We start from the raw sequence: 58,534 nt of genomic DNA on the forward strand, positions 1-58,534 counted from the left end.
ACCATGCTATACAGTACTATACTACTGTACAATAATACTGTACAATACTAATGCTCGGCTTGACAGTGCTATACAATACTATACTGGTCTTGACAGTGGTCTACAATACTATACTGGTCTTGACAGTCCTATACAATACTATACTGGTCTTGACAGTGCTATACAATACTATACTGGTCTTACAATACTATACTGGTCTTGACAGTGCTATACAATACTATACTGGTCTTGACAGTGCTATACAATACCATACTGGTCTTGACAGTGCTATACAATACTATACTGGTCTTGACAGTGCTATATATACAGTCCTATGCTGCTCTTCACAGTACTATAGGATTACTGATCTTGACAGTGATTTAAAAGGCATCGTTACCTTTTCGTATCTATGTTCAGTTGCTTTGTCAAAGTTGTGACTGACGACCAGACGGACTGTGGCTTCTATAGTGGCATTCTCTATTACGTCATGGTACATTGTCCGTGACGTCACAGTGGCGGGCAATCTGCGGCTGTAGACTCATCTACATGCGGCCCGCCGACTCACAAGAAAATGTATTCAAAGATTAAACATTTAAATAGAAAAATCTATTTTTATATATCCCTTATTTATTTATTTTCAACAATATGTTTATTGATTTTTTTGAAAAAGATAAAACAAATCTTTAAAAAATAAATAATGGAATCTTACTCACCTATAGGACCCTTCTTCTATTTTTCCTGGAGACAAAGTCCTGAATTAAATCCTTAAAATCCGTTTGGCGTAGGAGGTTGTGTTCAATTGACATCACTGTCGAATAGTTTGTTTTCGGTCATGGTTGTCCTCAGGCGATTTTTTTTTATCAATGCCAGCTTAGAAAATGATTTTTCGCCGGTAGCATTGGGCGAATTAAGGTGTTCATGGGCCCCTAGGCTACTCTTTGTGTGAGCCCCCCCCACCCCACACACACACACACACACACACACACACACACACACACACACACACACACATCACTCACCATGCTTTACCAAATAAACGTTAGGCTAAAATAGCCTAATACAAACAATAACAAATAAATAAAAAGGTGCAGTGCAAGGCAATAACGCAACAGCAGCAAGTCATAAATGTTTCTACCTTTAGAAGTCCTAGTTTTTCCTTGTTTTTCTGGCAGCAAAGTCTTGAGGCTGGTATAATCCAATTTGCGCAGAATATCTCATTCATCACTGACATCAGGGACAGGTGATTTAGTCTTTCTTGGCCCATTTTTAGTGCCAGTTTTGAAAAAGACCGCTCCCCGCTGGCATTGGTTACAGGCAAAGTCATAACTAGTCGGAGTGCTGTATCAACAGAAACACTGACTGTACGTTAGGCCTAGAGCCAGCTAGCGACACCGGGTTTTCAAACACGCTAACGTTAGCTGTAAGCTGGCAGTCCACCTGCTGCTGTGGTGGCTCTTTTTCTTGTCAATTTTGGAATTATTTTCAATAAGTCTTGGTCACCTCGTTCCTTTTCCTTTTGTGATTTTCGCTTTTTAACTCCGCTGATGTTTTCTCTCCGACATGTTGCCCCTATGCTTCAGGCTGGCATTGACATTTGAAAACCAAACTGACGTTATATGAACATATGTTATTTTGACTAGGTGTAATTGTATGCAAATAAATGCTCCAAATAACAATATTTTTATTTGGAATGTGGGAGAAATGTTGTCAGCAGTTTATAGAATAAAACCAAAAAACTAAACTCAAACACATAGGCTACCTATAAATAGTAAAACCAGAGAAACCGATAGCAGCAGTCTCTTAATTTCAATAGCAATATTGCAATTTGTTGAAAAAGTCAAGAAATATCTGATAAAACCAGGAGAAAACGCATATTTTGATTGAATTAAACCATTTAATAATTTGTAAAAACAATAAAAAAATAAAAACAGTCAGTCTTCATACTTTTAAATTTCATGTTGACACATCAATTATAACAATTGTTAGAGCTCGATCTATGTAAATAGTGTTAGTATTAATTATTTCATAGACATAACAGCAGCAAAGAAGAGTAAAAGACAAGACCCTTCAGTAAGACAATGCACATTGGAATGCAGCGTAATAAAAAATATATACAAATCCTAACATTAAGATAAATTAACATAAAATAGTCATAATTTAGCAAAGGCAATCAATAAAAATAACTTTCTGGTGATGGTGGAAAAAGGGATGAATACAAATGAAGAGAGGTGAATCTCCATTGAGATTTAAAAATAAATAAAAAATAAATTGAGGGTTAGAAGGCTAAATCTGCATCCTGGAAAGAGATTTAACAGCCACAAAGGCCCCACTACACACTCCTAATTTGGTTCCCCATTGGTAAAAGTTAGTCTGTTGACGTAAAATAAATTGCCATGTATCGCAATGTGATATGAAGTCAATCCAAGGCACAGTAGAGCATAATGCTACCTCTGCACTTCCCACTATTCAACTCTTCCATCTCTTTGTCTTATAATGAGCAGAAGTATCTATGGACGGGGAAAGCAGTGAGGCCGGAGAGGGCGATGCCCAGACTGTCTCCCACACTGGCTGCAGCCATGGCAAACTCCCTGTGTCTGTCTCCAGTCTACAGGGGGCGATAGAGAGAGAGAGGTTAGGGGACTCACACTCACACTAGTCTGTTTTTCTTTTCTTTTCTTTTTTTTACATTTTTAATTGGTGAGAAGCATGAGCAAACAACACGGTTTACATTCACCCAAGTTTACATTCACCATTTCTTTCACATTTTCTTTTTCCCACCCCTACTCTGGTCCCACCCACCCCCACAGCGACAACAGAAAAGACAACACAACACTCACAAAAACCAATGCAATAATATTGACAATTAAGTGAGCAGTAAATAGCTAGAGAAAAAATAATACAAATAAAATATTGCTTAATAGGACTAGGTGTTACAATCCCTGTGTGTGTACGAAATGACAGACCTGAAGATAACGAAACTAATTTGAACGTGGCAGACTAAATTTGAGACATAAAGAATCAAAACTGGCAAAATTATCATCATCATAAAGGTCTTTGAAACAATTGATACCCAATCTGCTCCGGTGGGTAATAGTTCAGTTCAGAATGGAGGGAGTAAATAAATGGTTATTACTAATAGGCCCACTAATAGGCTCCACTTAAAGTGACGGTGGAACTGTATCCATGTCTTTCGAGTGGACAGCACCAAAGGGTTTGAGGAGTGGCGGGAGGGAGACAGAGGAAGAGAGGAGTAAACCAGTGGAGATAGGGAGGATGAGTGGCATGACTGCGCCTCTAGGCTATACCAGATATTCTCAGGAGATTTTAACCAGCAAATAATTGTTTTAATGTTGGCAGCCCAGTAGTAGTGCATAAAATTAGGAAGTGCGAGGCGCCACAATTCCTTGGTCGCTGCAAAATAACTTTGCTGATTCTAGGAACCTTTCCCCCCAAAATAAATGTAGTGATTGCCTGATCATGCCTGAAGTGCGAAAAAAAAAGACTTGGGTAAAAACAGAGGAAGGCATTGAAAAACATACCAAAACGTGGGTAAAATGGTCATCTTGACACATTGCACTTTTCCTGAGAGTGAAAGGGGTAGACTGCTCCAACGCTGAAAGTCTGACTTCATGTTGGTTACTAATGGGGCAAGGTCGGATTCAAAAAGGCAGGGTAGTGTGCAGGTAATCTTGATTCCCAGATTTAAAGCCAAAATTAGACAGACGAAAGGGAATTGAAGAATTAGATTTTTTTGGGCCAGAGTATTAATTGGAAAACATTAACTTTTCAGAAAATTTAATTTGTACCCTGATGGGAGACACTGGGTTTCTTATATAGAGCAAGAGATTATCTGCGTAAAGGGATACCTAATGTTCAACACCATAACGCGTGATCGCCTTGGAAATGGGCTGAGGCTTTGAGCGCTATAGCAACGGCGACAACAGACACTCCTGCAGCTCCATTTGAGGGGACATGAAGAACAGGTAGTGGTGGCCTAGTGGATAGTGACTTGGACTGGTGATCAGAAGGCCTCAAATCTCTCCTGGGAACATCACCACTTAGTGTGCCCTGGAGCAATCTCTAATTGTAAGTCGCTTTGGATGAAATGTAGGTAGACGGACACAAAACAGAACTCCACCACAGTCGACCGACTCACCTCCTTGCTGATTAAGTAGAAGGTGTTGACGTATGCGGCTCCTCCCAGCAGCCCCTCATAGAGTACTATTCCAAACACCAGCCATGGGTTGGGTAGGAACTGGTAGTACACAGACAGAGACAGCAGCACCACGTTCACACACTGAAAGAGAGAGAGAGGGAGGGGGCATAGACAAGTGAGAAAGAGAGATAAAAAGAGAGAGAGAGGGTTGACAGAGGCAGTGGAAGGAGGCGGTTGGATAGAGTTGAGAGTGGAAAGACAGGTGGGATCAAACAATGTAAAGAAATACGGAGAGGAAAAGTATTACATATATACAGTATGCATATTTCATCCTAAAATTAAATTACATATCCATTTCTAACCTATAGTTTTTGGTAAGCCGAACATGGATGTAGCTGAACAGGCGCTTCTCGTCCTAGAAGGTATTTGGAGTACAGGGATTTCATATTTTTATTTGGCACCATATCAGATCATGTTTGATATGACATTGTTACCCATGTACATTCTATTCCTCCCTGTCTCCTGTGGTGTGAAAGGTTTTCTGACCGCAAGATTGGTAAAACTGCGTAGTGTGTAGAAAGTTTCACTACCTTCTCTCTCTCTCTCTCTCTCTCTCTCTCTTTCTTTTCATCCACCATTCCCTTACCTGCAGCAGGGAGAGGACCCAAATTCTGCGGATCTTCACACAGCAGAGAGAGGAACGCGAGATTAACACCCCCACCTGGTACAGCGTCTGGTACCTGAGAATGCACACACACACACACACACACACACACACACACACACACACACACACAAAACAAGAGTACCGGTAATTTGGTAAACTTCAACAATCAAGAGCAAACCAAACTAAATGTCTGAGGTTTAAATAAGACAGGCTCCTCCAAAATCCTCTCTAACAATGTTCTCAGGGATTAAAGCAAAAACAAAATCTCCTGACGGAAAAAACAATTCTGGCCAAATCGGGGCCGGTGCGGTGGCTTTCCGTGCGCAAAGCGCGCGTGCGTTTTTCCGTTCTACGTTCTAATGCTTTGACTTTTCTTTCGAAAAATGTAAATACATTTCCGCGTTGTAGAAAATCAATGACACATCGCTAGTCAACTAACACAGCTTGTTTTGTGAGCCTGCTAAACAATGTACAGTAGTGTTCTAGTTAACTAGGTAGCAGTCCAATCCATTACGTTGCAGTGTTTTGGACTTGAATAGCGAGTTTGTGTTGTGATTCTCAACAACGTTGAAACGTAGTTTCGCCCTTTTCCATATTTTTGAATAATAAATGTGTGGACTGACGATGTAGCGCAGCCTAACTTATTCTAATAATTATTTAACATACTTTTATTGTGATAATTATTCCCCCCTCCTCCCAGACAAGGTCACATTATTATTGGATTGGTTGTTTGCGTGTCGGGTGAAGTTAGCTAAACATTTATCTGCTAGCTAGCAAGAGAAACATAATGTCACTCTCCAAAGGTCTAAAGAGGAAAGTTGACGGTGAAAACAGGGCATTTAAACAGGAATGGACAGCGAACTATGCGTTCATCCTACCTGGTTTCATCAATGCAAAGCCGTTGTGAGACTCACATTTTACGTGCTCACAATGAATGTTCCCTTCCACCTATATATGCGAGTCGTCCTTTTCATCAATGAATGCGATAAAGACGCGCTAGAGGAATCGATTGGTGCATAAAAACCTTGAGAACTGCCGGATTAAAGTGACGTCCATAATAATAATAAAAAATAATAATACATTAGACTTATAGCGCTTTTCTAGACACTCAAAGACGTCCATATCACCAGATAACAAATAGTGACCGATGGGAGATGCCAGTTTTCTCATTAAGTGAGATTTAATAGCCTAATATTATTTTTTCTATTTTTAATGAATGGCTCATTGTAATTATTATCCCTAGTAAGGTAGCGTGTTTGCTCTGTCGTTTCAGGAGCATAGGCAGCCTATGCACCACCACCCCTCGCCCTCCATGATCAAGCGGATTCAGCTTTTTTTTTTTTTTGCGCCGATTTTGTTGTCAATGTTTTTCATCAAATTAAACTGCATTTGCTTTGTTACTGTTCACATGTGTGGTGCAGTCACATAGCCTATAAGTAAACATTAAGTTTGAATGATTTACTGAGCTGGCGTTACTTTTTTCAAACTACACACCGCATGTCGGCTATTTCAGCACCACGCACCATGTCCACCTACTTATCACTATGAGGGGTTCAGCGTCAGTCACCCCGCTCTGTTACTGTCGCATAGTTGTAGCCAATAAAGGCCTATATGTAGGCTATTATATATCATTTATATACCTAATACCGACATCAAAATAGATTGTATGCCTCTACGGGCCCTATTATGCACTTCTTAACTTGCCGTCTTAAGTCTTAATTAAGACGCACCGCCAGGTTAAGACCTACCGCCACCCTTATTATGCGCTTCATACGCGCTACTGCTATTATGCAGGTGTCCCTAGGCGCCCACACATAAGACGTAAGACTCCCGTGCATATATTACTCATTGTGGGAGTGTTCATATGTTAATGAAGTGCGTTAGGCGCCCCTGCTATTATGCGATCTGAGTTTGCGCCTAGCGCTAAGAAGTGGTTTGAAAAGTTCTTAGGCGCTAGACTTCATGCACGTTTTCAAACACGGCCGCTGCTACTTCTTCCCACGCCTGTTTCACCACCTCGGCTCGGGGAGGATTTCGCGCCGTTCCAAAGATTGCGAACTGACGAGCCTTGACCTCATGCACGAGCTTGTTACTTTCTTCTGCAGAGAAGCGCGCTGACCTCCTTCTTAGGACTTCCATAATAGCATAGCGCTAATGACTTAACGCAGCCGGTTCTTAAAGGGAATGGCTTGTCAAATTGGGTTGATTGAGAAGACGCCCAAAACACACCCATGACTAATTTCTGGGCTTAGCGCCGGGTTTTAGGCGCCCACTACCGCACGCATAATAGCAAAGTGGCCTTGACCACGCCTCCACGTCCAAGTTTAGATCTACCGCCTCGTCTTATTGCTTAAGACTTATGAAGTGCATAATAGGGCCCTACAAATCATATTACACCAGGTAAAATCCGTCACAACTTGGAATAAATCCGTCGCAACTTGGAATAAATTGACGGAAATCCATCGTAGCGACGGAGAACTTTAATCCCTGTGTTCTAATCATTTGCACCTGATGTGGTGCACATGATTCTAATTTGAGCCATTTTAAGTAGTAATAAATGTGGGGGTGTCCTAACTTTTCCCTCACATTTCTTTTCAGTTTTATTTGTTTAGTTATATTACCTCCATCTCTCAATATTGTTAAAAATGAAGATCAAATGTCTATGTTTAAATATGTTGAAATAGAGAACAGTTTTCATGTGCCATTGTGCCTTGTAATGAACCAATGCTGCACTATATGTTGTGCTATGGGATTCTGAATCATACTGACCAGCGATACTGCTCTGCGTGAGAGAGAGAGAGAACTTAGGGAAATACAGGAGCTCCATCTGGGAAGGTAGTTGGAAAAATGAGGATTAGTACAAGAACACATCTTCACAACACACACACAACAGTGAACACTTGTGGTCTTAACAAAAAATAATAATTATGATTTCAATTCATAACATTGTGGCTGCTATAGTATAATTGTGATGTATGTGGCTGTGGTTTGTTATTATTCCCACTCCTGCCGCCTGGGGGCGTGCACCCGCATTTGGGTCATTGGGGTTGTACTGGCCGCTTGTTGTCATTCCTGTATTATAGAATAAAGTGAGCTGTAGCCATTGCCTGCAGTACCTGTTACATCGTGTACATTGCCGTTATATTACTATCAAGAGTAAACAGTAACCAGTCTGTATTCATACAGAATAATAATAACAGGTAATTCTATTATTTTAAGATGGCTTTACATAAGGGGTTTCTTTTTCATCTTACTTAGGGGAAAACCCCTCTCATGAAGTTCCTCTGGATAAGAGCATCTGCCTAATGACTTCACTATAGATGCAACTTATGTCCAACAATGAGTGTTTGTTAGATAAGAGTTGTCAGGATAAGTTATACTGTATAATATCTGTCCTAACTAGGTGCAGTAACACGGTGGAGATGACAGGGGGCGACAGAGGCCTACTCACCAGACCCTGGTTGATGAAGTACTCTGCGAAGTAGACGACTCCCAGAGGAACAACAAACCTCAGCAAGCCCTGGGGGCGGGATTAAAGCAGAACGACAATGACGCATAGGAATTAGTCATCGTCCCTTCCTCTTTCAGCGAGAGCTGCAAAGCACCAGCAAAAGGGGCTCCGACCCGCCGAAGTCTTCCCTACAGGCTTTTTGAGTATCTTACATTTGGCTAATTCGTCACTGAAATCATTGTGCAGTCTGTCCGGCTTTAGGTAAACATGACCCCTGAACTGCGCCGTAATAAAAGGCATCGTAAACAAGTAGAATCTATTGTGAGAGGGGGCCTATTATTATTTTTTTTCAAATATTTTTATTATTTTTCTTGAGATTAGGACAACACAACATCCAAAAAGAAAGACAGACACACATTAATACCAGTGGTGTAGTCTACGTGATACGCGGGACTACGCCGTATACCCACTAGGAATGGCCAAGGATTTGCGTATACCCACTAAGAATGGCCAAGGATTTGCGTATACCCACTTAAAAATGCGCGAGATTACGTATACCCACTTAAAAATGCGCGAGATTACGTATACCCACTTAAAAATGCGCGAGATTACGTATACCCAATAAAAAATGCGCGAGGATACGTAACGGTGTTATATACAACAGATAGATCCGGTCCATTCATGTCTCTATTGGTCAGTTTGAGTTCCAGACGTACAAATATCCATACGCACGGGCCGGCTAACTGGAATCTTGACACATCTTGTATTACTCCGCGTTTGTATATTTTACCCGCCGTGCCTAACCACTCCGCTAGCTGTACCAAATACACACCTGTGCCGCACCATAACGCTTATTGTGACAGAACTTTCAAAACTTCCCAGATATGAAGCGAAAGCAAACGACACTTTTTTAGTGTTTTAGTAAGCCTTCCCCTGAAGCTACTGCCGCTTCTGGTGACACTGACACTGACATGAATGTTACAGAAAAAGAGCCAGATGATGAGGCTAATGCTATCCAGCACCAACCCGATGCCATCGTAACGTCACCTGGTGGTAAGTGAAAGTACCATATGATATGCGTTATCATTAACGTAAACCGTAACAGCAGGGTATTATTGTTGGTATATTGAATTGTATCTAGAACTAGCTAGCTAACTTCACTAACGTTAGCTGCGTTAATATTCTCTGTATAGTTATTCTCTGTCAGAATAGTAGTGTGATGATGGATCAATGAATGCGGGGGAAGGGGAGAGAGAACTTAGAACATGTGCGTGTGTGTCTGTGTGCAGTAGAAAACAAACAGAATATGATGTTTATATCTCCTTGTTTCAGACGATGAGACAACTGAGAAAGTCAGGCTAAGAAATTTAAAACAAGGCATCCTTGGTTACAGTGGAGGGACAGAAAATTAGGTAATATCAGCACACATGAAAAGGCAAAGCTGATATAAACAATTGAAATTCATAAAGTCAATGACTATGCAAATGAGAGTTAATTCAGGGTCATCTTTAATGTGCATTAATGTAAGACATTTACCATTCAATTACTATATTGTAATGTTAGTTATCAATAGTTGTCAGATAATTAGCTATTGAAAGAGTGTAATGTTTTCCTCCTTTTATCTGCTTTTCAAGCATTTGCTAGCCATGGTGTGAAGATTGTAAACAGTTTATTAAATACTAGATTTAATTTAATTAAAATGTTGGCCCTGTTCAGCAGATGTTATTGCTAATATAGATACAAAACGTGTATGATGATGCTAATTAGTCGTGGTTTTGTTTACTTCCAGGTTGTGCTATTTGCAGGTCCATAAAATCAACTGCCATCCTCACAGAAAAAAGAGTGTCCATATCTGAGGAGTGGGTGTCCTTTAAGATCCAGTCTTTAAACACAGACAGATCAACGGCTTAGTTTCACCTATATTAGTGAAAAGAGCTGAAAGAAAATACATGAAAGAAAGGAGAGAAAGAGTACAGAATGATAAATCATTCAGAATGTTATTGGTTTTAATATTTCACAATCTGCCAGAATAAGCACGCTCCCTCGCACGCCCAGCCCATCATTTTTGATGCCGCTAATGTGGGTAATGAAAAGTGTGACAATGTTGAAATGCATGATGTCATAATCAAAATATAAAACCTGGTTGGATAAAATAAGATTCTGTTGTGATTGTGTTGACATTGTTGTGATGTCAAAAGAGATCTTGGTTATGTAATGTGTAAAGTGGAGAGGAGATTGATCGGGACTGCGGGAGTTTTCATTACTAACGAATGATGGTTGATTATTATTATACAAAAATAATAGTAATAAATATTGCAATATTGTGTTATCATAGTTATGAGCTTCACAACGTCTGTTTATTTGTCGTGAACTTCACGCCGGCCGTAACATCAGCAGACAATCGACTGCTGTAAGCTTGTAAGCTTTGAAACCTGCTTGGCAGCTTTGAAACCCGCTTGGCTCCCTCATGAATTGGCAGCTATTGTTTGCTGATGGGAAACGATCAAGAAACAATTAGAGAATAAGATTACCCTCAATATATTATTGTCAATTATCAATATACTGGTGGCCTAACATGGTCCAGTGGTCTAGCACCGTGGTCGTGCACACATATGTCGGCCCTTCTTCTCCTTACTTTCCTGTCTGTCTTCACTATATCAGTCCAATAACATGAAAACTATGAGTGGGACTGCCCCACTCAGAAAAAAACATTATACAATAACATTATATACAAAAAAAACATTATATACAATATTATAAATATCCGTTCGTTATATAATATTCGTTGATGAGTACAGGCATAATTAAACTTAGGTTACTCCAATTACTTTGCTGCAGTAGCTATGCATGCACCACACAACTTGATAGGTACATACTGTGCAGTGTATCATTCATAACTGTACATAGGCTACACATATCATAATATCTTATCACTATTGCATGGAACTTGGGTAAACCCGCTGTGACAAAAAACCCTCAGCTCCAACAAATCTGAAGGGATTGGGAGACATACTGTACAGTTTATCATTTTCATAACTGTCTGTACATATACATATCTTATGTATCACTATTGTTATATATAGCCTATATATAAACACAATGGGCCGGTTTCACAGACAAGGCTTAAGCCTTATCCTAGACTAAAAAACATCTTCAATGGAGATTTTACATTGAAAGTGTGATTTAGTCCAGGACTAGGCTTAAGCCTTGTCTCTGAAACCGGCCCATTATGTTACAAATATCAGTCTTATCCACTGTATCTAATTCAGCACTGAAGCCTGAAGGTTGAGCACAGTGTGTGCCCCCTTGCTACCTCTGCTGATATAAAAGAGAATTGCAGCCTTGGAGAAAAAGATGGCAGCCGAATCCCAAGGCAAATACACAGGCACACACAGAAATACTGCAAAATCGCTTTATACTAACTCGATTTTGAAAATGTAAAGATGCTGGGTGGTAGAACGCACATATCTATGAAAAGTCATGAAAGGAAAGTCCTGACATTTGATCGAGTGCAATGGTAGAATTTTTTTTGTACTCACTGGTGCCCGATGACACCTCACGGCTTTCCTAGTGTTAAAGGAGTCTTGTTTACCTTTAATCATGTATGTCATCCTTTCCATTGTTAAAGAGGATGACATTTCCCTAAGCCATCGGGCAATACTGGGCCTGTTCACATTTTTCCAAGCCAAAGCTATTAACCGTTTTGCTTGCAACAGGCTCATATTTATGAGTGTTTGTTGGTATTGCTGTAGACGAAGATGAGTTGGGTACAACCCCAGGATAAACACTTTAGGAGTGAGAGGTAAGGAGACCGATGTTATCTGGAATATCATTTGAGATACCTCCTTCCAAAAATCTTTGATCTTTTCGCAGTCCCAGAGACAGTGAGATAAAGTACCTTTACATGTATTACACTTAAAACATACATCTGGATTATTGTTATTAAACTTATTTAATTTAACAGGGGTCACATAGGTTTGCATCAGCCAGTTGTATTGTAATAGCTTTAGTCGTGTGTTCACAGTCTGTGTCTGAGCCTTTGTGCATATACTACTCCATTCGTCCAAAGTGATATCCTCCTGAAATTCTTCCCTCCAAGCATTTAGTTTGTCTATGGACGAGTCTGATGAGCCAGTCTCTAACATGATATACATATAGCGGATATTCTTCCCCTACCGTTACAATTGGACGATATGGTTCTTTCTAAAGTGGACAGTGGGGGTTCTTTTAAATAATCATTCTGGGCAGTTGAGAGGAAGCTCCTTAGCTGCAAATATTTTAAAAAAGTGTTTTCTAGTAATATCAAATTTAGCAATAAGTTGTTCAAATGACATGAAAGTACTTTCTTTATATAAATCTTGTACTTTCCTTAAGCCCTTACTGGCCCATATTTGGAAACCCGAATCTTCTCTCCCTGGAATGAAACTTTGATTTCCCCAAATAGGAGTGAAACCTGACGGAGATTGTGTTTCACCAAGAAATTTCCGCACCTCATACCAGACTTTAATTGTGTTAAGAACAAAGGGATTGTTTGTTTGTTTTCTCAGTTTCTTAATATCCGCTGAGTAGATAAATAGATTAAGGGGTAGTTTCGGAGTAACAGAGGACAGCTCAATATCTAGCCACGAAGGGATGTAGTCAGAACTAAAGTAATACATAGTAGAGCGAAGCTGAGCAGCCCAGTAGTAGTCGTGACAACAAGACAAGGGAGTCTATCTGTGGTCCATCGAGGAAGGCCGGAGAGGAAGCCAGGGTACTTAGTACCTTCTCTTCCAGTGTTTGTAGTGTTGCTGTCTTCTCTTGGCACATCGGTCTACTGAGTGCACTTAGCTACCCCTACTTCTGTTGGTTCATTAGCCCTCTTCCCCTCTACGGACCTATATCCCAATGTGCTTTCTCCCTATTCCTGTTCTTCTGACACTCAGGAGGACACCTAGATGCTACACCCCCCCTCGCAACCCTTCCAATCTCATCTACCCACCTCTTTCTACTGACCATGACTTTATCGCCGCAGGCGGTCTCTGGAATTGCCAGTCGGCGGTCCGGAAAGCTGACGCTATCTCAGCTTATGCATCTCTTATGGCCCTCAATTTCCTTGCTCTCACTGAAACCTGGATCACACCAGAAAACACAGCTACACCGGCAGCCCTCTCTGCCGCCTACTCCTTTTCTCATTCCCCTAGACCAGGCCTATTCAATTAGCGGCCCACGGGCCGCATGCGGCCCAGACGCGACCCCCGATTGGCCCAGCCATAAAAGCAGAGAAAAACGTATTTCGCGAGTGTTCATACTGTAGCGAACGGAGACTTGGTAGTGTAACTCGCCCCATGCGGGAATCGAACCCCGATCTCCCGCATAACCGACGACCGCGCTAACCATTAGACCAAGAGAGTTAACTCCCTTGGTGGAGCTGTTAACGGGCCTCATACAGGATCGTTACAATACAATAGTAGCCTACAGAACGTGAATATAACACCAGGGCTCTCAAATATCACGCATTGGGCGTGGCAAGGTGTGACGTGTGAGCGTGTGAACAGTCAACCCAATCAGGGCATTGTTTAATATAACGTTGCTAGACACACTTTAACAAACAATGCCCTGATTGGGTAGACTGTTGCTAGAGCGTTATATTCACGTTCTGTAGGCAGGCTAGCTAGAAGTCCGATATCAACTCCAAAAATGTCTTCGACTTTCATCACCCTGAAACGCAAAATTGACGATGAAAACCGTCGGTTTAACTCTGCCTGGACTGAAAAATACGTGTTTATTTTACCACAAAGTCCAAATGCCAAACCGATGTGTTTAATATGCAATGAGTGCGTTGCGGTACTTAAAGATTACAATATTCGGAGGCACCACATCGAGAAACACCCGACTTTCCGGGCCAACTTTCCAGAGGGATCTCAGGAGAGGGCTGCAAAAGTGCAGAGTTTGATTGCATCCTACAATCGGAGCTGTACAACGATGGTACGGACATGCACAGCCCAAGAGAGAGGTACAGCAGCATCCCTTCGTGTTTCCTGGATCTTAGCAAAGAAGAAAAGGCCATTCACTGATTCTGAAACCATGAAAGACTGTATGCTGGCCGTCATAGATGAAGTGATAATTGACAGCAAAATTAAAACGAGTGTGTCATCTGCTATTAAAAACGTTCCCCTGTCAGACACTTCAAACATTCGCAGGGTTGAAATTCTTGCTACAGATGTGTTTGAAACACTGTTAAAAGAACTGAAGAAAGCTGATGTTATGTCTATAGCAGTAGACGAGTCCACAGACAGAACCGATATCGCACAATTGTGCATATATGTCCGTTTTTTTGACGGCAAATGCTTCCGAGAGGAATTGCTCGGTTTACTGCCGTTAGAAGGACACACAACTGGCGAGATAGTCTTTAAGAACATTTCAGAATTTTTCAAAGACAATGGTCTAGATATGAAGCGTGTGGGAATGCTTGTGACGGATGGGGCTCCATCCATGACAGGGAGAGTAAATGGTTTGACAGCACGCTGGTCCGCTGTTGCACCTCAGATAACATCCTTACACTGCATTGTGCATCAGACGGTGTTGTGCGCAAAACTCAGCGGGGAGCTTAAAACAACAATGGACAACGTGATGGCTACAATTAATTTTATTCGCTCCACTTCGAGCCTCCAACATCGCTTATTCCGCAAGCTGCTGTCAGAAATGTCTGCTGAGCACCACGACCTGCTTTTGCACAACGACGTCAGGTGGCTGTCCAAAGGCAAGGCACTGGAGCGTTTCTGTGATCTCAGAGAGGAGATTACAACTTTCCTCCTCCGCAGCAAGCAAACGAAGGCAGAAACACACTTGAATCGCATACTGGACGACAACTTCATGGCTGATGTCTGCTTTCTGAGCGACATGTTCAAACACCTGAATGACCTAAATGTGGGGCTACAAGGCAGAGACAAAACTGTGATTGATCTTGTGGAACAGACGCGCGCGTTTCAAATCAAACTGGACCTTTTCGCGGCCGACTTGTGCACCGGCAGAATGCTGCATTTTCCAACGCTCCGCAAATGCGTCTCATCCCCGGCACAAATCACAGATGTGATGACTGATTTCATTGCGAGGTTGAAAGAGAACTTTGCTGGTCGACTGGATGGGCTTGCTCTGCCCGCAGAGGTGATGGGCTTTGCCAGAGACCCGTTCACTGCTGCAATAGAAGGGGACTTATCCACCAGAGGAAAGGGAGTGGTGCCTTCCATCGACGAGGGGAAATTCGTACTTGAACTTGTTGACATGCAGTCATCCTTAACCATGGCACAGGAGCTTCGCACTAATGGACCTGCGAAGTTTTGGAGTGATGTCAACGTGCACCAGTTCACTAACATTAAGAAAGTAGCAATCCATGTGCTCAGTATGTTTGGATCAACATACACCTGTGAAGCAAGCTTTTCACACATGAACACAATAAAAAGCAGCTCTCGTTGTTCCCTGACTAACAGTACTCTTCACCAATGCCTTCGGATTGCATTGACATCTTATGAGCCAAATGTCACTGCTCTTGTTCAGAATAAAAAATGTCACTTCTCACACTAAGAAAGTCAGCGGGGTAAGATTAGATTAGATTAGATTCAATGTTATTGTTTAACTGTAACTGTAACTTGTTTAATTGTGCACTCAAGGCATTGATGGTTATTTTCATTCAGTTAAAAGCACTTTGTGATGTGCCTGGGTCAGCTATGACCAAAATGTTTATTTTACAAAAGGACTTTTTTTTTATTGGTATATGTACACTTTTTTATGCACTTTGAGATGTGCATGGGTCAAGTTGAGACCAAAATGTTGTTGTTATACCTAAAAAATGAAAAAAGTATTGATATTAGGTTCTGTTCAATTACAGCTCTTTTATTGTGTTCAGCTATGACCAAAATGTTTATTTTACAAAAGGACTTTTTTTTTATTGGTATACTACTGTACACTTTTTTATGCACTTTAAGATGTGCATGGGTCAGTTGAGACCAAAATGTTGTTGTTTTACCTAGAAAGTGAAAAAAGTATTGCTATTAGGTTCTGTTCAATTACAGCTCTTTTATTGTGTTCAGTCAAGTCTTTTTGACGTGCCTGTGTCAGATGTTACCTAATTTAAAAGGAAAACTATAAATAAACTGCTTGTATTTCATTAGGCCTACATTCATTTGTGTTGGTTTGAAATGTGTCATTACCTGGTGCCTAGGCTACTGGTCGCTGAAAATGTCTGGCCCAGCAAAATTTCTTGGTTTTCAAATCTGGCCCAACTGAATTTGTAATTGAATACCCCTGCCCTAGACCCTCTGGTCGAGGGGGAGGCACAGGACTCCTCATCTCGCCCAAGTGGTCACATACTGTCCTTCCCCTGGCACACTTGTCTATATCCTCCTTTGAATTTCATGCTGCTTTCGTCTCCTCCCCGGTGAAACTCCACATTGTTGTCATCTATCGCCCCCCAGGCCAGCTCGGTGACTTCCTAGGCGAGATGGATGGCCTTCTCAGCTACTTCCCTGATGATGGCACTCCGCTCGTACTACTAGGCGACTTCAATTTCCAATCTGAGAAGCTTCTCTCATCTGGAGTACTTGACCTTCTCCTCTCCTTCGGCCTTACCCTGTCCCCCTCTCCTCCGACTCATAAGGCAGGCAATCAGCTCGACCTTGTCTTCACCAGATCTTCCCACACTTCCAACCTTACCGTTACCCCTCTTCCAGTTTCTGATCACCACTTTATATCCTTCTCCCTTCCCCTCAAAACGTCCTCTTCCCTCTCAGCCTCTAACCACTTAAGACCCTCTCGTCGTAACCTACGTACCCTGTCCCCCATCACCCTCTCTTCTTCTGTCCTATCCTCCCTACCCTCTGTCGAATCCTTCTCCCTTCTATCCACTGATGCGGCATCCTCAACCCTCCTGTCCGCTCTCACCTCATCCTTCGACACCCTCTGTCCACTAACCCTGAAGCCAGCTCGATCCTCTCCTCGAGCTCCCTGGCTCTCTAAAACGCTACATGCTTGTAGACTAGAGCTCAGAGCAGCTGAGAGGAAATGGAGAAAAACTGGCCTTTCTGATGACCTTAACCTCTATCACTCTCTCCTTGCCAACTACGCCTCCTCGGCATCAGCTGCTAAAGCATCCTACTATCATTCCAAAATACATTCTTCTGCCTCTAATCCTAGAAAACTGTTCTCCACTTTCTCTTCACTCCTTAATCCACCTCCTCCCGCTCCTCCTTCCTCCCTGTCCGCCGATGACTTTGTCACCTACTTTGAAAAAAAGGTGGACGACATCAGCAGCACCTTTTCCCCCCCACCTCTCCCTCCTCCCACTAACAATGCTAACACCCCTTCCAAACTCTCTCCTGGACACTCGGTCTCTGGATTGTCATCTTTTTCCCCCCTCTCCCCCGATGATATTCTCACACTTATCACATCAAAGCGGGCAACCACATGCCCTCTTGATCCCATCCCCTCCCCCCTTCTCCAATCCATTTCCGCCGACATCCTTCCTTACCTTACCACCCTAATCAACTCCTCCCTATCCACAGGATCTGTCCCAGCGGCCTTCAAAATAGCCAGAGTCAAGCCTCTCCTCAAGAAACCTACCCTTGACCCATCATCTGTCCATAATTACAGACCTGTATCCCTTCTCTCCTTCCCTTCCAAAACCCTTGAACGCGCGGCATCTAAACAACTGACTGACTATCTCCGGAAGATGGATCACTTAGACCCCCACCAATCCGGCTTCAAGGCTGGGCATTCCACTGAGACTGCGCTCCTTGCTGTCACGGAAGCCCTCCACTCTGCCCAAGCTTCCTCCCTCTCCTCTGTTCTCATTCTCCTTGACCTGTCTGCTGCCTTCGACACAGTCAATCACCAGATCCTTCTCTCCATCCTCTCAGACCTGGGCATCTCTGGCACCGCACACTCCTGGTTTTCTTCCTACCTGGCGGGCCGCTCCTACCAGGTGACCTGGAGAGAATCGCTGTCTTCTCCACGAACCCTTTCCACTGGAGTACCCCAGGGTTCTGTCCTAGGGCCCCTACTTTTCTCCCTCTACACCAAGTCTCTTGGCTCGGTAATCTCTTCACATGGGCTCTCCTACCACAGCTACGCAGACGACACTCAACTCTTCCTGTCCTTCCCCCCGTCTGATGTACACGTGGCAACCCGTATCTCAGCATGTCTCGCTGACATTTCAACTTGGATGGCTGACCACCATCTCAAGCTCAATCTTAACAAGACCGAGCTCCTCTTCATCCCCGGGAAAGCCTGCCCTCTCCAAGACTTCTCCATCACAGTGGAGAACTCTACTGTAACCCCCTCCCTGACAGCCAAGAACCTTGGAGTGATCCTGGATAACCGACTATCCTGTGCGGAGAACATTGCAGCAACGGCTCGCTCCTGCAGATTCTTCCTCTACAACATCAGAAGGATACGACCATTCCTTACCAGAGAGGCAGCGCAACTCTTGACCCAGGCACTGGTCATCTCCCGCCTGGATTACTGCAATGTACTCCTGGCTGGGCTCCCCGCTTCAGCCATTAGACCTCTGCAGCTCATCCAGAATGCTGCTGCCCGGCTGGTATTCAACCTCCCCAAATACTCGCATGTCACCCCTCTCCTTCGCACCCTGCACTGGCTCCCGATAGCAGCTCGCATCAGATTCAAGACCCTGGTGCTTGCATACCAGGCAGCTAAAGGGACAGCCCCTGCCTACCTGAAGGAAATGGTAACCCCCCAAACCCCTGCCCGCTCACTCCGCTCCTCCACCTCGGCTGGCCGACTGGCCCCACCTCCTCTACACAGCAGTCGGGCTGCCCGATCACGTCTCTTCACAACACTGGCTCCCCGCTGGTGGAATGAGCTCCCCACGGCCGTCAGAACGGCTGAGTCACTACCCATCTTCCGTCGTAGACTGAAGACCCATCTCTTCAGGTTACATCTTAACTGCTCCTCCTGAGACATCTTCTGACCCTTACCACTACGTCTCCTAAAGACACCCGCTTTCCCCTCTACTGTGTCCCTAAGAACTTCTATTGCCCCCTTGTACTGTTTCTCAGTTTCTCCCGAAAAAAAAAAAAAAAAAGTTTTAGTAGAAGGCGATAGGGAGAAGGTTTTTTCTTCTATCAGTGGCCCCGGGCCCGAGCTAGATTACTCTTCCTGCAACGAATGGTGGATTGCTGATTCACATGCTTAGTATTCAAATGTATTGATTGTAAGTCGCTTTGGAATAAGGCGTCTGCTAAATGCCAAAAATGTAAATGTAAATGTAGTACCACTGGATATTAGGCAGGTGGAGACCTCCTCTGTCATTTAAAAAAATATATATGTTTACCTTTATTTAACCAGGCAAACATGTAAGAACAAATTCTTACTTGCAAATGCAGCCTGACCAAAAAGCAATGGCTCTAAGTAATACAATAAACAATAAAACACTGGCAAATACAGATGCATTAAAATACTAACAGTCAGAGAGAGGGGAGAGAGACGGAGGAGGTAGGGGTGAGGAAGAGCGGAGGTGAGGGATAGCGGGGGTAGTGGAGCAGGGGTACTTAAAATGAGGCAGTGATGGGTTATGGGATGGGTGAGAGACGGTGATCAACAGGTGCATTGATCGACTATGGTTCGCTGCAGGATTTGTTTGAAAGCAGTGAGTGAGGTGAGGGCGGTGAGTTTGAGGGTGTTTTGTAAGGTGTTCCAGTCGTGTGCTGCAGCGAACCGGAAAGCGCTGCGACCGACAACGGTACGGGCTTTGGGGATGGTGAGTCGGACAAGATCACTGGATCTTAGAACGATGACGGGGCGGTACAGTATGGACGGCGGTATGGAAGGTACAGTAAGGATAAGCGAACTCTGGGGCGTCTATCAGTCCATATGAAAGAAGTGAACATTCTTTTAAGCTTTGTAAAGAGCGATGTTGGAGGGGGCAAAGGAATATTCTGAAATAGATACAACAGCTTTGGCAAAACATTCATTTTTAGAATATTGATCGGACCAATCAGGGATATAGGTAAGGATGACCACCTATCTATCGATTTTATTATGGATTCCATGATAGGGTCATAATTAATTGAGACTATGTGGTCAATCTCTGGTGTAATGTGAATACCAAGGTAGGTAAAACCTTCTGTTGTATTAAGAAAAGGAGTGACATGTATAGGACAGAGTCTTTCCTCCTCCTTCAGCATCATGATTGAGGATTTTGTGTTGTTTATTTTATATCCCGAAAAGACCCCAAAGTCTTTAATCAGGTCTAGGAGTGCAGGTATAGAGTTGTTTAAGTCTGTAAGGAACAAGATGACATCATCTGCATAAAGGGCAATTCGATGGTCCGTCTTGTCTATACTAATGCCTGAGATACTAGGGTGTGTCCTAATGGCTATAGCTAAAGGTTCAATGGCCAGAAGGAATAGGATAGGGGAGAGCGGACATCCCTGCCGAGAGCCTCTGCCGATGGCAAAGGGGTTTGATACCGTGTTGGTAGTGAGGATCTCTGCAGTTGGGTTTGTGTATAATAGTTTTACCCATTTGCAAAAGTTCTCCCCACAGCCAAAGCAAGGTTAACATCTCAAAGAGGTAGGGCCACTCAACCCTATCAAAGGCTTTCTCTGCGTCCAACGACAGGATTGCAGTGTCTGAGAACCCATTTTTGGCGTATAAGATATTCAGCACTCTTCTAATATTATGGAAACCTTGCCGACCCTGAATGAAGCCATTTTGATCCTTTCCCACCATATCCGGAATAGAGCCCTCCAATCTCCTTGCAAGGGCTTTGCAAAGTATTTTTGTATCGGAGTTAAGGAGTGATATAGCGCGATACGAGTAGGGTTGGGTACCGTTTGGGTTTTATCCGGTACCGGTACCTAACCGATACTTTAAAAACGGTACCGGTACCAAAACGGTACTTAATTCGGTACTTTAGATTTTTTTAAATGACATATATATATATATATATATATATATATATATATAATAATAACACGGTCGACAACATTAAACAGCTTTTCACTTTTTTATTGCTGAGGCACAATATATATTAGTTAAATATACACTCAAATTAAAATAAATTAAAATAAAACTCCTGAGCCTTGGGGACTCCATTAAGCTGGGGGTGCACCCTCAAGGACATCAGAATATTCTTAGAAAAGGGATCTAGTGAAGAGGCCTGCATAGCCCCCAGAACCAAGAGGAAATATAACTCTGATAAACTGGAGCCCTCCACCTCGTCAAAATCCAAACTCTGTTGCCGCTCAGCTACTACTCCCCTCCCCCTCTCTGGTCCATGTTGACATGACGATAGATTTTTCAGACACAGTAGTAGGATAAGGACAGTACCCGAATATCAAGAGATCCCCGATCATGTTGTCCACCGTGCAGAGACGCAGCCACACATCCGCACAACGTCATCAACAGACGCGTCGAATCCTGGAGTGCACTGTCCAAACAAAGGCTTGCGTTCGTAAACTCGCTCTGAGAGCGTCGCAGCGCACACTGGGCCCGACGTCATAAGGGGAGCAAGTCATTTGATTGGACAGAAGGCATTCCACGAGTGGTGGTCAGAATTCCAGAACAAGTTTACGGAACGCACCCATAAGTCGAGCGTCGCGTTACGCCAACCCGCTAGCGGAAGTTGCTATTAGCAACCTTCTCGTTATCCTTCCGTACTCGCTGCTTTCACTGAGTGGAAATTTAACAGGCGATGTGACGTCGCGAGATAGAAAAGTACCGAAATGAGGCACCGAAATCTCCTTTGCGATTCGGTACGGGTACATACCGAATGTAAAGTAACCGGTACCTACCGGTACCGATTTTCGGTACCCAACCCTAGATACGAGTCACATTTGGTGTGTAACTTTCCAGGTTTTAAGATCAGAGTAATCAAAGCTCCTATCAGAGAGGGGGGCAGAAGGCCATTCTCAGGCCTATTAGAGATTTCCTCCAGAGTCAGCTCAGCGTTAAGCGTCACTTTAGATTTTTCTGAGATATTGGGGAACGTTAGGCTATCTAAGAAACTCGCCTGGGTAGTATTTTCAGGAGGATATTCTGAGGGGTATAGTTTTTCATAGAAAGATTTAAAAGAGTTATTTATCTCCCGAGGCTCCACCGTTACAACTCCCTCTGCATCTTGAATTGAGTTGATTGCCCTCTCTGCTTGTTGTTGTTTGGTCCGCCAGGCCAGCAACTTCCCAGCTTTTCCCCCTGGTCATAGTATGTCTGGTTTAGTCTCAGTAAGCTTGCTGCAGCTTTACCTGCAGATATGTTGTTATATTGAGCCCTAAGTAACATTAACTCCTTGTGTGCATCAGTAGAGTTGGTGAGAAAGATCTCGTTCTCCAGAGTTTTAATTTTAGTTTCAAGCAGTTAAATTTTTTGACGATTAATCTTTGATTTGGAGCTGGTGAAACGTATAATTTGCCCCCTTAGGAAAGCTTTAAAGGCTTCCCATCTAATGCAAGCTGAGGTCTGATTTGTGTTAACTGAAAAATATAAGTCTATTTGTTGTCCGATATACTCTACAAACTCAGTATCATATAGCCATTTAGATTGAAAGCGCCATTTAGGTGGGTCACCTACTAGTTTGGTGTCGAGATAGATAAGCGATGCTGGTGCATGGTCAGAGATGACAATACTATCGTAATAGCAATCCTCGGCTTTAGAGCGCAAGGACGCTGATATCAGGAAATAATCAATTCGGGAATATGTCTGGTGGGTGCTGGAGTAACAAGAGTATTCTAAAGCATCTGGTTTCATTTCTCTCCAGATCTCTATTAAGTTTAGATCCTTCATGAACTGCTGTATGGTTTTCCTAGCAAGTTTCTGAGATGGTTAACCTTGAGGTTCGATCTTTAACAGGATCTAGGATGCAGTTGAAGTCTCCTGCAATAATATATCTGCCTGGTAGTCTAGAAAGAGTTAAAAACAAATCATTGAAACATTTTGGGTCGTCCTCGTTGGGACCATACACATTAATTAGATTCAACTGCTCAGACAACAATGTACCCTGTATGATAATATCTACCAGCAGGATCACAGATTGTTTGCACTATATGGTATGGGATAGACTTGTGAATAAGAGTGATAACTCCCCTTGCATGAGAGCTAAATGAGGCTGAGATGACCTGGCCAGGCCATCTCTTGCGTATTTTAGGAATGTCGTCAGGTAATAGATGAGATTCTTGTAAGAATATAATCTTCGACTGAAACTGTTTTAATCTCCCCAATACTTGTTTTATTTTGACAATTTCATTTAATCCTCTACAATTCCAGGATGTTATTTTAACTTTAACACTAGTCATCAGATTTAGCGGCAACTCTTGACCAAAAACAAAAACAATCTCCCGTAATAACAGCACATTGGATTAGCCTAATATACCAGTAACCCTCTGACAGCACCAAAAACACAAACACAAAAAACACAACAGACGTTCCAAAACACGTCATTGTAGACAAACACATGTCCGACACTCAAACACAAATCCCTCTTCCCCCCGATGTCTCTAGCAGACACGCCCCCTCCCCCCGTGTCGACGACACCTCCGTGTACAGCGGTTCTGTCCTCTCTGTACACCCTCTATACATCTTCAGCCCCGCCACAAGTACATAGTTCTATTCTCACTTTAATGACAGCCCAAGCATAGTGAGCAAATGAAACAAAACAAGCATATATCATACAATTCATCGTCTATGCATTAAACGAAAGCGTAGCATATCATTTTAAACAAGGACCAATTTCATAGAAATAATTCAAGCCAAGATCTTACATTGTTCGCCGTGTTCATATAGTCCTGTACAGCTAAGAGTTAAACGTTGTGAAAAAAAGGACAGGTGTCTAGAACACACACACACACACACACACACAAATAAGAAATAAAAAAAAGTAATAAAAAAAAGGGGATGGAGATAGTGTTCTAGACGTCGCTTTCCTCTTCAAACAAAGCCGGCATAAATCGTTATTATTCGCCGTGTTGAAGTAGGCTAAGAGTTAGGCGTTTGAAAAAAGTCAAATGTTTATAACAAAAAAGATTATTCCATATCGGATAGCCTTGGCCCGTAGCCGCTGTTTAACGCCGTAAAATCGCTTCTGCTGTTTATGAACTTCCATGGGTAGATCTGGGAAAAACATAACGTGCTGATTCTTGTAGAGAACTCTCCCTTTCGCCCTGGCTGCATTCGCGACGCGCACCTTATCCTTGTAGTTTAGGAATTTCATTATCAGAGCCCTCGGTGGTGCGTCGGGATTGGACCTTGGGCCAGAGATTCGGTGAGCTCTCTCGATGATCAAAGGAAAGCGTAGTGTCCCCATATCCAGGGCGTCGGGAATCCACTGCTCCAAAAATGAGCAAGCATCTTTTCCCTCCGCACCCTCCGCGAGGTGGACCAGCCTCAGGTTCGATCTTCGACTGCGGCCTTCTAGATCAACTAGTTTGGAGGTGAGCCTTATAACTTTTTCTTCCAGAGCGCTGGTAGTTGCGTTCAGGGTTCCGATGCTGTCCTCGGCCTCCGAAATGCGTAGCTCCGCCTGTGAGACTCGGCCAGCACACTCTTTGACTTCTCTGCTGATATTGTCCATTACAGACAAAACTTTTTCGAGTTTACCAGAGAATTCTGTTTTCATGTCGAGGATGGCCTTGAGAATATCCTCCGAGCCCACGGCACTGTTCGTACTGCTTTCCTCAGTGTTGTCTGGAGCTCGCGCGGCGCTTTCATCCTCAGAACCAGTCATTAGGCCTATAGTACAGTGTTTCCTCTATATGCATTTATTGGTGGCGGGCCGCCACGAATGAATTTCCTCCGCCACAAATTGATTCAGTCCACAAAAATAAATTAAAAAAATAATATCCACCTCTGAACATTTTAGCTGATTAAAATATATCTGATCCTAGATCAGCGCTATAATGGATGTTGACTATAAGTGCACCTAAATCCACGCCCATCTCTCTCTAACCGCTGATCCAAAATCAGATTAATGACATTAAACATTCAGTTGACAACGTGACACAAGGGCTACTCCTGATTGGTCTAAATGTGAACCGGCATGTGAACCGTGCAGACTCAACCATCCCTGCTGAAAAACTGTCGCAAATTGAAGAACTCGCGCAAGTTGGAAACACTGGGAAACTTTCGCCAAGTTGGACATACTTTTCCAGTTGTGTTTGAGACGGAGCCAAGACTGCTCGTTTGGAAGGACATTGGATCCGTGAGTAACGTAAACCTTCAGAGCTGATGGATGGAAACCGGTATCACAAGTTTATATTCTGTATATTTTTTATTTTTTTTTGCCATCCCCTCTAGTTTTGGTTGAAATTAGGTCGTTGTTTTGAGCGCGCGTGCCTGGAGGAAACACTGCATCTGCGCTCCCTGTCTAACGTTATATATATCTAACATTACATGTTATAAGGCTGATCTGTGCATGATAGTGCTGCATTCTGACATATTTCTTGTCGCATCTCCCCCCGTTGATGGCACATGACGCTAAAGTCAGTCCCAATGGTCCAAAAGTCAAGTGCTTCGTAACACAGACGGGGTGAATTTCATGAATGAAAGTGAAAGTTCTGTCACTAAACGCCGTTACGTATCCTCCCACATGTTTAAGTGGGTATTGCGTGGGTAAAGTGAAATTACGTCTTTGTTTTGAGCGGCAGTGCGCGTTTTATGCGCGTGCACGCGAAAAAAAAACGTGCACGCGCAACAAAAAAATCCCGCGCACGCGAAAGAGGACCCCCCCGCCACTAATGTAACAAATCCTGGAGGAAACACTGTAGTAATGTCTTTGGTGGCCTTTTTCTTAGGTGGCATAGTATATTTCTTGCGGCTAACCTTTTAATACAAAATTCTTAATGTAAGATCTTTGAATGTGAGCTTTCTTTTAAGAATTTATTTCAAACTTGTAGCGGAGCAAACAAATGCGTCTGATCAGCTCCGCGTCATTACCGGAAGAGCAAGAGAAGCGAGGGGGCCTATTAGTATAGTATTCACAACTACTGCACCGGTTGTACAGTACTCACCTTAATAACCGGTTGGACAGTACTCACCTTAATAACCGGCTGGACAGTACTCACCTTAATAACCGGTTGTACAGTACTCACCTTAATAACCGGTTGGACAGTACTCACCTTAATAACCGGTTGTACAGTACTCACCCTAATAACCGGTTGGACAGTACTCACCTTAATAACCGGTTGTACAGTACTCACCTTAATAACCGGTTGTACAGTACTCACCTTAATAACCGGTTGGACAGTACTCACCTTAATAACGTGGAGTTTCTCAATGAAGGACAATGGTCCAGTAGGCTTGTCTTCTATAGCATTAGGGAAAAAAACATGGCCAGCATGGGTATTCAATAACATATCAAACACTTCTCCATAGATGGATACACTCATGCTTGTGACAACGGGATAATTGTCATCCAATGGCGAGACACCATAGAGGTGGTTAACCTGTAAGCACATAAACCGACAACACTGTGTCCCGAATGTTCCACCCTTTTCCCCTCAAAATAGCGAAAAATACCACCGCTCATCCGTTATCAGACTTAGCTGAGGTGCCGGAGCAGAAGATCATCAAATAGAGTGAAAAAAAGTGAGTGTGCGGATGCACCCTCTTCCCTGCAAGTGTCCGCTAACCCAACGTGGTGTTTGAAAAGCACAGGATTGGCGTTAGAACCCACGGTTACTTCATAGGACTACTTCTATGTTTTGAAATCCTCTCTGGGGGGAGTAAACAAGTCTACACTTCAGGGGAATCCTCTCTGGGGGGAGTAAACAAGTCTACACTTCAGGGGAATCCTCTCTGGGGGGAGTAAACAAGTCTACACTTCAGGGGAATCCTCTCTGGGGGGAGTAAACAAGTCTACACTTCAGGGGAATCCTCTCTGGGTGGACAATGAGGACACGCGGGGGACACAAAAGACCTTCAGCACCTTTCTCCTGCTCCTCCTCTTCCTCGGCGTTGTCCACCAGAGGCTCTCCCACCTCCGTACACTGCCACTGTGGGAAGTACGGGGGGAAGACCAAGAGGGAAAAATAGCTGTGGTGTGGAGGGGGAGATAGAGGGAATGAGGAAGGAAAACAAAGAGCGTAGGAAGGAGATAGAGGGTGGGGGGGGGGGGAGCGATTGGTACAAAAAAGGGAGATGTGATTTCTCGCTGTCGTCTGGCACAGGTACACACATCTCGTTAACATTAGCGTGAAACGTCGCCGGTGTGAAACTCACCTGATCACCATGGCGACGGGGACGACCAGCATGACGAGCAGCGTGTTCCGGGGCGACAGGCCGCCCTGCGTGAGGCCGGAGTACAGGAGTGCCCCGGCCACGCCTGCTCCACCGGTGCCTGAGCCCCAGCCTGCCAGCACGTCTCTGTGTGTGTGTGTGCGTGCGCGTGTGTGTGTGTGTGTATGTGTGTGTGTGAGAGAGAGAAGGAGAGAAAGAGAGAGAGTAGGTGTGGGGGGACGGCGGTAGCCTAGAGGTAAGAGAGGCCGGCTAGCAACCGGAAGGTCGCTGGTTCGATCCCCGCCTCAGGAGGGAGCTTGCATGTGCCCTTGAGCAAGTGAGCTGTGTCTAGAGCAAAAATACAAAATTCCAACAATTGACTGACAAGTTGATTGCACAGCAAAAAAAAAAGTAAGAAGGGGAGAGAGAGGAACAGCGAGTGTGAGGGAGAGAGGTCGAAAATGTGCAGCCGACAGAGGAGAGGAGGGCAGAGAGAAAAGGGAGGAAGCAAAAGGGATGGAGGAAGAGAGTTGATGACAGTAAATCAAACGGAAGAGGAGGAGACCGTGGGAGGGAAGAGAGGCGATCAAGGTTTGAACAGCGGCACATTGATCCAACACTGCAACACTATTTGGGACAGGCCTACAGCCACAGTTCTGTGTAGTTACCGACTGTGTGGAACTCTTGAAGATAAATAGAAGAGAGCTTACCTGCTGAAGTACACAGTAAGGGCGAGAAAGGAGAGCTCTCCCAATCCAGAACTCACACTGGCAAAGATCACACCTGCACACACACACACAGACACCACCAGAGGGAACCATTCAAGCAGGCGACATAAGCAGTAATCCTCCATTTTACAGGTCCTGTTACAACGAGTAACTTGCTCTTTGTTAACAATTTGTGAGCTTAGAATTATAAGGTTCTATCTCCGTATAGGGTAGTTCAGAGATATTGAGCGTCAAAGTTGTTAAATTCCATTATGTTTTGTGAGATGGGTTTTCTATTTTCTATTTTCCTGATCATTATTCAAATACATTTACAGCCCATGGAGAAAAGGTTAACAGAGTGTTCTTCTTAAGTAGAGGAAAGAGGAAGTATTTAGTCTTTTGGGGGGATTTGAAATCAAACAATCACTAGAGATTCTCAGTTTTAATTCAGTGTTGTTTTTTTCTTTCAGATTGTTTTCACCATTTACAAAGTACAACTGCATGTTTAGTATTTTGGTCGACAATCCTTTGCATGCAATAACTGTCTGAAGTCTGCGACCCATTGACCCCACCAGACCCTGGGTATCTTATCTGGTGATGCTCTGCCAGGCCTCTACAGCCATCTTCAGTTGTTTGTTTTGAGATATTTTTGCCTAGTGAAGTTCCCTCTTCAACAAATGAAATGCATTTTCAATTGGATTTAAATCTGGAGAATGACTTAGCCACTCTAGAACTTTCCAATTTTGGCCCTGAAAATACTCCTAGTTTCTATAGCAGTATGTTTGGGGCCATTGTCTTACTGTATGATGAAACACCGTCCAATGAATTTGGAGGCTTTTGCTTGTACTGATAAGATGTTTCTGAACACTTCTGTCAGCAGTGAAGACAAGTGAGATAGTTCTAGTGACAGCTATACAGTACATGACAAGGCCATAAATCCCACACCATATGTGACACTGTCTGGTCATTTGGGCCGCAAGTCGGCAACCAATCAAAATGTTCTGACTTGTTCTGTATTTTGAAACACGGAAATACATTTCAAAGTTGTTGAAAATCACAACACAAACTCGCTAGTCAAGCCAAAATACTGCAACGCAAAGGATTAGGTGAGTAGTAGTAGTACTACCTAGTAAACTATAACACTACTTTACATTGTTAGCAGGCTCACAAAACAAGCTGTGTAAAGGCCGATTTAAACTTCTGCGTAAAATCTACGCCGTAGACAACGCGTGGCCTTGCGTTGCCTACGGAGAGGGTTGACGCGCTCCTCTCCAAAAATGTAAGTACGCGTCAGTTTCTACGCAACCGTAAGCTCTGTGATTGGTCCGCTTGGTAGCACATGATTCCGACAAGACTCCGACTCTCTCGTCGGCCAAAATGCGGAAGCCATGACAGAAATGTCATTTACTTTTTCTGTAATTACTTATTAATAAAGATTTGAAAAATTATGATAACCATCGTATTATCTTAGTTTAATGTCATTTCAATGCATCATAGAACTTTTATTTACAACAAGCATAACAAACAAAAAAATCGCTATGACGCCGCTTTGAGTATGAATGAATGAATGAATGGTCTTTAATGTCATTGCTATAGTACAGGTACCAAACAACGAAATTTGGGAGGGGTGGCTCCCCTGGTGCTAGGAAAGAAAAAAAAACAAAAAACAAGAAGGGAAAGGAGCTGGTTTACATAAATAAAGGCCATGTACACTATCCACTATACTATACTGTACAGATAGACGACTAGGGTTGTCATATTGCACATAGTGTTATTGCACATTCATTTAAAGTGTCGCAGTTTGCAGGCTTGAAATGTACATATTTGTGCCTCAGCACTACACCTGATTTTTTCAATCCAGCAGCTGCCATCAATCCGTCCAGACTGTCCAGGGCCCAGAACCTAGGTCTTTGCTGTGTTCAGGGCCTGGATGGCCCTGGGGTAGAAGCTGTGCTTCAGTCTGTTTGTCCTTGCGGCCATGGTCCTGTACCGCCTTTTCGAGGGCAGCCGGGCAAAGTGTTCGTACCCAGGGTGGGTTGGGTCTCTGGAGATCTTGGAGGCCTTCCTGAGACAGCGTGTGTTGTACAGCTCTTCCAGAGAGGGGAGGGGGGCGCCGGTGATCTTCTGGGCTGTTCTCACGACTCTCTGTAGCGCATTTCTCTCCGCGGTTGTGCAGCTGGAGAACCAGTTGCAGATGCCGTAGGTGAGGATGCTCTCCACTCCGCCGCGGTAGAAGGCCACCAGTATCTCCTGCTTGTTGTGTTCCTTCCTGAGGACTCTCAGGAAGTAGAGCCGCTGTTGTGCCTTCTTGATGGTGGCTGCTGTGTTGTTCTTCCAGGACAGGTCATCCTGTATGTGCACCCCCAGGAATCGGAGGGCTGAGACTCTCTCCACGCTCTCTCCGTCGATGAGCAGGGGCTGGACCTCAGATTTTTTCCTCCTGAAGTCCACGATGATTTCCTGAGTCTTTGACTTGTTCAGCAGCAGGTTGTTAACCTTGCACAGCTTGCTCAGCTGCTCTACCTCATCCCTGTACGCCGCCTCGTCCCCCCCCGAGATGCAGCCCACCACGGTGGTGTCGTCTGCAAACTTTACGATGGAGTTGCTGGGGTGGACGGGGGTGAAGTCGTAGGTGTAGAGGTTGTAGAGGATGGGGCTTAGCACGCACCCCTGGGGGGACCCAGTGCTGAGTCTGAGGGCTGTGGAGGTGTGGGAGCCCACCCGCACCCTCTGGGGGCGGTCGGACAGGAAGTCCTTGATCCATTCACATATAGAGTGTGATAGTCCCAGGTCTAGTAGTTTGGTCACTAGCCTGTCTGGAAGGATGGCGTTGAAGGCAGAGCTGAAGTCCACAAAGAGCAGTCTCGCGTAGCTGTTTCCCCTCTCCAGGTGGGATAGAGTGGCGTGGAGAGTCGTCGCGATGGCGTCCTCTGTGGACCTGTGGGCTCTGTAGGCGAACTGGTATGGATCCAGGTTGGGCGGGAGGCGTGTGAGTATGTGGGCCCGGACTAGTTTCTCGAAGCACTTCATGATGATTGGTGTGAGTGCCACCGGGCGGTAGTCGTTTAGGCAGCTCACCGTGCTTTTCTTCGGGACTGGGATGATAGTTGAGGTTTTCAGGCAGGGTGGGATGGTGGCCTGGGACAGGGACTGGTTGAAGATGTTGGTGAAAACCCCGGCCAGCTGGTCGGCGCAGTCCCTCAGCACCCGTCCCAGGACGCCATCCGGCCCAGAGGCTTTCCTGGGGTCCACCGCCTTCAGCACGCGTCTCACTTCATGCTCTGTGAGGGTGAGGCTGCTGAGAGCTGGAGAGAGTGGTGTTTGTGTTGTGGTTACCTCCGTTCGCCCCTCGTCGAACCGGGCGTAGAAGGAGTTCAGCTTTTCCGCCAGCAGGGGGTCGTCCTCTGCGGCTGTGAGCCTGTTGGCTCTGAAGTTTGTCATGTGCTGAACCCCCTGCCACATCCGCCTGGAGTCGTTGCTCAGGAAGCATTCCTCAATCTTCTCTCTGTGGTCTGCCTTGGCCTCTCGGATGCCGCGCTTTAGGTTAGCCCTGGTGGTGCTGTACAGCAGTGTGCCCTTCCCTGCGAAGAAGGCGTTGTCCCTCTCATTGATCAGTTTTTGGACCTTCCCAGTCATCCATGGCTTCGTGTTGGGGTAGACCCGGACCCGCTTGTCCACGGTGACTGAGTTGGTGCAGTTCACTATGTGGTTCAGAACCGACGACGTGAACTGTTCCAGGTCCTCATGCTCATATTCCTGCCATGAGGTGTCATTTAGGCAGATCTGCAGTGGAGCGGACCCTTCTGGCCAGGTTCTGACAGTCTTAGTGGTGATGGGAGCACTTTTCCTCATGGTAGTGTAGGCTGGGATCAGGAGTAGAGCGCCCTATGGAAGCGTCAGGCACAGCCTTCCTATAAGGAGCGCGATTCACATTGCGGAGGCACCCTTTGCGGGTTAATAACTGTGGTTTACCGTGGGTTAGGATAACAATTCAAACGTGTCCGGATAGGGGAGAGGACAGGGAATCTGAAACCACTTGAATGGTGTCGATACGACACTCCTATCACGATCGACACAGCTAGGAGCGAGTTCCCGGGAAGAACTTGTCTCTCCCCCCGCTGTCAACAGGAGTTTCATCCACCAGGAAGCGGTGGTGCGCGCAGCAGCGGGGGGTAGGGGGGGACCCGTCACTTACGGCCGAACATCTCCGCGTCACAATGGGTTAGAATTCCAAACTAAAATTCTCCATGACCAGAATAGCATGCTGAACACACTGAACTTTGAATGGAGTCTTAGTCATGTACCGTTAACGAGATAGAATAAGAAACGCATATTTTTCTATGCCGCTATGAGTACACCGACCAACGCGACGCGGTCCGCGTAGAACGTAGAACTAGAACGTAGAACTATAAACGTGGAGACCCCTTACGTAGGCTACGTAGGCTATGCGCGTAAATTCGACGCAGAAGCTTAAATCGGCCATTAGTTGACTAGCGATGTGTCATTGATTTTCAACAACATGGAAATGTAATCACATTTTATCGAAAGAAAAGCCTGAACATTAAATTGGATGCCGACTTGCGGACCAATTGACCAGACCGTGTCACATATTTCACAGATGAGGCATTGCAAATGGCACCTACTCTCTGGAACTCCCTCCCCATGGACTCCTTCAAATTAGCCCTTAAAACACATCTGTTCACCAAGGCCTTTGGCCCCTAGTCAATGTTTCAGTTTTGCTTTGTTTGTTTTCTGTTTTGTCTGTCTGATCATTTCCCTTAGAAAAGTAAAGCGTCCTTGGGTTTTTTGAAAGGCGTTATAGAAATTAAAGTTATTATTATTATTATAAATTTGTCACCTAAATCAGCTTAGCCTGAAAACGCACGCGCGCGCGCGCACACACACACACACACACACACACACACACACACACACACACACACACACACACACACACACACACGTGCTGGCAGGCTGGGGCTCAGGTTTGGATTATTGAGTACTTCTTGGCCATCTTATCTTATTTATCTGGTTAAATAAAAATAAAAATCTACTTCAATGACATTGCATCTGATTTCAGTGGAACTGTCAGAGTTGTAATGTTTTCCGGATGCAGATTATCATACAATCTTCCTATGTGGGAGACTACTCCCCAAACACACACACACACACACACACACACACACATACACACACATTTATCACTGAATCAAATAATCCTCTCTCACACGCACACACACACACACACACAACCCACATAGATGCACTCTAACACTCCAACATAAGCACAAAAATACACAAAAGATGGATACAAATCCTTGCATTACCCAGAATGCTCATCCACACAGCGGTAGAGAAGGACACCACGAGGAAACTTGCCATCGCCGTGGCTACGCACACCAACACTCTGAACCTGTGGGCAGAATGATGGACAGTCACGCTCCACGCCATGCAGCCAGGGTCTTGGGTGTGATCAACCAACAAACATTTTGTATTAAACAATTGTGAACTTAAGTGAACTTAAGTCTGTTTGAGTACATTGTAGTTAAGGGTGAAGCCATGGAATTCTACACTTTAGTTTAGTTTATTTAGTTTATTTGTAAAGGGACAATGCCTATTAATGAACATTTAAAAAGTTAATACGCCAGGTTTAGCCAGAGGGCTAATTTTCATCTGTAGTCCCACGCCAAGTTATAAAAAGGCTTCCTAAAAAGATACAATATACATCACACAGTAGAATCATACGTAGCAAAGGTAATACTGTACATGAAATAATAAAACATCAAATACAAGACAGGTCATTAAAAAAAGATAAATGTACATAGAATAACAACACAGTACAAGCAAGCAGTAGCAACAACACAGTAACACACAGAAACACAGCACAGACATAGACAACACAGTACAGACATATAGACAACACAGTACAGACATAAAGACAACACAGTAACACAGTACAGACATATAGACAACACAGACAACACACAGAAACACAGTACAGACATATAGACAACACAGACAACACACAGAAACACAGTACAGACATATAGACAACACTGACAGTAACACACAGAAACACAGTACATAGACATAGACATATAGCGTTCAGTATAGACAACAACGGTTGTATAGACAACAACAGACAAGCTGACATGACACAGAAACATAGAACACAGGGCTTGACATTAAGCTTTTTCAGGTACTTGTCCTTCGGACAAGTGAACTTATCTTGTACTTGTCCGAGAGCTCAAGTTACTTGTCCAAATCCAAAGATTTTGAAAAAGCAATAAAATGAATAATAATATATTATACTCTCACCGGCCACTTCATTAGGTACACCTTTTCAACTGCTTGTTAACGCAAATATCTAAATCAGCCAATCATGTGGCAGCAACTCAATGCATTTAGGCATGTAGACATGGTCAAGACGATCTGCTGAAGTTCAAACCAGCATCAGAATGGGAAATAAAGGTGATTTAAGTGACTTTGAACCTGGCATGGTTGTTGGTGCCAGACGGGCTGTTGCGTGATATTATAGTGTCAATATGGACCAAAATCTCTGAGGAATGTTTCCAGCACCTTGTTGAATCTATGCCACGAAGAATTAAGGCAGTTCTGAAGGCAAAAGAGGGGGTCCAACCCCAAGGTGTGCCTAATGAAGTGGCCAGTGAGTGTATGTGTATGCAAATAACACATTTGACTACTATTGATTTGATAATGATGTATCCTTAATTTTCAAATGTATTAAATATTTTGTAATTATTTAAATACATAACCCCTAACCCCAACCCTTTTATATTAAGATTTGCCACAAAAGGGATGAATATCTAGGAATATTTTTTTTAAATGTTTCTAACTATAGTCTCTCCCCAATGGAAGCAATCTTATTTGCTAGCTTTTGGATAGTAGCGTATCCTATATTCAAATTGAGAAATCTATAATTAGTGTCATTCTGAAGTTCGTATTGCGATGTGCTGGTCTTAAAACTTAAAACCTAAAATATACGATCGCATCGAACTACATGAAAATAAGCGGCATTGAGAAGAAGCGAATACGCGTTCACGTGAATGGCACTAGTGACAGGAGACCCACAACACTATGGCTGCGTTCGTAAACTCGCTCTGGAATCTGATCAGCACTCATGGAATGCCTTTTGTCCAATCACGTCTTTATGACGTTGAACGCAGTGTGCGCTCTGGCGCTCTGAGCGAATTTACGAACTATGACGATAACGAACTACGAGAGACTGAAATAGCGCGAATGAGGCGCGGCAGCGCTTTGCTTGCTACTTTTTTTTACTATTCAGATCGGAAGGAGGAATTCATGTTTGCAGATATTAATACATATTGATTTCTTTTTTTGTTTTGACTTGTCCATCGGACAACTGCAGGAGGAAGTCCACTTGTCCGAACATAAAATGTACTTGTCCCGGACAAGAGGACAAGCCTTAATGTCGAGCCCTGGAACATGTAACATTTCAGTGCTGACAGGTTTGTGTGTTAATCATCCATTTAACTGATGGCTGAACGACCTGTAGGTGTTCAGTTATTTGAGGTGGGTTGGAATTAAGCTCCACTCTCGTGACCCTGTTGTTACAATAGGATTGTATTAAAACATAAGGTTTGTTTCCGCACGGACGAAGTTGAGTGTGACACAGCCATGTGGAGAGCTGGATGTAAAAGGTCAACACGGAGTTCTAATAAAAGTGTAAGCAACTTGAGAGAATTCTTTAATCGTCAATTCTGTTAGACAGAGTACAGTACAGGACTAGGCAGAATTTAACATGGTGACAGCGAGGTGGACACGTTCCTGACGTGAGAAAACCGAACTTTGCTACAGTGAGGAATAGCCTAGCATCGGAGCTAACTAGCTGGTTAGCAATAACAGCGGATGGACAGAGGGGAAGAACGAACTCCCGCAGAAGTGATTCCAGTAAAAGCGGAAAAGATGGAAGGACTGAGACCTCCACAGACGCTATGCTTGGACTCTGGAAACCTGGCGAAGACGTGGAAATCGTGGAAGGAGGAGTTTACACTCTACTTGGAACTTTCTATGCCAGATGCGACCGAAAATGTGAGTGTGAAGCTGTTCTACTACCTCATTGGAGAGGCGGGTAGGGAGCTCTGTGAAACGTTGATGAGTGACAGCACTTCGGCTAGGAGGAAACTGTTGGACTTGATCACCACATTTGATGAACATTGCAATCCCAAAGTGAACGAGACAGTAGAAAGATATCGTTTTTTCACGAGAAATCAAGGTCAGAAAGAATGCATTGACTCGTATGTTACTGATCTCAAAGTGTTAGCCAGTACATGTAACTTTGGAGAAATAAAGGACTCGCTCTTACGTGACAGAATAGTATGTGCTGGCAACGATGCAGGGCTGAAAGAGAGGCTGCTAAGAGAAGAGAAGTTAACACTGGAAAAATGTCTACACATGTGCAGGGCCACAGAGTTGTCTCGTGAAAATAGCAAAACCCTCTCAGGGAATAGCGTGGAGGAGGTACACATGATGAAACAGGCAGAAGGGCAGGAGTTGGATACAGTGTCATGCAAGTTCTGTGGGATGACACATGAAAGGAGCAAGGCAAAATGTCCAGCCTACGGAAAGAGCTGCAAGAAATGTGGTAAAGAAAATCACTTTGCAGTTAAATGTAAAGCCAAACAGGAGAAAGAGAAAAAATATGACAAAAGAACACGGAAAGTGCACCAGATGACTGACCAGGATAGTGAAGAGGAATATGAGGACGTCATGAGTATCACCACAAGAGGGAGACAGACTACTGAAGACCGAAATGACAAGGCCAGGCACAGCCAGCTGTTTGCAGGAATGCTAGTAGGCAGAGAGCTTGTGAGGTTCCAGATAGATTGTGGGGCCACATGTAATGTTATCCCGATTAACCTGCTTAATCCAGACACAAAGCTAGAAAGTACAAAGAAAGTGCTGGTGATGTACAACAAGTCCAAGCTGCACCCACTGGGAAAATGTAAGGTTAAGGTGAGGAACCCAAGAAACCATAAACTGTACCAGTTGGAGTTTGTAGTAGTAGAAGAGGACTGCAAATTGCCACTGCTTGGCAGGAAGGCGAGCGAAGCAATGAAGCTGATAAAAGTGGAATACGAGAACATACTAGCCATCGACAGCATTGTGAGGGACGAAACAACACCTGAGAGAGAACTGACTATGGAACAAATAAAGAGGGAGTATGGAGATGTGTTCACAGGCGACGGCTGCCTGGACGGAGAGTATCGAATCGAGATCGACAAGAGGGTGGAGCCAGTTAAACTCCCCAAACGACGAGTTCCGGTGGCTATGATGACATCACTCAAGGGAGAGTTGAGAGATCTACAAGAGAGAGAGAGATCATCACTCCTGTGGAAAAGAGCACAGATTGGATTAGTAGTTTGGTTACGGTGCAGAAGCCGAATGGAAAGACAAGAGTGTGCATAGACCCGCGACCACTCAACAAGGCACTGAAGCGCAGCCATTTTCCCCTGCCCACCATAGAAGATGTTCTCCCAGACCTGTCGAGAGCAAAGGTGTTTACAGTCTGTGATGTCAAACATGGATTCTGGCATGTGAAACTGGAGGAGGAGTCGAGCTATCTGACAACGTTTGCCACACCATTTGGCAGATATAGGTGGCTCAGGATGCCAATGGGGATAAGTCCGGCTCCGGAGATATTCCAGCAGAAGCTGACCCTGGCGCTGGAGGGGCTGCCAGGCATATACATTATCGCAGACGATATCCTCATCACGGGAGAAGGGGACACACAAGAGATGGCTGACAAAGACCACGACAGGAAACTGAGACAGTTCCTCACCAGATGCAGGGAGAGGAACATAAAACTGAATGCAGATAAGCTCAGATTGAGACAGCAAGAGGTACCATACATCGGACACGTACTGACAGCAGAGGGGCTGAAAGTCGACGCTGAGAAGGTTCGAGCAGTGAGAGACATGCCGAGGCCCACAGACGTGAAAGGCATACAGAGACTAGTCGGCATGGTGAATTACCTGGCTAAGTTCTACCAACACCTATCAGACGACTGTGAGATACTGAGACAGCTCACCCATAGAGACAGCATATGGGAGTAGACAGATGTGCAAGAGGAAGCATTCGGCAGGCTGAAGGACAAGATAGCCAAAGCGCCAGTACTCAAGTACTATGACCCCAAGCAGGAACTTACGCTGCAGTGTGACGCGTCAGAAACGGGACTCGGAGCAGCACTGACCCAAGGTGGAAAACCGGTGGCGTTTGCGAGCAGGGCGCTGACTCAGACAGAAAAGGGCTACGCCCAAATTGAAAAAGAATGTCTGGCCATCGTCTTTGGCGCAGAAAAATTCCATCAGTACACGTACGGCCGGAAAGTGACTGTACAGAGCGACCACAAGCCTCTGGAGAACATCGTCAGGAAGCCACTGCTGAGTGCACCCAAGCGACTGCAGAGGATGTTGCTGCGGCTTCAGTCATATGAGATAGAGGTGACATACGTTCCCGGACGTGACATGGTGCTCGCAGATACATTGAGCAGAGCGTACCTGCCTGAGAGCTCAGGCGCGGGGTCATTGGAAGCTGATATAGAGACAGTTAATATGGTGGACTACGTACCAATCTCAGAGGCGAGACTCCGCACAATACGCTCTGCGACCCGAGACGATGACACCCTACAGAGGTTAAGTGAAATCATACTGAAGGGATGGCCGAAGAATAAGAGAGACACACCGATAGATATCAGACACTATCACTCGGTGCAAGAGGAGCTGAGTGTTCAGGACGAAATCGTCTTCAGAGGAGAGAGAGTTGTGATTCCAGACACACTACAAAGCGACATCACTCGCCGCATACACTCTACTCACCTGGGAGTAGAGGGTTGTCTCAGACGGGCGAGAGAATACGTCTACTGGCCAGGAATGACCGAGCAGATCAGGACAGCCATATCCAAGTGTGACGTCTGCAGAGCAATGGACACGAAGCAGCGGAAAGAGACACTGCACTCACACGAGGTGCCGAGCAGGCCATGGGCCAAGGTGGGGACAGACTTGTTTACCCATAACAACATGGATTACCTACTGACGGTTGACTACTATTCTAACTTTTGGGAGGTCGACCATTTACCTGCCACAAAATCGAGTACAGTGATAAGAAAGCTGAAGGCTCACTTTGCTCGTCAAGGGATCCCGGATGTCGTGGTTTCAGATAATGGGCCACAGTACTCTTCCCATGAGTTCGATAGGTTCAGTCAGCTGTGGGGATTTCAACACCGGACGTCATCCCCTGGCTACCCTCAAAGCAACGGGAAAGCCGAGTCGGCGGTCAAAACGGCAAAGAGACTCATGATGAAAGCCAAGGTGGCAGGGGAGGACCCATACCTGGCAATGTTGGATCACCGCAACACTCCATCTCAAGGGCTAGATACAAGCCCAGCTCAGAGACTGATGTGTAGGAGGACCAGAACCCTGCTACCAACGAGGGATAGTCTTCTGCAGCAGGAGGTGAAACGCACAACGCCAGAGCAGATGAGACGAGGACAAATGAGACAAGCAAAGTACTACGACAGAACAGCCAGTGATTTGGACACGCTGAAAGCAGGAGAGCATGTCAGAATTCAACCCTTCGAACCACACACAAGCTGGAGAAAGGCGACAGTGGTGCAGCCTGTGGACCACAGATCCTACAGAGTGGAGCTGGACACCGGAGCTGTCCTTCGACGGAATCGACGACACCTGAGACGGGACAGGGGCACAGAGCCCAGTGGGGCACAGAGCCCAGAGACCCACAGCACACCAAAGTCTACTGCTACTCCGGGTGGGGCACAGAGCCCAGAGACCCACAGCACACCAAAGGCTACTGCTACTCCGGGCAGGGACATAGGGGACACACAGACTGTAACCACTAGATCGGGTCGAGCAGTTGCTAGACCCGGATATCTCATGGACTATGCGAGCTGAGTTGTGTAGCGCACAGTGTGTTCGAGAGAAGAAGAAAAAAAAAAAAAGAGAGAAAAAGAAATGGTTTTGAAAGATTTTTATGTTGTTCTCTGTTCACTGTTTAGCTCCCTGTTAGTTCAGTAAAAGAAAAGGGATGTTACAATAGGATCTTTTAGTTCAGTAAAAGAAAAGGGATGTTACAATAGGATTGTATTAAAACATAAGGTTTGTTTCCGCACGGACGAAGTTGAGTGTGACACAGCCATGTGGAGAGCTGGATGTAAAAGGTCAACACGGAGTTCTAATAAAAGTGTAAGCAACTTGAGAGAATGCTTTAATCGTCAATTCTGTTAGTCAGAGTACAGTACAGGACTAGGCAGAATTTAACACCTGTCACTGACCAGGCAGACTGACTAAATGCACTTTTCCTCATTGGGATAATGCAGTCTCCTCTAGTGACCCCCCTCGTGATGCGAGATTTGGCCACAATGAAAATGTGAAAGCGTACATACCAGGGTTTCCGTTAGAAAAAATTGCCGCCGGACATCGTGTCCGGGAAGATTTCGATTTACCGGACAAACGTGATATATTCCGGTCATCTGATTAAAATATAATAAAAAAAAAAAAAATCTAAATCATATTTTTTTTTCTTCCAAATCTAATATAGCTGTTTGTCGCGGTGATTACTGTTGTGTAGCGGCCTATATATGCCATTTAATGTCTATTTCTCATCCGATACGATTAGATGCGAGCTATATAATATATAATAATATAACATGATTCGCATGCGCGCTATGCCATTATGTCCAGCGCTGAACGGGCGCCTCACTGGGAACTGAACAGACAGCATCGATCAATGAACGGACTCCACATTACGTTAACTGAAGTTTGTTAAATTGTTTGGGATTAATGTGAGTTTTCTATTTTCTCTTTCCAGTTTTACCCTTTTTTTTAATCAATAAAACAACGTCATTTGGTCTCGCTGGTTGGGAAGGCATTTCGTTTAGCTGCCTGTCAAATCATACTTAATCGGACTCGGGAGTATGACAATGAGGAGAACATAACTGTTTTTGTATGTCGTCCTGAAGACCGGCTGTTAGATCATATCGCTGAAGTTTGTCTCCATAGTGTAAATGTTGTCCGTTTCGTTTGTTATCCGCTCCGCTTCGGGACACCATTTTCAGCTGAGCACCAAACACACACACACAACACTGCCCGAGAGAGAAGGACCCGCCCCCTTTAGTTAGCCTATAGGCTAACTAAAGGGGGCGGGTCCTTCTCTCTCGGGCAGGCTAACTAAAGGGGGCGGGTCCTTCTCTCTCGGGCAGTGTTGTGCGTGTATGAGTGTGTGTGTGTTTGGTGCTCAGCTGAAAATGGTGGCCCGAAGCCAAATTGTGCTTAGAGGGAATTATTTTCACCGGACATTATGTCCGACGAGTTTTCAATTTGTCGGACTTCAACACATTTTACCGGACAAAGACCGGTAATTACCGGTTAACGGAAACCCTGGTACATACAGTGCATTCGGAAAGTGTTCAGATACTTTCTCAATACTTTCTGAATGCAGTGTATGTATTTTCTAATAGAGGCAAATATGCAAATGTTCTCGTAAAGAACTGAAATGTAAAAAGGGGATGTGGTAAAATGGGTATGTGCAGAGCTTAACCTCGACTAGGTTTTAGAAAGTGCTGTGTTTGAACCAAATCAGAGCTCTGCACTGAGCGTTCTTCATCATGTGATCTCATTTCGCCTCCATTTTTGCACATTTCTATATATTGGACTCTTCATAAATTTTGCTCTGTAATCCAATTTTAATACAAATGTAATACAATTATTCCTCCTAGCTACAAATTCATGATTAGCAATGGAAAGTTCCACTACCATCTAAAAGATATCTATAATTCTTTCTACTTCTAAATGTTCAGTTACTGTTAAAAAAAAAAGCACATTTATTGTAGAAAAACAGTTTTTGTTAGCCTCTTTGAGCCCACCCTTGCATTGTAAAAGCTCATGCAGAAAGTATATCATCGGCCATCTTACCCGTAGGGAAATTTGTGGATGAAGAAGGGAGCAAAGAACTTGATGATGAGAGTAGGGAGAATATCAGCCAACAGCACAGCCTGGAAAGGAGGAGAAAACACACACTGACACACAGCTAGATGATCACACAGAGGAACAAACAGCAATAGGCTGAACAATAACAAAACACAACCTCATTGAAATAATGTATTCCAAAGTACTGGGTATTAGGAAAAGTACTGTAGCTGTCTATAAAGTAGGTACTAGGTAGGGGTCTATATAGGTTCTAGGTATGAGTCTATTGGGGCTTTTCCACTACGGTGCTGACCCGGGTCAGCCCGCTTCGGTCTGCTTCTTTTCCCCTTTTCCATTAGTCGTCCCAGGTCGGTTCGGTTCGCTTCGGCTCGCTTCTTTAGCTCCACATCGACCCCAGGGTCCCTCCCCAAGCCCCATTTCATATCCGGATCTTTTTGCCAGGCTGCGTGTGACGTGTGACGCTGCACACCGTTGATTGGTCAATGGAAAATCGTCATCCCAAGTCCATATATTTCTTCACTAACCGCCATCTTGAAATACCACATTCACTCTAGGAAAATGTCACTACAGTTTCTGTAATAGCTTATTAATAAAGATTCGAAAAATTATGCTGACCATCGTATTATCTTAGTTTAATGTCATTTCAATGAATCATAGAACTTTTATTTACAACAAGCACAACACAAAAATCGCTATTATGCACCGTCTTTGCCCGTGAATAACACCGGCTGTGGAGGTGGTACAAACACAATACTCCTTTGCTAACTTCACCATCTGTCTACGGTCATTTTGAGCCCTTAACCACCGCGCTGACACCCCGAGAAGTTATGCTTTTAACCGTAAACTCGATGAACCGGGAGTTCACCCGGCCGCTGCTGCTCGCAGCACCGCTTGTCCAGTTGACAGCGGGGGCAGAGAATATTTCTACCCCGGAATTCCATTCAAATGCCCGCGTCAGTCAGCCTTTTCCGTAGAAATACATCGCTCCGTTATATATCTAACGTTACATGTTTTAAGGCTGATCTGTGCATGATAGTGCTGCATTATGTTGATCTATTTATATCGATCTATAAACGCGGAGATTGGAGCCCCGCACCAGCAAGACAGCGCTGCACTCGTATCTATCAGCCTGTCTGTATAATGATGTCGTTGAATGCCGATGCTGAGATACTGTGCTGATGAACCATTCGCTGACTGTCTTAATAAATCAAGTACAGAGATTCCAACCCGTGTTGAACATTCTATTTCCTTGTCAAATCGTGTATGCTGTCATTGCTGTGCACCTAATCTATGAGATGACAACGCATTTAAGATCACAATCCTCAATAGATTGATTCCATCGTTTTACCGACAAGAAGATTCTACAATCTATCAGCCTTTCCGTAGAAATACATCGCTCCCTGTATAACGATATATATCTAACGTTACATGTTTTAAGGCTGATCTGTGCATGATGATTGGTGCTGCATTTTGACATAATTCTTATCGCATTTCCCCGTTGTGTTGTGCTGCCGTTCAGTAGTCCAGCGCTTCATCATCCCCCTTCACCCCTTTCCATCCCTGGCATCATTGTATCAATGAACGTGGTATTATACATATTTACATATTACATATTTGTTGTTATTTATGGAAGTGTCCGGTTGCTGGAGGAACCAGGACGCCGGCTACACTGCACAGTTTAGCCCGAAATATATAGAGAGTGCAGCACCGCAACTCCCGTTGACAGAGAATCGTTTTACCAGGGAATTCGCTCCGCACTGTGTCGACGGTGATAGGAGAGTAGGATCGACTCCATTCGAATGGTTTTGGAATCCATGTCTTCTCCCCTATCCGGACACGTTTGAATTGTTATCCTAACCCACGGTAAACCGAAGTTATTAACCCACAAAGGGCACCGTGTTTGTCCGCACACAATGATACTACAGTTCATAAAGCAGACAAGTGAAGGCAGTGGTTTTAAGGGTTCAAAAAACATGACTTTATTATGTGTAGAACAACATATGTGCAGAACAAAATCCAATAGAAATGATTCAAACATGCAGACAATCAGGCAGTAGCCATCTCGCGCTGTTATGACGCGTAACTCCGCCTACTATCGTCTACTCCTCCTACTAGCTCCGGGTCTGTGTGTATAATGGAAAACCAGAACAGATCAAAAGTGACCCGACCTGACCCGAACCGATCCGAACTGCACTGACCCGGGCTGCTGATGGAAAAGCACCATATGTAAGGTCTAGGTATGGTCTATATAAGGTCTAGGTATGAGTCTATATAAGGTCTAGGTACACTGAACCCCAAATTGCTCCCAATGAGCGGGCCGGCACCTTGCATGGTAGCTTGCTGCCATTGGTGTGTGAATGTGTGTGTGAATGGGTGAATGAGAGGCCATTGTAAAGTGCTTTGGAATAAGGCGCTGTAAAAGTGCAGGCCATAAATACTTATGGCCCTCTTCCTGGTCAGGTCATGTGGTTAGGAAGATCTCCTGCCCCACTGCCATCCGGGCGTAGGTACAGAACCCTACGGTGAAAAAGGGCTCGCTTTGGCAAAAGCCTGATCCCCGCAGCCATTGTTGCCTTAAATAATAGACCGCGCTGAGTGTGTGTGTACTTGAGTATCTGTCATGTGTAGTACTGTCTGTTCGTTGTCTGTGTTATTCGGTGTTGTGTGTATACTGTACAGTGGTGTGAAAATGAATTTCCCCCTGGGGACAATAAATCTACGGTAATCTAATCTAATCTAATCTAATCTAGACATAAGGGTACAGCTGTAGACAAAGACAGGGTTTATTCTTTGGCTTGAGGTAATAGAGTGGGGGGACTGTTGGAGAGGTATAACATATGATTTGGATTAGCACGGCGTGTTGTCAATTTACCGCAGTAGAAACTGGGTTACAGTCGTAGCGGCTACTGTTGTTGCCATTTCCCCCTTCCAAGTGCAACGCAACTGTGGCCGGGGTCTGGAGAGGAACAGAGAGGAGAGAAGGGAAGCGAGAGTCAGTCAGTCAATGTAGAACTTTGAACACACGCTATCAATACCAGTATTGAGGTGACACTGCATTCTGTAAATACTCTCTCTTACAGGCAAGGTGGAGTTGTGTGACCCTTGTTGTTTTAAGATGTCATGGGCAGCACTAAGCATCACCACATAAGCAAAGTTGTTGCACAACCCCAGAACCCTGAAGACAAAAAGGTCAGGAGTCAGATAAGGGAGAGAGAGAGAGAGAGAGAGAGAGAGAGAGAGAGAGAGAGAGAGAGAGAGAGAGAGAGAGAGAGAGAGAGAGAGAGAGAGAGAGATACACTCATTACGTCTCAGCAGACCAACGAATGATAACAAATGCACTACGCATTGTTGTTTTGACCGAGGACACAAAGATCTTGCACACATGACTGAAAGGCAAACTAGGACCAGGAAAAAAATCGCATGAGCTAATTGTTAACTACATACAGTGCCCTCCGTAATTATTAGGACAGTGAAGCATTTTTTCTTCTTTTGACTCTATACTCCATAAGTTGAACAATTACTATGAGGTTAAAGTAGAGATTCTCAGCTTTTATTGTAGAGTATTTGTGTAGGCTACACATTGGTTTCACCATTTAGAACATAGAACATTTATACATAGTCCCCCCTTTATGCCACCCAAATTATTCGGGACAACTGGCTTGACAGGTGTTTCTGGTAAGTCAGGAGTGTTCTGTCACATCATTTGTGTAGGTGCACGAGAGCTGTCAATGTCTAGTATTGATTCTAGGCTTTGTGTTTGCCTTTGGAGGTGAGGTGTTTCTCCAGAGGTGAGTCAGCAGCATAAAATGTAGGCCTAGTTATTGGAGACTTACAGACTCAGTCACAACAAACAACACGGTTTCAATACCTCTTGCTTTAGCTACTCACCAGAAACCGCACCAATTTCTCCAGGGCGAGTGATGACCTACAGTACATCATATGGACAGTACAAATCATTTGGGGGCAAATACAGCTTTCCAATAAAGTAGTGCGTGTGTGACCAATCCTAATAGTGTGACAGTGACATGATGTTGATGATGACTTACCCTCCCTCTCAGAACGTCTACCTGGGTCTGCGTTGACGCTGTCTGACCGGTCCATGGTGAAATAACTAGTCAAATAACGAGCTACTGGAGCTATTGAAGGTATAAAACACAATTCGTAAGCTGTCAGACACTGACACTACTAGTTTAGTTATCTGAATAGCTCAACGTTTATCTTGTGCTGTGGTGTTCATACACAATCACAGACGTGACGGCATGAAAGTCGGAAAGACAAGCGAGAAATATTAGCCACCTAGGTGTCCCTTGTCTTCAATCATTGTTGTTCAGGTGATGGTTCACTTGTGCACAACGTCTGTGGATCAACGCAGATAGGCGAACACGGATGCGACACCAGAATATTTCCCCACCCCAGGAATCTACCGCTGCTTCAACAAACGTTCCGCATGAGTAACGTTCCACTGTGGTCCTCGTCGAAACACACGAACACACACACACACACACACACACGCACACGCGCACACACACGCACACACACGCGCATACTGGCCTGCTAATTCTCCTAGAGTTCATCTTTCTCCAGAGATGAGCTCTAACCTCTGCTTTAAAAAGACCCCTGGACTGGGCAACAACTCTGCAAAATAGTCCTGCAGAGTCGAAAAAGACAACGCGCCATAACACCAACCAACTATAGGCATGTGGAGGGAGGGTTCTTGTAAGACCCAATGAAATTGCGAGCAGATTCTCCCATCCAGTTCAATCCAAGCCAGATCTGCTAACCTAAAATTCCTCAGATCTCCAAAAAGAGGTAAGTAGTGTCATGCTGAGTCTGAATCAAGACCCCCAAAAAGCAAGGAGATTCATCATAGTGAGGGTGCATTCTCCTATTCTCCTTGCTAATTAGTACCAAAAGTGTTCTTCAAGTGTTTGTCCCTGTAGGGCAGAGGTTCCCAAACTTTTTTTTAACCAAGGCACCCCTGAAGCTTTCCCCCTTCTCCAAGGCACCCCAACTCTACGAAGATTTAAAGAATGCCTCGGAGCTTAAACTAAAAACAATACACGGTGAATTGGTTTGAAAATTTGTGTTTATATATAATACATAAGTATTGCCCCAATGAATTTTAACAAGATAATAAAAGTCATAAATGAACTGTAATGGATGGGCAAGAATGCATAGGTCAGTCAAACTATCGCTAAATTAAATAAAATTGTGGCCCTCAAGGATTGTACAATATGGGAGGAGACTCAGAGGGAATTCTTCACACAAATAAAATATCAAAGGCCTGTATAATCAATCAATGGAACAATGCTTTTTGGGGGGGCTTAAAATAATGCCTTAAAATGTAATTCTCATTTCAATGCTCATTCTGAGATTATTATTTCACATCTGAACCAAACGGGTGTAATAATTTAACAATAATAATCATGACAGAATTGTAAAAATTGAGAGAAATACAAAACAAAGAAATATGTTGTGCGCATTAGTGGGACACATGCGCCTGCTTTTGGGAGCAGAGTCTCTTTATGCGGGGAGAGATAGTGGACACCGCGACACGCAGGTCCTGTTCCACTGACAGACGCGTGCGTGTCTTGTTCTTGACGTATGCTAGAGAAGAAAAAGCCAGCTCGCACAAGTAGGAGGTTGGGAAGGGTAAAAGCACCTTGATGGCGCTCTCTGAGAGAGATGGATATTCATGTCCCACAAGCAGTCAAAACCTATCCAAACCTAGCTCACCATGTTTGAGCTTCAGTGTGCGGTCCATAATGAGCTCTGCCAGTTCATCTTGAGCTTTGCTGCTCAAACTAGCGGCTGATGCTGATGAGAGGGGGTTGAACGGATCCCGGAGCCAGTCGAAGTCTTCGTTCATTGGAGGGAAATAGGACTCAAATCTCTCCTCCAGCATACGTAGGTGCGCAGCGATCAGATTCAAGAAAGACGCTGACTTGTGTGCTGCGTCATTGGCCGTCAACGTAAACATTTGTGTTTTTCTTGGCCACCCCGTCTTGCCACCGTCTCAATTTGGATCGGAATCCGTTCAGTTTGTCTGTCGCTGTCAGGATATTCTCAGCCTTCCCTTGCATTTTTATGTTGAGGTCATTAAGGTGGCTGAAAATATCTGCCAGATAAGCAAGCTTAATCCACCACGATTCATCTTCCAATTGTTCTTTGTATGGCAAGTCGTGCTCACTGACATCAGTTCATCTTGGAGCTCATAGACACGGGATAACACCTTGCCCCGCGACAGCCAGCGGACCTCTGTGTGTAATAAGAGCCCCTCATGCTCGGACCCCATCTCATTGCACAATGTGCTGAACAGCCGTGACTTCAGCGGGCGTGATTTTACATAATTAACAATTTTCACCGCTTGGTCCAAGACTTCAGTGAGGAGTAGTTAGTTAGTAACTAGTAGGCCTAGTTAGTAAATTAATATCTTTCAAATCTGAGAAATATATATTTTATTTGCTTATGAACTCCATTGCACATGTAATAAACAAACGTTTATTCATGTATTATTATTATAATTTTATATTATACTTTTTTTTTTTTTTTTTACGAGCAGATTTGGCAGCACCCACTTTGGGAACCTCTGCTGTAGGGAACCCTACCTAGAACCAAAATTAGGATTCTTCATATTATTATTCCAATTCTTCAGATTTTTCAGTACAGCTTTTAAGCTATTCACAGCAATCAAACTTTAAAACGAACAGAGGTCTTACTTGAGTTGCTTACGTTTATATTTTTCAAACTCATTAGGCTACAGCCTACTTTTTAAACTATTCAGCTTTCTGTAACATTCATACTCTTCAGAGTGATTGTACAAACCCAAAGAGCTTAGGTAGCATACAGAAAAAGATCAGGTCAGTGTTCCTTTGAATGGGTCTATTGTGCACCACCTAAAACCAAAACGTCAACCAGGGATGCTGATCTGGTAGCTTCATGAGGAAACACTGATGTATGTATATGTTTGTTGTTTTACACGCATAGGCCTAATTTATTTGTACAGTGCCCTGCATAAGTAATTATGGGACAGTGAAGCATGTTTTTTCTTTTGGCTCTACACTCCACAGGTTTTGATTTTAAATCAAACAAGTACTATGAAGTTAAACTAGAGCTTGTATTATTTGATGATATTTGTATACATCTTGCGTTCACCATTCAGAAATGACAACACTTTTCTTCAGAGTAACCAAAAGTAATGGAACAGATTTATCAAATGACCCAATTAAGCACTCATGTTTAGTACTTGGTCTACAATCCTTTGCATGCCATAACTGCCTGAAGTCTGCGACCCATTGACCTCCCCAGATGCTGAGTGTCATCTTTGGTGATGCTCTGCGATGCCTGCAATAGCCATCTTCAGTTGTTGTTCGTTGAGAGGTCGTTTGCCTCAAATATTAGAGTATCATCAGGAAATGAAATGCATGTTCACTTGGATTTAAATCAAAAGTTTACTTGGCCAGTCAAGACCTCTCAATTGTTTTACCCTGAAAGACTCCCTAGTTACTATGGTAGTATGTTTTGGGTCTTACTGTGATATAGCTCCATCCAATGAATTTGGAGGCAGTCGCTTGCACTCGAGCAGACACAATGTTTCTGTGCACTTCAGAATACATTCTGCTGCTGCCATTAGCAGTTTACATAATCAATTAAGACAAGTTGCAAGTTCTAATGGCAGCTACTATACATGCCCAAACCTAACACCTCCTGCTCCATATCTCTCAGATGAGGTGGTATGCTGTCTTGCGCAGATCCCTTTTTCTCGAACTTTCCTCTTGCAATCACTCTCGTGAATGATAATATTAATTTTATCTGTCCATAAAACCATTGTAAGTATTTTTTAGCAAACTGTAACCTGACCATCCTTTTTGAGGATAACTAGTGGTTTGCATGTTGCAGTCTGTGCATGTTGCAGCCTGTAGTTCAGCTGGTGACATATTCTGTGGATGGTAGTCTGACACATTCTACCTGCTGGAGAGTGGTCCTGAACTATGGGACAGTTGTTGTTGTTTTTTCCTAATTATGGTGAGCATTCTTCGTCATCCACTGTGGAAGTCTTCCTTGCACTACCAGCCCGTTTGCGACCGCTGAGCTCACCAGTGTTTTTTTCTTTTTAATGATCTTCCTAAACTGTTGGTTTTGGGAAGTCTACGGTTTTGGCTATGTTTCTGATTGTTGTTGGGGGGTTTTTCCAGATTTTTCAACCTAGTAACGGCTTCCTTCACTTTCATTGACTTGTCTTTGGTCCTCAAGTTGACAGACACCAATATCAAACTTCAAAGGCAAATGCAAAGCCTAGAATCAATACTAGACACCGTTACTTTTGGGTATCCTAAAATAGCGGCTCTCTGCATAAAAGGTGTTGTAATTTCAAGTACACAAATACCATCATTGCTTACACAGGGCTGTATATGTTTTAAAATCTGTTGCCGGCTTGCCACTGTTGGGCGTGTTCTCGTAAAAGTTATCTTTAGAGGAAAGAGATCAGATAAATGAAGCTAAGCATCCTTTCTAAATTCTAAGTAACCCAGATAAGCATCCTGCTCTCCTGTAATCAGATTATTGATCAGATGACCTCTTACCTTATCTGCAGTTGTGCAGATTTGAGGTAAGACAGTAGACAGCATGAGCACTCCAAGACAGGGTCAGGTTCCAGACAGCAGCACAGTCATAATGTTACGACATTTTACAAATAGGAAAATGTGTTCATACATCTAAAATAATAATAATAATAATAATAATAATGGTAATAATAATAATAATAATAATAATGATAATGGTAATACTACTACTAATAATAATCATAATCATAATCATAATCATAATTAATTAACAATAATAATAATAATAACTGTTTCAAGTTAATCATAAGAGGTGGAGGGCCTTACCGATAGACTTGCACACACTTCACAGTAATGTGTATCAGACAACCACCCTAACAAAACACACTTCACAGTAATGTGTATCAGACAACCAACCTAACAAAACACACTTCACAGTAATGTGTATCAGTCAACCACCCCAACAAAACACATTTCACAGTAATGTGTATCAGTCAACCACCCCAACAAAACACACTTCACAGTAATGTGTATCAGTCAACCACCCCAACAAAACACACTTCACAGTAATGTGTATCAGACAACCACCCCAACAAAACACACTTCACAGTAATGTGTACCAGACAACCTCCCCAACAAAACACACTTCACAGTAATGTGTACCAGACAACCTCCCCAACAAAACACACTTCACAGTAATGTGTACCAGACAACCTCCCCAACAAAACACACCATGGTGCCATAAAGAACTGCTAAGAACCTTTTGGCGTCATCACCCATTGACATCAATGAATGAATTGCAGGATGAATCCCATGTGAATGTGTGTATAATACCATGTGAATGTGTGTATAATACCATGTGAATGTGTGTATAATCCCATGTGAATGTGTGTTTAATACCATGTGAATGTGTGTATAATAACATGTGAATGTGTGTATAATCCCATGTGAATGTGTGTTTAATACCATGTGAATGTGTGTATAATAACATGTGAATGTGTGTATAATACCTATGAATGTGTGTATAATACCATGTGAATGTGTGTATAATAACATCTGAATGTGTGTATAATAACATGTGAATGTGTGTATAATACCTATGAATGTGTGTATAATACCATGTGAATGTGTGTATAATAACATCTGAATGTGTGTATAATCCCATGTGAATGTGTGTATAATACCTATGAATGTGTATATACTACCATGTGAATGTGTGTATAATAACATGTGAATGTGTGTTTAATACCATGTGAATGTGTGTATAATAACATGTGAATGTGTGTATAATACCATGTGAATGTGTGTATAATAACATGTGAATGTGTGTATAATACCTATGAATGTGTGTATAATACCATGTGAATGTGTGTATAATCCCATGTGAATATGTGTATAATAACATGTGAATGTGTGTATAATACCTATGAATGTGTGTATAATAACATGTGAATGTGTGTTTAATACCATGTGAATATGTGTATAATAACATGTGAATGTGTGTATAATACCTATGAATGTGTGTATAATAACATGTGAATGTGTGTTTAATACCATGTGAATGTGTGTATAATCCCATGTGAATGTGTGTATAATCCCATGTGAATGTGTGTTTAATACCATGTGAATATGTGTATAATAACATGTGAATGTGTGTATAATACCTATGAATGTGTGTATACAAGTGTTTGCCCAAGTGAAAAAAGTACAAGTATACAAAGTATAAAATATATTCATATGGTTCTTTACTTACATGAAGTACACTGACTTTAAGTACTTCGTACTAACTTTGTACTTACAATATGTGTTCTTACTCAAAGTATACTATACTATATAATCATTTATATTGTTCTTTAGTATACTAGCAAAAGAGACTTGATTGTCATGTAATTGAATTTGTATTTTAGTATACTTTCACTATGTACAATGGATACTAGAATTTAAATTGTACTTAAGTATACAAAAAGTATGCTTGAATGTCATGTCCGTATATGTGCACTACAGTATACTTCAACACTGTATACATGTATTTCAAGGATTTGAAACCCCATACTTTTTAAAAATGTTTGTTTAACCTCTAACAAATAGTTTACATACATTTGTTGTTTTAGTTTTTTTTACAGAGAACAGTAATTCATACTGTAACCACAATCATATTAACAAACTTCTAATATATGTCATACTATTTTACAGTAGCTCTGAATATTTGATTGATTTTTTATTTACATAGGATTATTTACGCATCATGACACTAAGTAATGTCCAGAGAATAGCACTTGAAAGCATTATTTAAAACACTTATTTCCAAGTGGTCCTCGATGGAAACATAAAATGAAATAAAACAAAACATCACACAGCATAAAACGGCATAAAAACAGCATAGAGACAACATAAGAACACAGCATAAATAAACACACATTAAAACACACAACATGGAAACATAAAATGAAACAAAACAAATCGGAATCACCCTCCCTTTCTTAAGTAGTTCTCCCTATAAATATGACTTCACTTTTGTTTTAAAGATGGCTTTGTTTTGGCTTTGCTGAATATGCAGAGGCAGATGGTTCCATAAAGAGATCCCAGTATAGAAATAAGTGACTAAGATAATATTCTACTGTCAGTGTATTGAAAGTAAGTATGTAAGTATGAATTAAGAGGGGTCAATTTAATATATTACATATTACATTAGATTCAACTTTATTGTCATTGCAGTAGCAGTAGAGTACCAGACAACGAAATGCAGTTTAGCATCCAACCAGAAGTGCAAAATTTGATATAGTGCAAAGACATGAACATGTATACAAAATAGGATATGTACAGTTATGAAATTATATGTACAGTAGATAGTAGGTATATACAAGAGATGGTATAGAGATGATAAGAGATGGACACTAGTGTGTGTTGATGTGATCTGGACAAGTATAAAGCTACACCCCAGTCAGGGACCATGACAGTGTCAGATATCCTGCCTGGTTGGTTGGACCTGGACAAGGAGAGATATGGGTTTGTGGGGACTAGTGGCTGTGGCTCTGCTGGTCCATGATGCTGCAGGTGAGCTCAACACACTCAGTTATTATTTGTAAAGAAAACCTGTTTAAAAGTACTTTCATAGATATAATTTCACCTACATTTCCGTTTATTAGTATTTGCTTATCGCAGCCAACTGTGGTTAAGCAGCAACATCCTACAATCGTGGTTACAATATTTTTTTTAAAAGCCAGCCTTTTATAGACACAATATGCAGATGTGAAGGGTAATGCCCATCCTTTAATTTAATTACCCCAAATGACTAAAGCAAAGTTATTATTATTATTATTATTATTATTATTATTACCAAAATTAGGGTTCACAAAAAAGTATGTAACATAACAAATGAAAATAAAAATGTTTGCATAATATGACAAAACATTAACAACAAATCTAGGGGAAGAGGATGACATTTTTTTTATGTGAGTATTGATCTATAGTCAATACACCAAGTACTGTTCATCTTCCTCTTCCCCAGGGTTTATCCAGCCCCGAGCTCGCAGCTACATTGTGGGGGGAGAGGACACTCCAGAGGGCCGCTGGCCGTGGATGGCCTACCTTAGCATCACCAACGGCGTTGACTTCTGGTCATGTGGGGGTTCCCTCGTCACTGAGAAGTGGGTGCTGACCGCTGCACACTGCGTTGAGGGGTGAGTCTGTATGAGTGTGTATGTTTCGATACAGTATGTTAGATATTGCATTGTGTGTACGTCTGACAATGTGTATGTGTGCGTGCATGTGTACGTGTGTGTGTGTACGTTTGTGTGTGTGTGTGTGTGTGTGTGTGTGTGTGTGTCTTAGACTACCTCTAGCTCACTTCTCCTTTGTGCGCCTGGGCACCCATGACCTCCGAGGACCGTCTGAGTTTTATGAATGAATGGTCTTTATTGTCATTAATACAGTACAGGTACCATACAACGAAATTAATAGGGGGGGCTCCCCTGGTGCTTGGAAAAAGACTAAAGACAAGAGGACCAAGGGTAAAATAAAAAAGGGAAAAGAGCTGGTTTACATAAATAAAGGCTATGTACACTATCTACTATACTATACTACTATACTATACAATAAAACACTGTGCTGTACTCTATGCTTTGCTATAAATATCCTAACTTTTCCTATATCTGAACCTTATGTACACAAGGGTTGTCATATTGCACATAGTATTTATGTATTTATGTATTGTATTTATATTTATTTATTGCGCCATATCTCAGTTCGTCCTTCACCCGAACTACACGGACGTCCTGAACGACATTGCCCTGGTGCAGCTGATAGAGAGTGTCCCCTTGTCACCCTTGATATCCCTTGTTCCCCTGCCAGAAGAGGGGGACACTTTCAGCCCTGAGTCAGAGTGCTGGGTCACTGGCTGGGGGAACATCGGGGAGGATGGTAAACTGAGCGGGACACTTTCAGCCCTGAGTCAGAGTGCTGGGTCACTGGCTGGGGAGACATCGGGGAGGATGGTCAACTGAGCGCACCCTGATAAACACACTAGGTCTAGGTTCTCTATTTTAAGTCAGTGCCAGCCGGAGACCAGTCCAGATGCAGCATGTCTGACATGTGTCTCTGTGGTACCAGGTGAAAGTACCGCTGTGCTGCAATTAGACCATGATAATGACAATAAGTCAAGTGCCACTAAGTGCACTGAAAGATCTGGCCTTGATAATAGCACACATATTTCAGACACACCTTGTAAGTGCCAGTGCCCTAGACAGCACAGATTCAAACACACAAACACACACGGTACACACACTACAGTACATAGTACATACGTAGACAAACCAGACACATAGTGAACCAAAAAACAATTGAACTATAAAAAGAAATGATGTAAAATGGTCAGTCCCCATCCCCTAAGATTTAAAAAAAACGTTATCAAAAATGATAATGATTTAATTGAATAATGTTTTAAAGCTACACAGTGTTTCTTTACAATTACATTGTTTACAGACTATGGAGTAAAATAAGTTTGTATTGTTGTACCCGTGGACTAAGACAGTTCAATTAAGTTCATGAGGCATTTGACGTTCCACATGAGGTGTTCCTGAATTGATTCAGTTGATATCAAATTGAGCCCAACCCATACGTTACATGTCTCGATTGACTGTCTTGTTTCTCATTCTGACTATATTCCTCTGTCTTTAGATGTTGTTACTTCATGTCTCTTTCTCTCTCTTTCTCTCAACCTCTTTCTTCCCCCTCACTCGACTCTGTATGCAACTCTCTCTACACCCCCCCATCCTCTCCTTCTCTCTGTATCTATCTCTCTCTACACCCCCCCATCCTCTCCTTCTCTCTGTATCTATCTCTCTCTACACCCCCCCATCCTCTCCTTCTCTCTGTATCTATCTCTCTCTACACCCCCCCATCCTCTCCTTCTCTCTGTATCTATCTCTCTCTACACCCCCCCATCCTCTCCTTCTCTCTGTATCTATCTCTCTCTACACCCCCCCATCCTCTCCTTCTCTCTGTATCTATCTCTCTCTACACCCCCCCATCCTCTCCTTCTCTCTGTATCTATCTCTCTCTACACCCCCCATCCTCTCCTTCTCTCTGTATCTATCTCTCTCTACACCCCCCATCCTCTCCTTCTCTCTGTATCTATCTCTCTCTACACCCCCCATCCTCTCCTTCTCTCTGTATCTATCTCTCTCTACACCCCCCCATCCTCTCCTTCTCTCTGTATCTATCTCTCTCTACACCCCCCCCATCCTCTCCTTCTCTCTGTATCTATCTCTCTCTACACCCCCCCATCCTCTCCTTCTCTCTGTATCTATCTCTCTCTACACCCCCCATCCTCTCCTTCTCTCTGTATCTATCTCTCTCTACACCCCCCCCATCCTCTCCTTCTCTCTGTATCTATCTCTCTCTACACCCCCCATCCTCTCCTTCTCTCTGTATCTATCTCTCTCTACACCCCCCATCCTCTCCTTCTCTCTGTATCTATCTCTCTCTACACCCCCCATCCTCTCCTTCTCTCTGTATCTATCTCTCTCTACACCCCCCCATCCTCTCCTTCTCTCTGTATCTATCTCTCTCTACACCCCCCATCCTCTCCTTCTCTCTGTATCTATCTCTCTCTACACCCCCCCATCCTCTCCTTCTCTCTGTATCTATCTCTCTCTACACCCCCCCCATCCTCTCCTTCTCTCTGTATCTATCTCTCTCTACACCCCCCCCATCCTCTCCTTCTCTCTGTATCTATCTCTCTCTACACCCCCCATCCTCTCCTTCTCTCTGTATCTATCTCTCTCTACACCCCCCATCCTCTCCTTCTCTCTGTATCTATCTCTCTCTATTGTAGAGGGAAATAAGACCCTCCAGGAGGTGCAGCTGTCCATCATTCTTCGTAGGTTTTGTAAAAAAGCTTATCCCGAAATCACTGCTGGTATGATTTGTGCAGGCTACATGGAAGGAGGGAAGGACTCTTGCCAGGTATGTCTTCACTTCACGTCTCCCGATTGTAACCAAATATTTGAAGTCCCTGAATCATAAACCCTAACCCAACACTAGAAGAGCCGTGAGGGGTCACGGTGACCCCTGTGAGTAAAAAACAAAATTCTATCTTTGCACTCGATCAAATTTCAGGACCCTCCTTTCATGACTTTTCCTAGATATGTGCATTCTACCACCCAGTATCCTTACATTTTCAAAATCACTTCAGGATAAGATAGTATAAAGCTGTTTTGCAGTTTTTATGTGTAGGAGGCAGGCAAAAAAAAGAAGCTCCCTCTAGTGATCTCTGTGTAAATAGCAGATTTACATTCTAAAAAGGGGGTCTATTTGACTGCTACTCTACTAGTAGGTAAAATAGAAACAGCTGTTGTAGTGTTAAGCCTAGGGTGACCAGATGTCCTGGACAAATCACCTACATGTATACAGTTGACTGTTTAAATCTTGAACAAAGAGACTGAGTATTCAGCTATGTTTTAACACTGGGAGTATTTGGCCTATGAAATGTGCATGGTTGGCCGCAGGACAATTTAAATAATTAAATAAGAATATGTTATTCCAAAAAGTATATATCTCATCAATCCTCCATTGATATGGTCCCAAAATGTAATAACTTTTTTGCATACAAGCCACATGACAAGTTTATAGCTCCTCTCGGGAAAAAATAGATAATAATGGATATTATTATTATCTCAATTAATAGTGGTCCTCTGTGGCTCAGTTGATAGAGCATGGTGCTAACGACGCTTAGGTTGTGGGTTCGACTCCTGCTGGGACCATATATGAACTGAACATTTTGTATGTATTCACTGCAATGTAGGTTGCTCTGGTTAAAAGCATCAGCTATTGTGTCAATAGCCTGTCATTATAATATCGATAAGGCTATGCACATAATGATTCTTTGGGACCATACAATACTTATGGTAGACTGATATACTGTATACTTGAAAATGACTTTTGAGTTAAATGATATACAGTAGTGGAAGTTAATGAAACTCCCAACCCAGTGTAACAATGACATGTCTTCTGAGGCTCTGTGTGTGTATTTTACTGGATAATTCTTGCAGAATAACATGGAATTGTATTTTTCTGACAAAACTGAGATATGCATTTGGATTGAAATCATCTGGATTGATCAACAACATCACACACACACACACACACACACATATAGAATATATATTTTAACAAATATAAACAAATCTGTTTTCTGTCTGGGATACAGTATCACGTCAACTCTCAAGTATGATGCATGTATTTGTGTGTGTGTGTGTGTGTGTGTGTGTGTGTGTGTGTGTGTGTGTGTGTGTGTGTGTGTGTGTGGGTGGTTTGTGTACTT

General features: G+C 43.4%; 1 protein-coding gene across 1 annotated transcript; it reads right to left on the reverse strand.

Annotated features, from left to right (window-relative positions):
- Positions 1-2,454: 2,454 nt before the first annotated feature.
- Positions 2,455-46,252, reverse strand: LOC308150187 (battenin-like; the record flags this gene model as incomplete). The annotated part of the gene is given in 16 exon segments (XM_080523046.1): positions 2,455-2,584; positions 4,136-4,276; positions 4,782-4,875; positions 7,572-7,600; positions 7,603-7,629; positions 8,254-8,322; positions 26,496-26,548; positions 27,161-27,276; positions 27,463-27,606; positions 28,170-28,242; positions 33,494-33,579; positions 42,137-42,216; positions 45,024-45,107; positions 45,230-45,326; positions 46,040-46,076; positions 46,198-46,252. Coding segments are annotated over 16 exon segments (1,302 nt in total). The 3' UTR covers positions 2,455-2,467.
- Positions 46,253-58,534: the final 12,282 nt, after the last annotated feature.

Source organism: Nansenia antarctica (genome assembly GCF_963989245.1).
Source record: "Nansenia antarctica genome assembly, chromosome: 2".
NCBI classification, from domain to species: Eukaryota; Metazoa; Chordata; class Actinopteri; order Argentiniformes; family Microstomatidae; genus Nansenia; species Nansenia antarctica.